This window comes from Rhododendron vialii, chromosome 4a (assembly GCF_030253575.1).
Source record: "Rhododendron vialii isolate Sample 1 chromosome 4a, ASM3025357v1".
NCBI lineage: Eukaryota > Viridiplantae > Streptophyta > Magnoliopsida > Ericales > Ericaceae > Rhododendron > Rhododendron vialii.
The window spans coordinates 32,811,721-32,883,809 of NC_080560.1; the positions used below are offsets into that span (position 1 = coordinate 32,811,721).

Below are 72,089 nucleotides of genomic sequence, written 5' to 3' on the forward strand. Positions count from 1 at the left end.
GGTCTCGCCGTCCATACCCGGGGGCGGGGTACTCGCACTCCGTAACCCAAAACGATATTGTCTAGTGAGGTTCAAGTGAAGAAAGCTTAGAAGTTTTGAAATAAATACCACATCGAGGAGGTAAGAGAAAGACGACTGCCGGGGGGGGGTCTGTGTGGTGGTGTGGGGTTGGGGTTGTGGGTGGGTGTTACATAAAAAAGGCAGCCAGTTTTACTCAAACCATTCAAGGCCTTTTGGCTGAGATCAAGTGTAGTAATTGTTCTTATCAGTTTATTATCTGATACGTGGGTCATTGGCTCACATGATAAAATTGATTTTTTGAGGAGGATAGTCCACCACAATAGCTTGCTGTTGGGGCTCTCTATCACAGTAGCTTGCTATTTGGGCTCTCAATTGTCACCTTGGCTTTGCACAACAGCCGAGGCCTGACGCACCCCACCAATTCTAGTTCTAACTTTTGTGCTCATAGGACCGATGCTTGTTATGTTAGCCATTGATCTAAGCTTGAAAAATCTTGAAGTAGAAATCTAAAAGCAGAGCAACATCGTATTCTGTCCTACTTTCTCCAGAACAAAGTAAATTCTGCCTACTTCATCAGGTGGTGCATGGTGGCTGGTGGGCGAATGAGAATGTGCAATCCAAGGATTAAGAAATTGCTGAAGCTATATATCACCCACCTGGGTTTCGTGACTTTTGTCGTCGTCATCTTCTGAAATGAAGATCTCCATTCTTGTTTTTAAGATATATTTTGATATTTTTGAGAAACTTGAGATGGTAAAACTAGGGCCAAAAATTTAGACGTCGTTGTATGGTGAAATTCTTCTACTATTGGCCCAGACATGGCCTGTTTAGTTAGGCCACTGTTTAGACTAACGCAAGGGGAGCACATTTGAGTAACTTTTCCTTCCCACGATCACCGGCCTTTTACAGAGTATTGATAGTATGGCAACAAAAACTTAAGTGAAAAATTTGGCAGGAGATCATTAGCATATGAAAATCGATGGACCATACAAGAAGTAAATTGGTAATTCTTTTTATTTGCTTGAAAAATATAAGAGGATCTAACGTCTTGCAGATGATTTTTGGCTCTTTTTTAACTTCTTTTTGTATGTACACCCGAATGGAGGTTTTACAACTTCCGTTAAATTAGGAAACAAAGTACAAATTTAGAGAGTGAAAGCCTGAGGACTGACCATCGTCTCTCTCGCTTCCATCAATAGCATTTGCAGGTATATAACATCAAATACCAAAGCAGGGCAAAACGAAAACAAAATGTTCGGAGGGCAATAATGTAATTTCATACTTTGTCTTGGCTTACCATGATGGGTTCTTTTATTACTAGTGTATTGATAATTGAATGCTTTGGAACGTGTATCACATTCTCAGCCAAAAAGTCGAGATTGAAAAACAAAAGCCTTCAAATGTCTTTTTCATATTGAATAACTTTTAGTTATTACACTATTCTCCCTAAGGTCTTAAGAAATCATAATTTTATTTTAAATTATTTTATTTTGATACCCAAATTTTACTGGTTCTTAGTTTTTGTCATTACAATTAGACATGAATTGTTTATCTGATTGTCTCTTATTGAATGTTTATCTAAAGTAAAATTTGTTCTTTTATAGATAATGTCAATTGTCAAAAGTCTAGAATTTCAGTGCTCCATTATTGCCGAAAGAGAAAATGATACTTTGATGAATAATCACAAATCATGGTCAATCAATGTCAACACAGTTGTTGAGGCAAATATGCGTCATCAAAACCATAATCATAGACTTGGATTTGAACGTGGTAAGAATTAGTGTCATTGAAACCCTATGGTATTCATTCATAAACCAACTCACAAGAATGCCATATCGTACACCTAGAAGTGCTCTAGGAAGGTGAAAACATCAATGGGGAAATGGAGCATGAAGTCAACTATTTTAGTCAAATAATTCTTCACCTATCGTTTGTTAATTTGATGGCTCACAATACACAATAGAAAGATCCAATTACATTTGAAACAAATAGAGGTACTAGTACGAAATGTAAGAAATATTTTAGGGTCCACCTAGTCACATGTGTGATTATAGTTAGTTGCCCACTTACATTATATGCAGTGGTGGTTTTAAAAGCTTTTGGTTTTCCACTGTCTCCATAAGTGTGTTTCCATGATGGAGCTATAAGGTTTCTTGAAGAAGATTAAGGATCCCTAACCTAGCATCTATATAAGCCTATGGTATTCATCAATCAAGGCAACTAATGACATGCATAGGTTGGAAGACACCTAGATTTAATACGTGTGTGTTCGGTATTCAACTTGAACAACAATTGCTAGAGGTTAGTTCGATCTTATTTCTGCTGCGTATACCGGAATGGTATTATTTATGTTTACATGTGGTATCAGAGCAACCTTCTAGTTCATGTTGTTTAGTTATAGATCTTAAGTTCATGACATATATATGTCATGCCGTATATATGATTCGGGAATATGAACATGTTGCAATCATTATAGAGTAATCAAAAATTGCTTTCGGTTTTGCCGACACTATTAGATCCAATACAGGGAAAGAAGTTTGATTACCTACTTTGATTGCATTTGATTATTGTTCTCTGTTCTCGACACAAGTTTGATAGCATAACCCAATGCACTTCATTAGTTGTTCGTATAGTGGCATGGACATCTTTCTATTCAAGTAGTTTTTGGTGAATTTACAGTAACAGTTTTGCGACGTTCGTAACTAGAATGGACTTATTACTTGTTAATATTCTGTCCAAGCTTTCGATAAGAGCCGGTTGATGCGTGAGTATGTCACATTAAGGACATTTTCATGCCAATTTAAAGGTTATTGTGCATTACTATTATTTGAGAATAGCCACAGCATCTTAAATAATTGTGATGTGTGATTTCAGTATATAGGTATTCACATTTGAAATCCAGTATAGTCGAAAGACTATATATTTGGCATCAACCCTTGCAATTAGAATTCCAAAATTAATTATTTTTTACCCACAAGGAGATAGTTATTTTGTTAATCTAGATTGGGATTAAGTAGTGAATTTCGCATCAAAGCGGAAGCTTGTTATGTCCATACATTTACGGAATCAGGTTTGATGATCCCTCGTACTTCTTTAATTCTGTACACCACTTCGCTGAGAGAGAAATTTCATCTATTAGGTGTGGCTATTGTTGTCATGTAATTTCATGTGATTGATAGCTTACATCTTGTGGTAACGGTGTCCTTAAATGTGTTACTATTCTCGGGGTTTTGTGAGCCCAATTTTCTTAATGACTCCGTTTGGGTTATTTACAAAACTGGGTGTGCGGCTTAGCATTATTTTGACAACCAGCGAGATATTCCACGAAGAAAAAAAAACCAAGGTATGCGAAGAGATATATATACACTGAGGATCAAGTCAGGACATCCTGATTTAGTGTTAGGTCTGGACTTCTCCCACAACTGTCGCATTATGTTTTTAATGGTTTAGATCCGCGGAAAAGTTTGTTCGAAAACACAATCCGACGGCTGTGGGAGAAGTCCGGACCTAAGCTCTGGTCAGGTCGCCCTGACCTGATCCGAACTGATATATAAATAATACAAGTATTTAGATAAAGGGCATGAAGCTATTGGTTCAGTGTAGTAATGCTTTGAGCAGTACTATTTTATTTAGTTTGTCTTTAATGCTCAAATTCCAACAGAACCGTTTGTAAATTCCTAAGTTTCTACTGTCCGTTTGATTAGCATCTCTTGTCTGCCATTAGTTGGTTTCATCTGGAACCAATATTACACGCATGTGAGTTTATTCCTTGAACGTTTGGTTGTTGGCTTTTGCGGTGACTTGAATGTCGTATTATTTTGAGATTAGCCATAGCATCTTGAAATATTATGGCGTTCATATTAAAAATTATCACATAGATAGCCATTGGGCTATATACATTGGTGTTATATGGCATCTACCATTAGGCTTGAATTGTTAGATTACTTATTTTCGCCCACATGAGAATAATTAATCTTATCAGTTTGTTTGGGACAAAATGAAAAATTCCACATGAAAACATAAATTTCTCCCGTTATTATATATTCAAAATCTGCTAGTCTTCTTGTTGTTGCAGGGAAGTAGATTCAATGCATGTTGCAACCTTTGTTCACAGGGAGTTTTGAATTTACTTTATTTCATATTCAGATTAGCATAAAAGTTGAAGTTAAATCATGAAAATAAATTAAACTCAGTCTTGCAAGGAGGTTGTTATTTTTGTGATTTAAGTTTGAGTAAGGTAATCTTTTTTAAAAGATTGAGAACAAACTTTTCCTATGTCCACAGATATGGAGAATTTTATCTTATTCATAGAGTGTTATGTAAATTCATGAGTGATGCATCTCTACCCATAGGAAGGTTAGAATTTACAAATAAATTAAAAGTCATAATTTTTGGTTATTGTAGCTATTCATATGTTTATTAAAGTTGATTCTTGTATTCCACTACCAATTGTGGAAATTTTATTGATTGCCTAGAAAGTATTCTAGTCTGAGATGCATAGACCATGATTTTGCGCTATGTGAATAAAGTATCATACCCACATGATTAAGTGGCATGCGCTAGATAAAAGTTTGGACATTAATAGTGGGAGAGTTAGTCCCTTAAGCTTAATGTTCAAAATAAGAGTATTTGGAGTTCCATCGATGCCAATTAATGGTTAACGATGGTTAACGTTTTTTCGAAGATCTAATAAGGTTTTGGCTAGAATCCAGAAGAAATTTGCGAAAAGACAGCCATTTTGTTTATAAGTAGAAAGAAAGTGTTCCTTAAAGTTAGTGGGAGCAAATACATTTTTCTAGGCTATATGGATTTTGGTCAAGGGTTTACTATCCAAGTGACAATGATATGAAGCAATAGAAGGCTATAAAAGTGACCATAATATGAAGCAATAGAAGGCTACAAATAAAAGGTTATATGAGGTACTTATAAAGAACTAAGAATTTTAGGTTGGTTTACATGCACCACAATCATGTCTCAAGTTGTTTTTTTTCTACGAATGTAGAAATTAGTGGGAGTTATGCATGAAACTAGATAGCATGTAATTAAGGGTCTCAAATTGTCGATATTATATTTGTTGAGACCATTACTAAGTTTTTTCGACTATAGTTTCTTCTCTAAGATAAAGATAAAGGCCGAACAAAGAATATTGATGCAAAGTACCTTGTAAGGAGAGAGACTGATCTTAAACACAATCTGTGTCCATTGAGCATAAAGTCTAGAGCTAATTTTTGCTGGCAAAGCAGTATATGTCTGATAGGCGAGTAAATGTTCATATACGCGCCTCCTAATTTATCCTTACTAAGTCTATTATATATTATCACTCGGAATTTTATGCTTTACTTTGTGTTGTAGGTATTTGGAGGATTTGATAAAAAAGTGCAAAGTTGGAATATTAAATGGTGGTCGAAGATTGGGCTGTTTGAGTTTAATCTAAAGAGCAATATGAAGTTTAACAGTTTAGCACTGATTGGCCCAGGAATGGATGTTCACCGAAAGTAAAAAAAGAATTGGGCTTGGATTTATTCTATTACATGGTGGGCCCAAAGGTTAAATGGTGGGCCCAATGGTTAATAAGGAGGAGTTTGTTGAGAGTAAAAAGATATAAAAAAAACAAAAAGGGTTTTGTTCCCGGAGGATTTTATGGAAGAAAAGAAAGGATGGGAGTTGCCATCAGTCAATTGGGAAAAACGAGAAATGACGAACGGGGCTGCCATCAGGATTTTTTTGGTTCCAAACATTGTTTAGTTTTCTCCCGAGCTTCTCTTTCTTTCAAATTATTTGAAGCTTTGTTCAATTACTCGCACTTCGATAACTCGTTTTAATTTTTGTTCTTTATAAAAGTTATTCGTTGGTATTTGATTAGTAGATGTTTCTTATTTATTTTTTATCCCGCGTAATAGAAGCATATTTCAAACGAGTGTTTCTTTTGTTTCTTGCTTAATAATGAGTGAGCAGTCGTATAGGTAGGGTCGCGGGGTGATTAGCCTACCGTGGCCAGATTGGACGCGTTTTGCTCATATTTCGAAACAATAATGAAAAATTAATTTTAGGATAATAAAGTACGTCCGTTAGACGAACTCGGGTATCGTCGGAGCTCATATGAACGAGAGAATGGGGGTCCAAAACTCATTCTCCATTACATATGGGTAAACAGCGACTATAAAGGTTCGCATCTTTTAGGGTAGCTTTTTCTCTCTAAAATCAAACATTTTTAAGAACACCGAACAAAGCAGATAAGTCCGAAGCTGGTTGTGAGTGCTATGAACTCTACGACCATACCTCCTTTTAATTATTTGAAAAACCAAACAATTTCTTTAATTTAGTTAATCTTAGCATCAAATACAAGGGGTGGTTACCTAAGAGCCAGTTTAAATAGTAACAACCCGAGTTTTTGTTCAACACACATCACCGTCTTTGTGGATTCGACTCCGGTCTTACCGAATATCGTGCTACGTCGGTCTCAGTCCTACACTTGGGGCAACCCATTATTTTAGATTAGGAATCCGCTAAGCAATGTCATGTAGTAAATATATGACATGTTAGCTTATTTTATAATGTTTTCTCTTATTTGTTGCTCAATTGGGATTTGTACACGCTATAAGTGTTCTTAGAGAACGGAGACATACATGTGCACATAAGGTAAGAAGTACATATAAAATATATCCGTTGGGATAAATAAAGAGGACCTTAAATAACTACTAGTTAGTTATTTATCAAGTTTATCTTATTCGGTCTTGTCCGGTACTCGTTGGAAAGTGTCACACATTGTAATACATGGAAGGGAATGCCTATTAGTTATAGCACTACCGCTATTGTGGGGGTTCGATTTGATGGGAACTTAATCGCAGTTTGGGTTAGGTTCCTTCCTCCGCGGCTCCATTGCTCCTGCTGCTGAACATGGAATAAGTCACTTGGGCTGGGGTAGCCTAGTGACCCTCCGACAATCAAATTAGATCTCATGGGGAGAATGTAGGTCTAGGGTTAGGGAAGAATGACATACCTCTGCAGGTGACTATCCCTTTGTATTTATAGACCTAGGTCTACTTGGCCTCCAAGCTAGCGCGTAGAGGGTATGCTCGGGTAACCGCCTCTGGTGACATCATATGTGACGAGTGGGGCAAAACGGTTACGGAGCACATGGCTAGATCTGATCCCAATGATTACGCCTGTCGGACAATCCACATGGGGCCCATCTGGCTTAACTACTTCTTTTAGGAGGCTTCGGGAATACCGGAACGGATACAATCCTTTATGTTGATAATTACCGAAGCAAGCATAGGGGTCTTATTACCGAGCGATAAACCGAACAGTACATGGGGACAGTGGCGTAGCCATAAATCTATGTAAGTGGGGGCATTTTTTAAACACATTTCAACCAAAAAATTGCTTACTAAGCAACGTTAAAACGTTTGTGCTAAGAATTAAAAAACCTAACATATTTATTAATATAGTAAACTATATAGAATATAAAAACAATCGAAATGCTTAAATTGTCTCAGTGCATCAAGTCTAAGAGCAATTCACTATACAATATTTAGCAATATTGCTCCCATTATTAATAATTGCTAAAGTATAAAATGTATAGCCCATGGTTTAGGCATTTTTGAATTTTGGACATTATGCATTAGAGAGTTCCAATTAGTAAGTCACTGCTATTTTCCACATTAGACATCTCATTTCGCCAGTGTAACGACAATGTTCAAATCTGTGAAACAAAAAATTGAGAATGAAATGATATTCGACATGTCGTAGAAAGATTAAAAGTAAATTTATGAAACACAATTAACTATACAAAATATACATTTTAAAATCTTAAATTAAAAAAAAAAATCGAGTGGGGGCGCGTGCCCCCGCTCGTCCCATGCTCCCTCCGCCACTGCATGGGGACCATTAGCTTTTACCTAGTTGCTGTCTAGCCCCTCAAAGGGTATTGGTTCAAACCATTTGGCTCAGTTACCGAGACAGTAACCGAGGCCACCACAATAGCCCCTCAACTTTCTGGAGCATCGCTTCTTGGCTTTAGGGAGTTGACCTTTCTCGAACCACCATGCTTGAATCTTGTTCACTTAGGTTACCGAAGCGACGAATGACTTTGGCTAGTTGTCGGACCGCTAGCCCCAGTTCTCCAGGCCACGTATCGATCATTGTCGAGGTGCCAGAAATTGATAGTTGTCTCGGCACGTGTTGTGTCAATTGATAGGTACGAAATGTCCTTTCGGGGATGTGTGTCATCATGCCAATGGCTCGGTAATCTGGTGCTTTGTCCCTGGTGCAGAACCTCTACTGGTGACCGTCCGATGAGAACACGTGTCAAAGATCCAACGGCTCGATGCATGACGCTTTGTTTCCCGCGCAATTCTTCGAACGTTCCACTATAAAAGGAACAACAGAAGAGATAATCGACCATCATTGCTCTCTATCATTGAAGAACTGCTGCCGCTCATTCAACCCAACTTTCGATCGAGATTGAGTGCTTTGGTGGCAGATCTCCACACGAAAACCAGGTATGATGATCTCCAAACATTAAACTTCGTGTTTTGGTTGTTTTTTTTCAAGTTTTACGTCTTTTTTGACATGCATTGCAGCTGAGCCACCGCTTGCCTACGTCTGGTTCATGGCGGTGCTAGGTTTTTCCGGCGCTGTTCATGTTCTTCTCGAGGCCTAAATCCTTCCCGAGGCCTGAACTCATCCCGAGGCCAATCTTCATCCGGAGACCATAAGAATAGTTATAGACCATGGGGATTCTTCCCGAGGAGGAGTGCCTTTGATAAAGACCGAGACCTAAAGACCCCAAGGAGCAACGAACATTTTATCCCGAGCATTAGATCCTCTTGTTTTCCCTAGGCATATAGCTAACGGGTTTTTACTTATTCTCCTCTTTGTTAGATAGGGGCGAATGGTCGTTGAACTCTCTTTGGACAGCTCCAGTAGTTCAGGCTCTTCTCTTGTTGAGATCCCCGAGGACATCGTTCAAGCAGTTCAGCTTCGGGCATTTTATTGAACACCGGTTGATCATATCGAGCCAGCTGACCACTTTAGAGCTCCTCGCGAGGTTGCGACATTTGATCCTCGGGGGAGATGGAGGTCCCCAGCACGTCAAATCAAGGACCGAGACCTTTTGTGAATTCCCCCGAGGAGGTCCGAGGATGTAGGAGACGGATGAGGCCTTGTCCTTATCAGAATCAATACTTCAATGGCATCCCGGCCACCTATGCCGAGTTCAAGAGAGTTTACAGCATTCCTCCGGATGTCGAGGTCCAGCTGCTTCTGAACACCGACCCTAAGGATTTCCCTCACTGATAGGGGGAATTGATTTTTCCCTTGATAGCGATCACCGAGGGGGGAATCAGATTTCCCCTCCACCAGTTTGTGCGACGTGTGCTTCGAACCCTAACTCTCACCTCCTCCCAACTTACGGTGAATTCCTACCGAACCATTACTAGCATCATAGAGCTGAGGAGGCAATACAATTTGACCTTTGGACTGGAAGAACTCTTCGGAGTATACCTATTAGGGGTCAACCGAGAAAACACTAGGTAATACCTCTACTGCAGGATGGGGCACGACACATTTTTGATTGATCGCTTGCCGGACTCAAAAGAGTGGGTGGGTATTTATGTCTCGGTCTCTGGGAACTTCATGTTCGGGCCTGGATAGAGCATTGATACTACGACCACGGTCCAATTCGAGACTGAAACTCTTGGTCAATAGATTTCTTTCCTTAGTTTATATTTTACATATTTTGTTATGCCTTGTATATACTGACTTTGCTATCTCCCTTTTTGTCGGTTCTTTGCAGTTGACGGGGTCGTGCAAGGGCTTCGAGAGAGGGCAGTTTGGGCTCGCATCACGGCTACTTATGCCATCCCGCAGAAGAGCCGATACGCCCCAGACCTGCTCGGCTACGTCCCCACCTACACGAGCTATCTGAAGAATAGACCGAGATAGCAGGGGGTTCCGAGAGCGGGGAGGGGATGAGGAAGAGGAAGAGGAAGAGGAGGAGGCACACCCAAAGAGGAAGAGAGCACCTCCGGGCCTCGGGGAACTGTTTGTGAGGAGTTTGACAGAGAAACGCCTGAAAGGACCGGGCTAAGTGGGGAAATGGCCGACCGAGGTAGGGAAGTGCTAAATTTGATACGCCAAAGGCCGAGGGGCTGAGGCGCAGGCTCAATCTCTAGTACACCTGGTGCCAGGACGTCGAGGGCGGCTCCCGTTTCTCCACAAGGGCCGTCGGAGAAGAGGGCTTAGTATGAGGAGGGAGATGGCGCTTAGGGGAATGAGCTGGAGACCATCCTCATCGCCGAGGAGGAAGAGGAAGAGCGGGGTGTGAGACTGGTGGAGAAATTGACATCGAGACCAGGAACCGACCGAGGGATCTCCCTTGGGCTTCGGAGTTCCGCCATAATGCTGGACTCCAAATCCACCATGCCGACAGTGTTTCCAATCTCGGTACGGCGTTTGAGGTGCTTCGGGTTTGCATTCTGTCAAGGGATGCCAAAGCCGTGCAAGGCTGCACCAAGGACCTTATCGGGGAAATTGCACAGGCACTCCTCAATGTAAGTTTTTGCAATATTTCATTTCTTCCCCTGAATTGGGAATTTTACTCTTCGTAATACTTTGATTTTCTTGTTGGCAGGCCGCCGCTCGGGCCCTGGCCATCAATGATAGAAGCAAGGCTCAGGAATAGGAGATCGAGAGCTTGAAGCAGGCCCTTGCCTAGAGGGAGGATGATTTGAAGGTGGCTCGGGAGACCTATGATCTTTACTTGGCCGACTTCCAAAGATGCGACAGAGAGCGAGTACTCGCTAAGGGCAGAGCCACCAAGGCCGAGGAGGATGCTACCACCTTAAGGGTCACCAAAGCCCGAGAGGTTGCGTTCGTGAGGAATAAGGGCTACGATGAAGGGACGCGGCCAGAGTGGAATACAAGAAATAAGTTTGGGAGATTGAGGCAGAGCTGCACAGGGATCGCTTCCTGGACAGGTTGCGCTTCGGGCACGAGGCCCTGCTAAGCAAACTTGATCTCCCTGAGGATTCAAAACTCTGAGCCATGCCCCAGCCACCTCCTGAAGAGCTCGTGCTGCCCGAAGAGGAAGATGAAATAGTGCCGAACTCTGAGGAATTGTAGGCTCTCGCGAACCAAGATGATCCCAATGCCTCTGCTCCTGCTGATGCATAAGAGAACTCCACACCTCTTTTCTGGAAAATACTTTGAACTTTTGATTTATCAATTAACTAGACAGCTCTGGACATTTGGAGTTCGTCATTCCAGAGTTATGTAATAGTTAAGTAGGACTGGCGCCAAATAGTTTGCCTAAGCCAGATCCTCGGTAGGATTTAAACTTGCAGTTCATTTTGCAGCTTGTGTGAATGAATGTTTGTCTTTTTCTGAACGATATGTTTATCTTTGAAATGCTTGAATGAATTTATGGATGCTGCTATGGTGTTGTTCCCTCTGCTTCGATGAGACTTGTGGAATTGTAAAACGAGTTTAACCGAAGCATGAACCGAAGCAGTCGCCAAACATACTCAAAGACGTTAGTTCAAAAAAAGATGGTTTGTGGGTGCCGCCTTCTTCGGGTGGGTCTGCTCTGTAAACAGGCAAGGAAGGAACTAAAATGAAGGGGTCAATTTCTAAAGACCCTGCATCTAGCAAGATCGGAAGGGGCCGAGTGACCACATCCGAAGCAAGTATTTAGCAAGTTTGAATTTCCATGCCCCCGCTTCGGATTAGGGCGCCTCGGCTAATTGTTAGGAAATTTATTGAGTGATGAACAAATTCATGATGAGGTAGGGCTGCTAGGGGATTTGGGCTGGGGTCCCGAAGGGGAGATGGTGTCGACCAATACTTCGGGATGCAGCGAAACCGAGCAGTGGATGACTATTGGTGGGTCGGTATAAGGGGCTCTAGAAGAGGCCGAGTATCCTTAATTCGAACGACCGAAAGTCCAAATGACCGAGTAGGTCGGGGTGACTTGGTGGGAATTTTGTCCGAGCGTATTACCCAGGAGAAGACATAATCCCTGAAGTCAATATAAAATGGTCCGAGCGACGTCAAACCGAGTGGAAAAAATAAACAACAGGAACAAAAAAGCACAAGTAATTTTTAAGGGAAATTCTCATTGATACTTGAGTGGAATTGTCATTACATAGTCGAGCTGTCCCTAAAACAAAATTACTTGGAAAATATAAGCTTTTTAGACAATAAAGTTGATGGGTCCTTGGCACTGAAGTGTGGCTAGCCATAGAACTTCTTCAGGTTGTTGGCATTCTAGGTCTTAGCGATAGGAGAAGTATCCAACTTCTCCAGCTTGAAACTTTTCGAACCGACGTGCTTGAGAACTCGGTAGGGGCCCTCCCAATTGGGCATTAGCTTTCTTTTCTTTGATTTCTCCACCATTTTCTTCCAGACGAGGTCGTCAGGCTTGAATGACCTAAGACGGATGCTATAGTTGTAGCCTTTGGCAATTTCCTGCTGGTACAACGAGAGCTTGATTATTATATTTTCACGTTCCTCCTTGGCCAAGTTGAGGTCCGGAGCGATGCTATCGTTATTCACCGCCTCGTCAAAATTTTTGGTACGGATTGTTGGAAGCCCGACTTGTAAGGGAATGACAGCCTCCATTTCGAATGCCAAGGAGAAGGGAGTGAGATCGGTGGATCGCTGAGGTGTGGTTCGGTAGCCCCAGAGTACCCTAGGTAGATCCTCGGCCCACTTGCCCTGGTGTGACTCGAGTCGGCGCTTTAGCCTGGATGAAATTGCCTTGTTTGCAGACTCGGCTTGCCCGTTGCCCTGGGGGTAAGCCGAAGTGGATGTGTCCCATTTAATGCCGTATTCATCCAATAGGGACCGGCATTTCTGCCCGGTAAACTGTCGTCTGTGATGATGGCAAAGGGAACACCAAAGCGAGAGATGATATTTTGCCAAACGAAACAAATGACGTCTGTTTCTTCAATAGTGACCAAGGGTTCGGCTTCGACCCATTTCGAGAAATAGTCAGTAGCGATTAAGAGGAACTTGAACCCACCGGGAGCAACAAGGAGCTTGCCGATGATATCCATGCCCCACTAAGAAAAGGGCCATGGGCTGGTGAGGGGGCTAACATCTCGAGCCGGCTGGTGGATAATGGGGGTGAACATCTGGCACTTCCGACAACGCTTGACAAAGTCTTCAGGATCCTTCTTCCTTGTTGGCCACTAATACCCCTGGGAGATGGCTCGGTGAGCGAGGGACCTTCCACCGGAGTGACAACCGCTATCACCCACGTGGAGTTCTTCGATGATGCCCAGTACTCAGTGGCGGTGTGCGACCAGCAGATACGGGCCGGTGAATGATCTTCGGTAAAGCTTACCGTTCGGATTAAGCCAAAAGAGAGCAGCTTTATTGCGGAGTCAGTAAGCGTCCTTCTTGTTGGTGGGGAGGGCATCGTCTCGCAGGTAGCCTATGATCTCATCCATCTAGCTCGGACCCAGCTCTATGGTGAGTATCTCTTGGCTTAATACTTCAAGTTCGAAACTGGGCTTGTCAATGAAGCTGAAGGAGATAGAACGACGTCTTGAGGAGGAGCAAGCCAAAGTGAGCTCGGCAAGGGTGTCGGCATGGGCATTTTGTTCCCTGGAGATATGTTCGACTCAAATGGCTTTGAAATTCTTGATGAGCCGGACGACAGAGCTGAGGTAAGTATGCATTCGGTCGTCTCGAGCTTCATATTCCTTCGAAAGCTAGTTAATCACTAATTGGAATCACTGTAAACCACAAGTTCTTCGATGCCTAGAGCGTCGGCGGTCTTGAGCCCAGAGATCAGTGCTTCGTACTCAGCCTCGTTGTTGGAGGCAGGGAAGTTGATAGAGAGGGAGCTTTCGTGTAAGATGCCGGACGGGGAGAGGAGGACGATTCTGGCTCCTACTCCTCAGCTATTGGAGGTGCCGTCGACATACATCTTCCATACATCTCTGTGGAAAGCTTCCAAGCGGTACTAGGGTTTGCCTGGAGTACTACTTTGGTGTTTGGAGCTGGAGTTGGAGCCGAAGCGGGAGAATCGACTGGAGTGATTTTGGTGATGAAGTCGGCGAGGACCTGAGCTTTGATTGTTGTTCGAGTCTAGAAGTGGATTTCATAGTTCGCAAGCTCGACATCCCACTGAGAGATTCGGTTAGAAAGGTCCACCTTCCGAAGGAGAAACTTAAGAGGGTACTCAGTGAGGACAATGATGCAGTGTGTCTGGAAGTAGGGAGCGAGCTTCTTGGAGGCTAAGACGAGAGCGAGAACCAGTTTTTCCAGTGGTAGATAACGTGTCTCGGCGAGGGTCGTTGTCTTACTGGAGTAGTAGATGGGTTGGTGTTCTCGTCCTTCCCGTCGAACGAGCATCGAACTTATAGCGTGTTGAGAGACTACTAGGTATAGGAACAGGTCCTTTTGGTCCTGAGGCATGACGAGGAGTGTGGCCTCGGAAAGGTAAGTCTTCAACTACTGGAGGGCTCGATCACAGTCCTCTGTCCAATTGAAACTTCATCGGCTACCCTTCAAGAGGGCGAAGAATGGTTGGCATTTGTCGGAGGAACGACTAATGAATCGATTCAGGGCGGCGGCCATGCCTGTTAGACGTTGAACATCCCTTTTGTTGTGGGGAGCCTAGAGTTTCTCAATGGCAAGTAGTTGAGAGGGGTCGGCTTCAATACCGCGTTGGGAGATGAGGTGACCAAGAAATTTACCTGAACTGACACCGAAGGCACACTTTTCGGCGTTGAGGCAGAGCTTGTGCTTCTTGAGGATTTTGAAGGCTTCGACGAGGTGGGTTAGGTGATCACCGACGAGCATGCTTTTGACCACCATGTCATCAATGTAGGCCATCATGGTGTTGCCTAGTAAATGCTCAAACATCTTGGTTATCATTCGTTGAAAAGTAGCCCCGGCGTTCTTCAGCCCGAAGGGCATAACGAGATATCCGAAGATTCTGGGTGGGGGGGAGGGTGATAAAGGCCGTGTTTTGGATGTCTTTTTTGCTCATGGAAATTTGATGGTAGCCCTGGTAGGCGTGGTGTCGACGAGCTGGTCAATCTGCGAAAGGGGGAAAAAGTCCTCTGGGCAGGCGTGGTTGAGATTGGAATAATCGACGCAGACCTGACACTTGCCATTCTTCTTCTTGACCACCACTGTGTTTGCTAACCATATGGGGTATTGCACTTCTCGGATGGCCTTCGCATTTAGGACCCGATTGACCTCTTTAATGACAGCTTCGAAGTGGACCAGGGAGAATCGCCTTGCTCTTTGCACAACTGGGCGCTTGTCTCAGTCAATGTTGAGCTCATGGTAGATAAATGCGGGGTCGACCCCGAGCATTTCATACGGGGTGCATGCGAATACTTCTATGTTCTTGTTGAGGAAGTCAACCATCTTGTTTTGTTCGGTGTCACTAAGTGAGGAACCGACAAGGAAGAAACGGGAACCATCTTCGGTGATGGGAACGGCGACAAGATCTTCCACTGCTTTCTCGTTGGCCGGTCTACCGATGTCTTCCAAAATTGGGACCTCGGGAACCTCAATGAGATTGACCCGGGAAGTCTGCTTACTACTTCACACCGCGTTGACATAACATCTTTTGGCCGCGGTTTGATCTCCATACAAGTCCTCTTGGTATCCATTAGTGCCAATGAAGCGGACCACCTGGTGATAAGTTGAGGTGATAGCCTTCAGCTTATGGAGCCAAGTGTGCCCGATAATTGCGTTGTAAGGGCTAGGGACATCGAACACCACAAACTCTATGTCAAGGACCACCGATCCGGCACGGACGGGAAGAGTGATCATGCCGAGGGGCCATACCAGAGCCCCATTGAACCCGACGAGGGGGACTTTGGAGGGATGGAGGTCGGTCTCTGAGATCTTCAAATCCTTGAACAGGGAATAATACATGACCTCGGCTGAGCTGCCTTGGTCCACGAGGACGCATCGGACGTTAAAGGTTTCGATGCGTAGTATGACCACGACAGCGTCATTATGCGGGAGCTGGACACGGTCAAGGTCTCTCTCGGTAAAGGTGATGGTCCACTTGACCGACAAACATGACCTGTTTGGAAGAAGAGGCATCATTCAGCTCGGCACGGATGATACGAGCGCTCTCGAAGTTCAGAGGGCCATGGATAACATGGATCGTTTGAACTTCTTCTTCAGTATGGTTTTCGGGACGCTGTGCTTGAGTTCTGGTGTTCTCGCGGTCGATGAGGTTACCGAGATGGCCTCCTACGACAAGTTGCTCCAAGTAGGCCTTGAAGGGCTTGCAGGTAGTGGTAAAGTGACCTTGCTTGTTGTGGTACCTGCATCGGATGATAAGGTTCTTGATTTTCCCGTTCTCGGTGCCGAGTTTTTGGTTTGGGAAGGTGAAGAAAGACTGATCCTTCACTTGGTCGATAATCTAGTAAATAGGAATGGTAAAGACAGTTTTCTTGGTGTTGAAGTCGCTTGGCTTCGGTCCCTTCCTCGGAGATTGCTTGATGTTGTTGACCTACTTTTTAAGGTTTGAAATAGGTATGTACGGGAGCCGGGGCAGCCTCCGAGGTGGACGGTGTCTTTGAGCTCGTGGGCTTCCCGATGCCCCTCTCAGCTTTGGATTGGATGAGCTGGCACCAGCCCTCAATGCGAGTCATGAGGTCTTTCATAGAGTTGGGCTTGTGGCGGGCGAGGTTGTCATAGACCTGCTCGTCCTGGGAAGTGAGATCGAGCTTGAATCCTCAGGGCCGAGATGACACCGTCATAACCTTCTATTTCATTGAACAACTCCAAGTAGCGACTTGCGTATTGGCAGAGCGTTTTGTCGTTTTGTTTACGGCGGGCGATGAGGGAATCGATCTCCTTCTCGTGCTTGTTGCTTGTGACGAACTGAGCCATGAAGGCATCACAGAGGGAGTCAAATGAGGAGATTGACTGGGCTGAGAGCTGGTTGAACCAAGTGAGGCCCAGGTTCTCGAGGCTGGTAGAGAAAACTTTGCACAAGAAGGCATCGTCCGAAGATTCGTTTTGGAGGAAGAGAGACATGACAAGTTTGTATTGGACTAGATGAGTGTATGCCTCGGTCTTGCCATCGCACTTGGCAAATTTGGGTTGGGTAAATCCCTTTGGGGGGGGGGGGGGGTGACTGAGTCAATCTCTTTTGTGAAAGGAGAGGTCGTGAGTCTTTCGAGCTTGGCATCGTGATGGGGTCGGATCGAACGGTCGGAGCCGTCTGGACGCTCGGTCGCTGTACGCTTCTTTGGGACAAGCTTATCCAACCTTTCATACTCCTTTCTCTTCGGGATGACGCTTGTCGACTTATGGGGGGAGCGCTCGTGGCACTCTTTTCGGTAGCTATCTGAGGAGAAAGCTCGAGGCGTTTGGTGATTGGGCTTCTATTACGGGCTTCTTTAGAGTGTGAGACGATAGGGCTTTTGGTTCGGGCATTTTTCAGACGCTCGTGGTATCCCTTCATCTGGAACTCCAAGAGGCCGTTATCTTCCTTGGCAGCCCTTGTAAAGCATGGGGCGGATTCATGCTGCCCTTTGCCAATTCGAACCGAATGAGTGGAAGAGGCAGAGACGCTTCCTGCTCCGAACCTCTCGAAGGCGGATGGTTTCCCTTGAGGTTGCTTAAGGGAATGAGGACGTTCCCTATGCCATGCACCCCTTTCGGTTCGACCATCCTCTGCACCTGGTGGCTAGAGGTAGTCTTTGACTGAGGGCCAAGGTCGGAGCTCCACCAGGTGGCCTCCTTCATGACTGTGGGGAGGGCTATGATGGCTTTTTCTTTCGCCACGGCTCCCGGAGGAATGAGATGGGGAGATCTAGAGGAGATGTTTGATCTCCGCCAACTCCTCCCAAACATGCTAGTCTCGTTCCACGACCATTGTTAGGTCGTCGATTTTCCATTTCAGGTGGCGGATATAGGTGTGGAGTTCAAAGGAAAGGCCCCCGCCTGGTGTCGAGGTCCCGGCCCTAACTCCGATGGACATATGAGGTTTTCTCAGGGCGTTGGCTTCGCCGAAGGCCAAGGTATGGCCCCCCAGGGGGTTGAGCCTGAGGGTGGTGTCACTACGGTGCGTTTGTTCGACCTCCACCATATCTGAAGTAGAAACGATGAACGGAGTTTTCGGGAGAGAAGGAAATGAACGCTGAAAGGATGGCTAGGTCCCCAGCAGAGTCGCCAATTGTGGGGGTTCGATTTGATGGGACCTTGACCGCAGTTCAGGTTAGGTTCTTTCATCTGCAGCTCCGTTGCTCCTGCTGCTGAACCTGCAATAAGTCACTGGGGCTCGAGTAGCCCAATGACCCTCCGACGATTATGGGGCACATGGCCATATCTGATCCCAATGATTACGGGGCACATGGTCATATATGATCCCAATGATTACGCCTGCCGCACAATCCACATGGGGCCCATCTAGCTTAACTACTTCTCTTAGGAGGCTTCGGGAATTCCGGAACAGATACAATCCTTGCTGTTAATAATTACCGAAGCAAGCACAAGGGTCTTATTACCGAGTGATAAACCGAACAGCACATAGGGACCATTAGCTTTTACCTAGTTGTTGTCCAGCCCCTAAAAGGGCATTGGTTCAAACCATTTGGTTCGGTTATTGAGACAGTAACCGAGACCACCACAACTATGATTCATGTTTGATATTTTTCAATGGAGTAGGAGGTTTTCTGAATTTGAAGGATATGGGCAATTTCAGTTACATGGCCATAATTTAAAGTATTTGTCACTAACATTATATACATGTGTCTCATGAGCCAGTGGAAGAATGCAATAAATATTTTAGGGCCCACCTAGTCATATGTGTGATTATAGTTAGTTGCCCACTTACATTATGTATAGTGGTGGTTTCAAAAGCTGTTGGCTTTCCATTATTTCCATAAGTGTGTTTCCATGATGGAGGGAAACTATAAGGTTTTTTGAAGAAGATTAAGGGTCCCTAACCTAGCATATATATAAGCCTATGATATCCATCAATCAAGGCAACTCAAGACATGCATAGGTTGGAAGACACCTAGATCTAACACGTGTGTGTTTGGTGTTAACCTTGAACAACAATGACTAGAGGTTAGTTCAATCTTATTTTCGCTCATATACTGGTATGGTATTATTTAAGTTTAAATGGAAGACTCTATATACATTTAGTGACAACTTCACAAGTTTTTACCGAGATAATTTGCCTTGTTTGGATGGTGTTTTGAAAATTTTTGAGTTTGATAGTTGGGTAATGAGTAGAGAGAGAATTAAGATAATAATTGGAGATAAGAGTAATGCGTGGAGAGAGATAGACAGAGAAACAATTATAGTGATTGGAGAGATGAGAGAGAAATGAGAATAATGATTAGAAGTAAAGGTAAAAAATGTTTTTTGAGTTAATTTTTTTTTCAAAATACCATCCAAACAAGGCAGGGCATACTATGTTTCAAAAAAACACATGGCATAAGTGCGCTTTGATTTTTGGAATTGTTGTAGAATAGCATCACTGTGACTTTTTTTTTTGGTAATGCAGGATGTTTCAGGATAGCTTGCGCGCATATTAGGCTAATCCTATAGTCCCTCCCACAGCCATTTCACATGCTTATGCGTAGGGGTGAGATGGTCCCAAGAGTTATTGGAAAGGAAAATTGAACTTGAAACCTTATGATGGAGCAAATACCTAAGTTCCACGCCAACGCCACTTGACCAACGCTTGGGGTTAGCATCACTGTGAAATTGCTTCACAATAGCCAATATAAGTTGCTGATTTGTTGTTCCGAAAAAGAAAAGAGTAGCAATTTAATCCCTCCTTTGTTCACTAGATCCGCAAAGCTTCAGAATTCAAAAGAGTTTGAAGGTGAGAGAGATGGAGACGTGAATAAGTTTTTTACAGCGGAATGAATCTGGATCTTCACATCCATAAAACTTATTTACGGAACTCTCCATAAATAAATTTTTATCTGGGAGGAAATGACAACCAAAGCGTAAGTAATTAATTATAAATGGAGGCCATGAGGCCATCAAGGGTTGATACTTCTCTCTGATGTGCGTAAGAGGGGTAAATGGTCGCCCTCCATATTGATAGACATATGACACAATGAAAGGGATAGGCGTGGTATGACAAAAAAACACATGCGGCTCCACACATATTAGAGGTACGAGGAACACATTCACACAAATAAACACGCAAACACTCACAACACGTACATGTGGAAATCTGGAAAGGCAGCACTCACGACTTTTTTTGTTCTTTATTTTATACTTTCAGATAAACGGATGTCCGAGATGCTTGCCCGTACCTCGATGAGCTCCGAAGCCCCTAAAGTTCACTATCGGGCAAATCCTCCAATGACCCCAATTCCCAAATGGAATGTTTGGCTTGAAGTTGACAGCTGTTTGGAGAAAGTTATCCCGGTGCAATTAATAATTTTCCATTTTTGTGAGAACAAAAGCCTAGATATTTAGAAGGAACAAATTGATTTTCCATTTTTTTGACTTTTCAAATGAGGTCTTTAGTGGAGTAATATTGTATATGCATAGCGTTGAAGAAAAGGCAGGCTACCAGTGTGTGAGAGTATGATCTAATTTTTCAGGGGCTTTTTAAGATGGTTTTTAAAATTTCTTTCTCTTGATTTTCACAAGATCTTGGTCAAATTCTTCCAATACATTTTTTTTCGTCGACGAGAGGAATGAAAAAATATAAATATATAGATTAAAGTTGAAAAAAGCTCATAAACGATGAAAAAGACCAAAATAAATTGAAAATTTTGAATTTTTGCAATAAAGTTTGACCTTTTTTTACCAATAAGACCAAAAGATTTTAATAACAAAAAAAAAGTTTGATTTGTTATTTAATGTTAAAATTTCAAATTTTATTAAAAATAAAAGTTTGATTGCGGGATAAAGTTTCGAGGTTTTAATTTGTCTTTCAAGTGGGAAAACGTAGGGTGAGGAGAGGAATATATGGTTGGTTGATGTGGATTTCTGGAGTTTGAGAGAGGGACTCTCTCTCTTTACTTCAGATCGATCCCCCCGATTTCGACGAGCTCCGACATCGACGAAGCCGATCGTTGCTAGAGCAGTCTGCCTGTGTGCTCCTTTTCCGATCTTCCTCTCTGTTGCTCTTCTTTCCGATCGTCTTGCAGTTCCATCGACGTTATTAATTAGGCCGGCCCCGTTCTCATCATTCTGGGCGTCGCATAGGTTAGTGCCCTAATGAGGGTGTAGTTTCTTGGGACGGATGTAGCAATTGGTGTTCTGTACAGTGGGGTATGGCTGCTGTGGTGATCATGGTTCCGTTTTGTTGTCTTTGCTGTGTCTCGGCCACCATCGTGGAAGCGGTACGTGGTGGCGGCAGTAAGGGTCTTGATCGGTATTTTTGGGCGGCAAGACTTAGAGTTGTGGATCCGATGTTCGCTCGTAGGTTTTACTTTAGGTTTGTTTGCTGGTTTTTTTTTGTTTTCTTCCCTTCCGTGGGACTTTCTCCCTAGGTCAAAAATACTACTTTTATGGTCCTTGTTATTGATTTCTCAATCTCACCTCATATTCAGGACTTTGATATTAATATCCCCATTAACTGCAGGCAACATGTGCTGTGAATTTGTTATTCTACCAGCTATTACCCCACCACCAATCCAATCAATTTTGAATATCTGGGACAGCACCCACGACCTTTTTTGTTTTTTTATTTTTTCCTTTCCGATAAACGAATGTCCAAATGGGCCCACTTCACTTTATCTTGTTAGAAGTGAAGTCATGCGTTGGACAATGATGCATTGTGGAGCCAATTCAATGCCTGCTTGGAATGGCTAAAGAAAATTGCTAAGCAAGAGCGGCATACAATGTGCTATAGATATCTATACAATACAAAAAACGCAAATGCTAACGGGTGCACCATAGCACCCCGTATGTGGGCCCTTAAGGCATAATTTCTGGCCTCTGCAACCTGCAGGTTGAAGTGATTGAAGTTTTTAGCCAAATTACATATTTGACATTTTCACTTTTCCTTTGGCTACCCACCACGCTCCAACCATCTGACGTGATGTGGTGGCCCCAGCTTTTAATTACACCCTCCTTACCTCAATCGGAAGAAATACACAACTCTCTATCTCCTCCCAATCTTTTTTTAAATTGGGTTCGAATTAAAAAGTTGAGTGATTTTTTTTTTTTTGCATTTGTTTATTTACCATCAAATTTTTGTGACTTATTGATTCATCTCGATAAGAGAAATCGAAAAATAAATTTTTTTAATAGAAATTCATAATTTTTTTTAAAAAGACAATAATAAATAAAAAAGACTCATGTGCTGTTCCGCTTTCTTTTTAAACTTTCTTTTTTAAAAGAAGGTAATTTCAAGCTCAAATATAATGAAAATAAAAAATAATTTTTTAATAGTTTTTACACTGTTTGAAAGATCTCAATGAGATCTATCAAACAAAATCCATATTAGTAAAAAAATTATTTGAGTAAACACATGATTTTTTAACTTGAAATTACCTTCCTTTTCTAAAAGTTTTTTTTTTTTTTGAAACTAGAACAGGGCCTCGTAATTTTTGGAATAAAGACAAAAAAAAAAAGGTTGAAAAGACAACTTTTTTATGCAGAGTTGATACTTTGAGACGACCACTTTTGACACGAACACATGTACAACAGATCTCACCAACTTGAAGATTATAAGGGACAAATACAGGTTTGACTCACATAACTCAATAATAACTCGTAAAGCTATTTAACTTTTCGTGTGGACACCTTAACATGAAACAACACAACTAGAATACAACTCTTGATAATTAGCTCGATGAGGCAAACTAATACTCCCTCCATCCCAATTTATTTGTCCTCTTTGAGAGTGCATGCTATTTTTCAATTGATTATATTTTACAATTTATAATCTTTTAGGTGATTTTAAGAAATTTTTATAAAAAACTTATTGAGATCTATCAAATAAGATCCATATTTAATATAAAAAATATTATAAATTAAGAGATATAACCAATTTTTTGATATTTTCAAAAAAAGAAAGGGGACCAACAATTTGGGACGGAGAAAATAATTCACAAACTTTTATGCAAAAAAGTTCAAAAAAATAATGAATGCAAAACTAACAAATACAAAGAAAAATTAAATAAAGACAAAACAAAATGTCAAGTTTGACTTTTTTTTTTAAAGGAAACTAAGCCCCGTTCCAGAAATCTTCTTAAAAAATAAGCAGTTTGTTTCACAATTTCAAACTCAAAAATAATGTAAATAAAAAATAATATTTCAATTTTTTTTGCATCGTATAAAATATTTCATCAAGATCTTTCAAATAAGATCCATATTGCATATTTTTATATTTCAATAAGCCCATAATTTTTTAACTTAAAATTATCTTCTTAAAAAATAAGAATTTTTTTTGGGTTTTGGAACGGAGCCTAATCTTTACTGTAAAAGACGGATGCCTAAAAAAAACTGACATAAGAGCATCCACAATGTAATAATCAAAACCAAAAGGTTGCTAAAGTTAGCAATGTTTACTCAAAAAAGTGCTCACATTGTAATAACCAAACTTAGCAACCTCTTAGCAACTCATCAAATTTTGACCTTTGAATAACCAAACTTAACAACTTTTACTAATAACCAAAACTCAATAACCAAACCCAATAACCAAATTCATAACTAAAAAATTAAAAAACACATCACATTAATATCGTCTCACCGAGACGAATAATTTGGTGTGGTCGGGTGCGTGATTGAAACTCATTTGTAATTGGACATAGGTGCATTGCGTATTGTGGGGGCTTTTTTTTATAGGAATACAGAAATAACCAATGTGGAGATCAAGTTTGTTAAGTTTAATTATGAACTAAATGGATAATCAAATGCTGACGTGGTACATTTTGGTTATCGATTTTGATTATTCCCATTGCGGATGCTCTAAGCCAATCAAAAAACAAGAAGATAAAAAAAGGTACTCCTTAAAAGACAGGTCTCTAAAAAAATGTGTAAGCGGAAAAGGTTCACATTGTTTGAGGGCAAAATTGTCATTTAATTATACACGGGAAGGCACGTTGCCTGTTGGGCTTTTTTCTTGATGGAAAATTGGGAAGTACACTTCCTTTATGGTCTGAAAAGTACAAAAAGTATGGAATGATAGTATAATTAAGCGGTGCACGGTAGCACTGGTTAGCCGGACTCTAAAAAAATAAATAAATAATAAAAATAAATAAATAATAAAAAAATAAAAAAGCTTGTTTGAATGTGCTTTAGTCATCGTTATTGTGGATTGGAGAACTGAAAACAATCATACTTTTGCCTCTGCATGCTTGGTGGTAATGAGCAAGAATTCGGCAAACAAAACAAATGTGAAAAGCCCCTTAAACATGGGGAATTTTGTGATCACAAGGTATCATACAACTAGGGTGGCACGGTGCGACGTGAGATCTAATTAATGACAATTGTATAATTAATATTGTTTGGGAGGAAAAGCTGTAAGATTTATGGAGTAAATCAATGGTTAGGATTTATAGAGAGATAAGATTCAAAAATCCTTTTTCCGTAGATTTTGTTATATAGATTGTGGTGGACCGAACCCGACTCAGCCATGGGTTGGTCCACGATTTGGTCACAGAACAGGTGGCTTGTGCTGAGCATGATGCGCCAAGCCACTATCGAATTGAGCTGATTTATCATGGCCCGCTCATTATTTTGAAATTATTGAACAGCTTAGAGTTTTTTGCATGTGCAGGATCCAAAGTGGGTCTAATGTGACCATCGGAGCAGAATCGATCCCCATATGGTCGGTGGCTGTAGAAGGGTTCCAGATATACATAGAAGACAAGCTTAATTATGCCTAAAGTATAGAAAAACATAAACCATATGGTTCATCAGTTACATTACTCGTGTGTAAAGTTAGAAGCCTCATCTGCCTCCAGAGAGACGGGATCCTACAACAGAAGACGAATGCGAAAACGCGTTCTCCATAGAAGACGGATACGACAGTGCAAAATCGTCAAACCCTTTCTGGTGAGCAAACGTTAAGACCCGTGGCAAAAATACCCATCAGTTTCAACTCTGGCTGAGGAATATCTCCCTCCAAATACTCCACAACTTGCCTCATATTCGGCCTGGCGGCCGGCTCAGAGTGGGAACACATCAAACCCAGCTTCAAAACCAACTCCACTTCCTCCCTTACATATTCACTCCCCAATTTAGCATCAACGGTTCGCAACACTTCCCCTCTGCTCCAAAAGGAAAACACCCAATCCACCAAAACTAAATCCTCTGCTGCTGCTCGTAGCTCAATGGGCCTCCTCCCACATACCACCGCGAGCAAAAAGGCACCAAAAGCATACACATCAGTGCTCGTTGTGGCTTTTCCGGTTCTAGTGTGCTCTGGTGCAAGATACCCAAGTGTTCCAGCCACATGAGTGGTTTGTGGATCGGTTCCATGATCAGACAATCTAGCTAGCCCAAAATCGCCCAATCTCCCATTGAATTCGCCATCTAACAACACATTACTCGGCTTGACATCTCTATGCACAACAACTTGCTCCCACTCTTCGTGTAAATAGAAAAGGCCCGACGCCACCCCCTTGATGATTTGAAATCTTTGCTGCCAATTGAGGGTACAACTCGGCTGGTCGTAGAGCAATTTATCTAGACTTCCATTGGGCATGTAGTCATAGACCAAAAAGAGCTCCCCTTTTTGGCGACAATAACCCAAGAGTTGAACTAAATTCCGGTGCCGCAAACGTCCAATACTAATGATTTCTGCCACGAATTCCTTCATTCCTTGCCCAGATTCATGTGATAACCTCTTCACTGCAACCTCAATTTTTGAAGTAGGCAATATTCCTCTATAAACCCTGCCAAATCCCCCACTACCCAAGAGCCCCTTTTCCCTAAATCCATTGGTGGCAATATACAAGTCCTTGTGCTTGAACCTATGAGGCCCATAGTCAAGTTCCCAATCTTCAAGCACTTCAGCAAACTTCCTCTTCCTTCTGACATAATAAACTACCCCTGAAAGCACTCCAAACACCAAAACTAAACTCAAAGGCAACCCAATTGTCAGAAGCCTAGAAACTTTCTTGGGTCCGATGTGAGGAAGCTTAGGGAGTTGAGAGAAATCAAACGCATCAGCAAATCCATTAATCTTAAAGCTCCAAGCCAAAATATAATGGGAAGTTCTGATTGATGCAGTAGAGGAAGAGAACCCAACGTACATATTTTGGTTCAAGAACGGGGAAAGATCCTTAGAAAGAGTCAATAGCGGCGTGTTTGGCTTGGGCGAATGAACCGGAGCCATAGTAACATTCATTTCCTTCTTTCCCCCATCGTATTCAACCCAAACTTGCATCGCCTTACCGCTGATCAGACTCAAATTCTGAAACCTCCCATTTGAAGAATAGTACCCAGCTGCCTGAGACGCAACAGAGTGCAGCCCATTAATGTCAATGCCAACATGGTTATCATTTAAATCTTGAAACTCGCTACTGTATATAGTATCAAGCTCTACCGCAACCACGTGGTTGGTTGAGTTCCCGTTATTGGTTCCATTGAAGAGGCCCAACCACTGGCTGGGGAGGGCACCGGGGAGGCGCGGGGAGGGGGCCACGACGAAGACGATGCCGTGGCTGGAGAGGGTGGGGTACTCGGGGATTATGGAGAAGATGAAGGAGGTGGAGAAGGATGAGGCGGTGGCGTTCGGGGTGGGTTTGAAGGGGAATGGGGTGGGGAAGAAGGCGTGGCCCTTTTGGTGGCGGGTGCCGTTGGTTAAGGCTAAGAGGCCTGAGGGTTTGAACTCGGCTATCCCATCGAGGGTGAGGTTTGGTGAGGTTTTGAAGTTGTTGAATGTGAAGCTGAGGTGGTCTTGGGCGGGTGTGGTGGGGAGGAGAGCGAGGAGGAGGAGGAGAGGAGAGAGAGAAAAAAGAGGAGTGAGAAACATGGCTGTGGAATGATGGGTGTGAGAGTTCAGACCAATGCTTTGAGGAAATATTGTGATCGCCTTTTATTTGTTCCGGAGGGGTATTAGTAATACTCTTTGGGACTTGGTATTAATAATTCATTCCCAACACCTTTTCATTACTAATTTTTTTTTATTACTAATTTCTTCTATCAATTTAATTCCATCATATATCTAATCTCATCTCAAACAAACATAATATTAATAATCTCATCATTTAATTCTATCCCAAACAAACGTATTCATTATCAATTCATTCTCATTACCAATCTATTCTTATTACCAATTCCAACCTCAATCCCATATTTTTACGAATTCCATTCATCTGTCATTGTTATCAAACGGGGCCGGGCACAAAGCTTCAAAATTCAAAAGAGTTTGGAAGAAATGACAACCAAAAGCGCAAGTAATTACTGTAATTAATGGAGGCAATGGACGGTTGACACCTGAAAGGCGGAACGAGAGAAAGGCTCTCTGATGTGCGTAAGAGGTGCGGTCTCCTTTGATAGAGATATGACACAATGAAAGGGATAGTCTTGGTACATAAAAAGAAGGTAAATGACTTTAAGTTAACAGGATGGGAGAATGATCGGTCTAATATAGTAAAGGGTGTTTTCTGTAGTGAAAAATTTGTAGATTTTTATTGGTGGTTGAAAAGTTGTTAGGTATTTTCGGTAGTGAATAAATTATTGATGGTTTGTGAGTAGAGTTATTGTAGCAAAAACAGAGTTTGTTGACAATTTTTTGTTAGTGGAAATGAGATGGTAAAATGCTGAAAGTTTTTTATTAGTGAAAACGAAATGGTAAAATGCGTTAAGTTTTTAGTGATTTTTATTAGTAGAAACGGGGCCTAAATTAAGGAAGCTAAGGTTTGCGCATTTTCCAGAATCTTGAAATTAATGGGACGGGTGATTGATGGTGGACGGTGATTGGTGGTAAGAAAATATAGACGAAAAATCAAGTTTTGGATTAGTACGTAGAAAGGAGATGAGGGCGTTTAGGGAATAATTTTTCTCTAACCACAAAGACATTTACGCAAATAAACACATGTGGCTCTATCGATCCCATGCACACACATTAGAGGTGAAAGACATTCACAAATAAACACACAAACAGTCACAACACGTACATGTGGATCCCATCCGTTGGGAGTGTTTGTACTGTACATATAGACTTTTTTGTTTAGAAATGGTTTTATGTCTTTTAATTTGAATGGGTGTGAAAGAAATTGGGCATGAAAAGAATCCTTTTGGTGTGAATGATAATGTGGAATTATGTCACGCAAGTAATTAATTTGTGCAATTATATGTACTAGAAACTAATGTTCCACAATAATTTCTTCAATATCGAAGTCCATTCCATTATATCATAAGGGTTGATCACGATTTGTCACAGTGTGCATGCAAAAGTTGGTACAAGGATTGAATCAACCACGTAGGCCGCACATGCATGATACTGCCACTCGCGATTCTTCTCCCCGGCCTTACCCGTTCCGCAACGGGAAAAAAGTCCTTATTTTTTAAGAAGATAATTTCAAGCTCAAAAATTATGGACTTATTGAAATCTAAAAATATGTAATATGGATCTTATTTGAAAGATCTCATCGAGATCTTTTATACGATACAAAAAAAATTGAAAATTTATTTTTCATTTACATTATTTTTGAGTTTGAAAATGTGAAATAAGCTGCTTATTTTTTTAAAATGTTTCTGGAACGGGGTAGTGGTCCCATGGTCGAATTTTGCCTTACCTTTGGAGCATTGGAGCATTGATACGTGATGCTTCGGGTCCTACTTCATTATTCATGGATGTGGGCTCCATCACAGTATTTTATATCTCAAACTTAAATGTGGTAGCGTAGATCCCTTGAAATACCATGTGACAGTTCTTCATTAGCACTTACTTGAGGATTCCCAAGTACGCCACATGATATGACTGTGGTACAAGCACTGGATACTCTACATGAAGAGCAGCAAATGAACCGAGATTTTTGCGAAATAGTTTAATGCTCAGCTCGGTATGAGAAGAGTCAATCTCTAGTCACAAGCTCATTCAATAAAAGAGTCGAGTTTGAGTTATTTGTTATTGGGCTCGTTTTTGAAAGCTTGATTCATTTGAAGAGGCTCATTTAATAAATCACCAAAGTCAAACACAACTCTTTTAAATGAGCCGACCTCAAGCTCGATTATTTTGAATCAATTTGACATATATGGGCGATATATCTATCTGTAGTTTTTCTTTGTAGAATGACTGCAAGTTCAATATTAAATTATATGTTATGAAAGTGATGTATGTGTATGTCTGACCACTTGGCAATTAAGCCTGGTGATTGTAATAGTGTTATAGTTGGCATAGTGTTTCTGCCAAAAAATTTGTTGCCTATAAATAGACATGGTCACATGCTCTACTCCTTTTCAATGTACTGAGGAACGAACAGAAACAGAAAGGAAAGCAAAGAAACATACAAGAAGGTAATGAGAATTTGATCAGTCCAGAAGATCGATCTCAATGTACCTGAAGCATTGATAGATACTTAAGTAATCTATGCCACGAAAAAAATGGATACATGAAGTATATTCATTAAAACATAATTGAAGTGTTTAAATTAGAATCACGGTTTAAATTTCAAGTGTTTAAATTTCACCAACTAAATTTATTTAATTGAATTAATGTGCAGAAAATTGCGAGATGAATCCTAATTGGGTTGCGGCGCGCCTTTACCCAGCGACCAAACCTCAGAAAAACTACTCACTCATTATTAAAAATAAAAAGAAAGAAAAATTAACCTTAACTTGCATCATGCTTGGAATCAAAATTAAACAAAGGATTAAAACTAAAAAGAGAACCACGAGCAACTTTAATTAAGAACAAAACGTGATACGAGTTACCGGAAGATGTGTTCTTGAACAAAACTTGAAAGCTTCAAAAGAAAAGAGCTTTGGAAGAAAGAACGTGAAAAGAAAGCTACTAATAAAAAGTACCAACCCTAAAAACAAAGTTCTCCGGGGTATTTATAGGAAAACCCCTTAATTCGGAATTTAAAGAACGATTAAAACAAATATTATTTTCGTTACGGCCGTCGATTAAACAATGATTAATTCCGTTGTGGCCGTCGGTATCGATACATGAAATGGAAGTATCGATACCCATAATTCTGTTCTTCCGTGGACCAATTTAACACTTAATTGTATCGATACATGCAATTTTAGTATCGATACCCAAGTTCCTGTTAGCCTTTGGATCACTCTTGCAACTCATTGTATCGATACATGTCACGGTCGTATCGATACCGCCCGCTACAGTGGCCATCTTTCGATCCTTGCATGGGTTTTGACCACCCGACATGCAAACGACGTCACCCAACGTTTATGCCTCCGCTTTGGCATCCCGGCAACGTATGAACCGGCCTCGAAACCACTCATTCCAACCTTGGCGCTAAAACCACCCTATTACCTGTGAAAATGATAAAAACACAAAACCAAAGCAAAGCACGGCATCAAGTGGAAAATGGAAAAAAATGCGCCTCTAATGCGCTAATTTGCCCTACTTAGGTGCTCATATCCAAGATATCGCGCACCTATCACACCCCCCAACTTGAGCATTGCTAGTCCCGAGTAACGAACGAAATAGAAAAAATATTAAAACACAAACTAAAATAGCAAAACGGGGATACGAGGGTTATGCAAAATTAGCAATAATTAGGCGACTGAGAAATTTCCGCATCCTCACTCTCCTACAACTCAAACACATGCAAGCCTTGGAAAAACAGGAATAAAATTAGTGCCAAAACACATGCAGAGATAAATGTCCCACAATGGCAATGTTGCTACACACGTTCACCGGAACTCTCAAACATCCCATGAAAAGCGTTTGGTGAACTACGTGGGATTGAAATAAGGTCACCACGCGCCAATCAAAAATAACGCTCGCAAAGAATAACAGCTTAAGATACCACTCATGATTCCACAATTTGAGCGACATTAAATAAATCACATGCATCTACGAGAGTTAACAACGTGCGTAAGATCTACTAAGGTCTTAATAAAGCTTATAACGACCATGGTTCCGAATAAAGGGAGAGATATTATGGGCACGCGACCCGGAAATTTTCGTTTACAAAAATCGGGCGCGACCCTTTTTTGAAAAGCGCGGCGAAACGCCTCGATTCAGAGTCGCCACTCGGGTTTTAGCGGTGAGAGCACCCAAGGAACCGAACTCGAAAACGTTTGCCACGTTTGTTTGATTTTGAAAAAAGCTTGTAGACCGGTCCGTCGTCACCTTCGATATCTGAGGTTCGGGAGCCAGGTTACGAGAGGGGAAGGGTTTTATGGCACCCCTCTCGCCCAATCCGGAGATCGGTCTCTACTCGGGCATTTTGTAAAACGTTTGCATTTTTCTCTCATTTGATCATTTTTTAGCCAGTTAGGGCGGGGGAACAGTTAACGGGGGTTAAAACTGTAACAAGTTGCAATTAGGTGACCAAATGTTTATGGATGATTTTGCTTGCAATGCTAAATATAGATTGAGAACAAGCACTGAGCAGCTTGAATAAACTGAAGTACGCTGCCCTGAAGGAACGTAAGCAAGTTCTGTCAGCATGCACTGGCCGAGCCACTGCATGCTGATTGGACATGCGCACGCCACATCATAACTGGCGTAATTCACTTGTTTGGTTGCTCAGTCTTTGTTTGCAATCCTCTGGGCTCTGGAAAGGGACCAGCGCACACCCAGGACAAACCACGCAGTTTAATAGAACATAATATATACAGTTACAGACAAGAGAGATGGCTTCAAGCCAAGAAAAGCAGCATAATACCCCAAAAACAGTGTGGGGATATAAAAGAGGCCAAGATTAAACTAAGATGCAAGGGCCAACCACTGGATCGTGATATAAAACTGCCGTACGCCAGAAATGGAAGGCCGTACGCCAGTTTTGTATGGGTCCAATGCTTGGCTTTTGCATCATCTGGGCTCTGGAACATGACCAGAAGGATCCCAGAGGCCTTTTGAACAGACAAAGAGTGAGCAGTAACTACCACATCTAAACAGTTCTAGATATACAGAAAGACGTAAACTGGTTATTTAGCATGCAAGGGTGATTGACAGAAAGATAAAATGACAGAGATGACGATCCATGATTCCCACGCCAGTAGTTCTCGTTCTACCATTACTGGCGTACGGCATATGGTTACTGGTGTGCGCCATGTGTCACCTCATACGATTGTTGGATTTTACCAGTCCAAGGCCAGGACTAGTATTGTTTACTAGCCTGGGCCTTGCTGGTTCCCCTCAGGAGTTGAAAACAGAAAAGAACGTAAAAGTGGTATACCTTTTTGTATTGAGGTTTGAAGGAGGTATTGAGCTTATGGGTTGAAGATGGGTTGAAGATGGAGGCTAAGAAGGTGGCTGTATGTCAGCAGGGTGTATGGAGGTGGGTTGCTTTCCTTTCTCTTTCAATGGAAGAAGAGAAATAGAGAGCAAAAAGAGAGGAGAAGAAAGCTTTGTACTTCTTAATGAGGCTAACCCCTTGCAAATGAATGCAAGGGGGGTATTTATAGAGGGGGAGTGACTGAGATCAGTTTGATCTAGGGCCTTGTTTGGCTGGTTGGAAAAGGAAGGGAGCCTCCCATGCATTAAATGCATGGGACTTGCCATGATGGGGGGTGTAGGAGAGAGAGGGAACGCCTCTGCCGAGAGTAATCATCAGGGATACTGTGGCCGACGTCAGGGTGGCCACCAAAGTCTCGTCCATGTGGCTGAATAAAGTTGATTTGACTGGGCTAGATTGGCGTGCGCCACATTTGGACTGGCGTGCGCCAGTAAAAACTGGGTCAACGGCCGATGAGTGGCACATGGCAGATAACTGGCGTACGTCATAAACGTACTGGCGTAAGCCGGTTGGGTTTTGCTGGGGCTGTTTGGCTCTGGTTTGAGGGTTTGAAAGGGGTTTGAAAGAGGTTCAGGACGCTCAAAACTCAAACACACCATTATCCTCAGACCGTTCTCGACCAAAATCATCATTGGGGAAATAAAAGATCGACAAATGACGTTATCTGGATAGTCCAGAATGGGGTGTCTACAGAAGCCCCCCTTTGACGGCACTTGAAGCACCATTGACTGGAGACAAGTAACGTCAAAGGTTTCCTAGACACCCTCTTCGAGGCTATTCAGGATACGTGAACTTTAAAGGACCTGTTTGATTTGAAGTTGGGGCGGACAGACCGTTGCTTTGTTGTCTTTGACGGACAGATCACGCAATGTGGACTCTCCTGGGGAACGATCCTTTTTTGCAACAGCATCGACTCTGCTGGGGAAAAAGACTGTGGGACGGATAGATCGTCGTTGATTTAGAAACTGGACGGGTGAACTGTCGTTGATTTGATAATGGACGGGCAGACCGTCGTTGATTTGGAATTGGACGGGTGAACCGTTGTTGATTTGAAATTGGACGGGCAAACCGTCGTTGATTTGAAATTGGACGGGCGAACCGTCATTGATTTGAAACCGGACGAGTGGATCGTCGTTGATTTGAAATTGGACGAGTGGATCGTCGTTGATTTGAAATTGGACGGATAGATCGTCGTTGATTTGATTGTGGACGGATAGATCGTCATTGATTTGAATTTGGACGGATAGATCGTCGTTGATTTGATTGTGGACGAGTGGATCGTCGTTGGTTTGAAATTGGACGGATAGATCGTCGTTGATTTGAATTTGGACGGATAGATCGTCGTTGATTTGATTGTGGACGAGCCTTCGCTTGGGGATGGGCCTATGTGATCCAATGTGAATTAGGCCACCCTTGGGCCTTGGTTTGGAGATAAATCCGGATTTAGCACGAGAGTTGGGCCTGAGGCCGAAACTACAGTGGCGCACGGCATCAGGAACTGGCATACGCCAGGGACGTTGGTCGACCCGGCCCAGATCCAGCCCAGACCCGGCCCAAATGTTCCATACGTCGAATAAACTCCTTCATGAGTTCAGAAACCGCTCTCAGTCGGTTTTGAACTTCAGAAAGTTCCCAAAACTTCAAAAACTCTTCAATCTCTCACTCAATCTCCCATCTCCCTCCATTATCCACGCATCCCGTTCCATCCATGGCTGAATCCGGCGAAGGTGGCGGCAATGGTGGTGCCGGAGAAGAAAGGGACCAAACAAGGGGTGAAATCGAGGCCCGGGGCCGCGAATCGACGATCAAACGACGGTAGGGGCCTCGTCGAGCATTGGTGCAGACGGCACAGGCGGCGACAACGGCAGCGGTGTCCATGCAGCGGAGGCAGGTGGTGGCGTCGAGGGGCGTACGCCAGGAGGGATAAGGAGTACGCCAGGTTCTGTTGTTATAGTGGGTCCACGGGTTCGTCGGTTGGATGCTAGGAGCGGTGTAGAAGGCTTGGTGGTGATAGGCCTGGGCTCGGCTGGGGTCAGTGGTGATGGCCGTGGTGGTGGTGATGATGGTGGTGATGATGGAGGCCGGCCGGAGGCACCGGTGAGAGATCCGGCGAGGGGTAAAGGTCTCGTGGTTGAGGAGGGAGCATCCGGAGAGGTACCCATGGAAGAGGTTGAGTTCAGGCCTGCAGTGGGGTCCTCGGCACACGTACCCATCACACGGGGTGACTTTGCCGAGTTTGTGTCCAAGGAGGAACTTGGTCGTTTGCTCCGGGAGAATCCGGGGGTGGTGGCCACGGTGCTGGCAGCGCGGGAGGATCGGCTCCGGCTGGTTGAGAGGGCTCAGGAGGAGGAGCGCTTGAGAGAGGAGGCCGAGAGGGCCAAGGCCGAGGAGGAGGCTTTTGCGAGTGAGACCGAGGCGGCCGAGGAGGCCCAGGGGGAGGTGTGGTCTTTTGAGCGGGCGATGACGCTTGCAGAGTCCATACAGCTGGCCCCCCGTGCTAGGTTTGACTCGGCCACGTACGTTTTGCCCGAGCCACACTTGTTCATTCCATCTGGGGTCGATAGCCTTACACCTTTGCGGGAGAGCTATGATACGGAGCTTATACTGAGAGACCCGCAGAGACACCTGTCCGTGGACTGGGCACAGGTATTCCTTTGAACTTTTCCTCTGATATGCATGTCTTGTCATTCATAACCTTACGTAGTTTGAACTGTCGTAGCTTGTAACGTACGTAGGCCAGAGTGCTGAACTGTAACTTGACTGAGAAAGTAGAACTTGAATGGTATGCCTCGACTTTGAAACTCGACTTAAATAACAGAACACTTGAAGTGGTTGAATCGACTTGCAGAGAACCCGTAACTTCGACAAAGACCGTTAGTGCCAAACTTGAATCAATCATAAGCTGCCTCGACTTAATAGGATAGTCCTTTGAACTTGAACTCGACTAAGTAGATTGCCATGACATGTTGGACGCCCGAATGGCGTGCCTCGTAGTTTGAATCGACCACATTAATAAGCAAAACACTTGCGAAATCGACTGAGAGGTGTACCTCGAGAGGAATAAGGCCTTGTGGCTCGGAACTTGCCTGAGAACTACCTTTGAATTGATTCGACTGATAGCAGCACTGGATAGAGCAATACGAGTGCCCGATAGCTTTGTTCGACTCTTATGATACCGGTTTCGACTGTAGAGTTACTTTTTTGAAATTCTGAATTCGATTAACTGCTTGAGTTACAATTACTGATGAAACTCTTTTTCTTGTTTTTCTTTGCATGCAGAGAGGAGCAGCCAGTACTCGGGGCCATGGAGGTCCAGCGAGTTCACTTGAGCTGTACCGGGGGCTGCCCGAGCGAGTCAGGGCTCTAGTTGACGCTGCAGGGTTCCGGCCGTTTATCCTCACACTGACGGCCGTGAAGAGCGATCACGCTCTGCTGACAGCGCTGGCCGAGAGGTAGTGGGATTCCTCGAACACCTTCCACTTGCCAATTGGGGAGTTGACGGTGACTCCATCCGACTTTGTAGCGCTTACTGGCTTGAGGGTAGGAGGAGAGCCTATCCCGTTTGACTCGGAGATCTACAGGGATCCCAGGGCTCTGGAGTGGTTTTTGGGGCAGGCGCCAGCGGGGGAGGCAGAGACCGTCCACTATGACCAGTTCAAATGGTACTTGCATGGGAGAGAGCCGGACTCGGAGTTGGAGGCGGAGCAGATGGCGAGAGCCTATTTGCTGTACTTGTTTAGGGCTATGCTGTACCCGAATAAGCGAGCCACGGTGCACCTGTCTTACTTGCCGGCCCTTTATGACTTGAGCACGGCCTCACGGTTTGACTGGGGAGGAGCAGCCCTGGGCACCTGCTACGGCTTCATGGGAGAGTTCTCGCGTGGGAAGAAGGCGACTGCTGGCTACTGGAGAGTGTGGGAGGTAACAAACACAGCTTGTAACTCATTTCCTGCTTTTCCCTTTCTTGCACTTGTCTTTGATTTGCATATGAACTGTATTCTGATGCTTTGATTGTCTGACCATTTGCAGCTGTGGCCCTATGAGGTGCTGAAGATGTACCCACCGGAGAACAAGTGCCCGAACCTGAGGATGCTCCCACGCGCCATGATCTGGGGTCCCATGTATAGCGGCAAGAAGAAGTTGAGAGGGAGCCTCCTAGCCTTTCGGACGTACCTCGACGAGCTGTCTGGCACTCAGGTAAGCAACATGTCAAATTGATCACCCTGCCTTTTAAAATTGCTTTAATGCTGTCGCTGATGCCTTTGAATCTGTGCAACTGTCCTGCAGGTAGAATGGAACCCATGGAGCAACGCAGAGCCTGAGCCTAAGTACTTAGCACGGAGCAAGGTGGTGACAGCGAGCCGGGTGTTGTTGGAGTCTGCCTTCGGTTGGCGGTGGTACCTGGGCGACCGGGTGACACGGCAGTCACTGGGCTCTCTTGAGTTCCAAGTCCCTGGGCCACTTCCTCCTCATGCTTCTCACACGGACAAGTACACCTTGGCTAAGTTGCGGTGCTTCACCGTTCCGGCTGGCCTTGCTGCTTTTCTGAGGCTCGAGCGTGACTATGCTGTCTACAGGAGGCAGCGCTTGGCGAGGCCTTTTGGAGTGTTGGAGCATGTTGCCGTGCAGAGCGAGGCACTTAAAGCTGGCGAGGAGAGGCGGAGCCGGGAGAGCAGGGCAGCTCGGCCGAGAGAGAGGAGCGACTATGCCACGGCGACCGGGCTGCCTCGGCTTTCTTGGACTCTAGCGGTACGGGACGCGGAAGGAGAGGAGGCCGTAGTTCGGTTTGAGCCTGCCAGGACGGACCCAGCAGAGATCACAGGACCGGTATGATATTCTTCACCTTTTGTAGTTTTCGTACTTTACTTTCAGCATGTATATTTGGCTTGCATTCTGACTTTGTCCAAAAATGTAACACAGGCTCCGATGGAATGGGTGCGGGAGGCAGCTCGCCTGATGAGGGCTATGGAGAAGGAGTTTCATAAGATAGCCGGTGGCGCCTCTTTGCAGTTGCACTACCCATCACCAGCTCCAGCTCCTGCCGTGCAGCCTCAGGTACAACTTTCCGTTCCACTTTGAATAGGATTGCTTTCAAACTTTCCTGCACTTTTCATTTCAAATATATACAATATGCACAATGTATGTTAAATGACTTTAAATGACCATGCAGGGACATGCTAGGGCGGCTCCAAGGAGGAAGAGCGTGCGGCCTCCTCCAGCAAAGAAGGTAGCTTCGAGCTCCTCTCGACCAGCGGCGAGAGTTGAACGGGGAGTGCAGATCACTCCGGCCAGCGAGGAGCTCCAGTTTCGTCGAGAGTTGAGGAAGAGGCCCGCAGAGAAGAAGCTCGCCGAGGGACCCTCGCAGAAGAAGAGGAGAGAGGAGGAAGAAGTAGAGAAAGAAGAAGAAGAGGAGCAGACGTCCCTCAGCAGCGGCTCTGACTCAGCGAGCGACCCCAGGTTCCGGATGGATCCACGAGAGTTGGAGGAGAGCGAGGAGGACGACGATGACGAGGACCTTTTTACGACTGAGGGCTACCACCGAGCCTTAGTTTATTTTGCTGACACTTTGATACTTTTGAGTAGATACTTTGATACTTGGGATAGAGCCTACGTGCCCTTTTGACCTTTGGGCGAGTGTGCCCTGATACTTTCAGTTCTGCCCGGGCCATTGCGCCGTTTTGATTGTTGAAACATTTCCACCTTTACGCTTTGACACAGTAGTATAAAATTTTTGCATTTTTTGTTTATCATTTTCCTTTTGCTTTGATGAGACTTGGTAAAGGAAAAGAACAAAACATCCGCTAATATCCAACATGCATTGATGAATGATCTGAATCGACAATAGATACTTGCATATGTACACGACTGACTTAGCTCGAAGAAAAGATGGCCAGAAAAAGTCTTAGGATACGACACATATCCCAGACACGCGGAGGATACGGGAAATTCGGGCGCCGGTAGGCCGAACTCCGAGATTCTTCTCAGGGAAAGAAACTGACCCTTTTAAAAGGTGATATAGGTGGACGATGACTTGCACGAACCATCGAAACCGGTAGAACTGCCCCGGTGCGAGGGAAAACCAAGGAAAAGCTAAAAATGCCGCAAAAATGGACATAAGACGCAAAAGATGACTCGATATGGTCCCGGACTGAAACCGACACCCTCACACAGTCACATAAGGCCTATGTAACTTGTGTGGTATGACAAAACTTGGCAGGAGCCCCTGAAACGAGATTTGACCTCCCGTATCCTTAATTTTAGCTTGAAACGGGCCACCGAGGGTCCAAAATCTTCATCGGGCATGGCTTTTGGAATCCAACGCCTTGCCATAGTCTCAAATGATCTTTAAGACTTGTAGGAACCAACAAACGGCCAAAACCAGCCCCGAAATTGAAAACGACCATGCGAAGGCAGTAGCTGCTGCAAACTGGTTTCTGGTGAACCTTACTGGCGTACGCCAGAAATGGAGGTCCGTACGCCAGTAAGTGGGGGACATGGACACGCCAGTTATAAACTGGCGTACGCCAGGTTTCTGAACGCCAGATCCACTTGACTGACCAACTGTCCTTTTTCAGGGGCCATTTTGTTTTTACCCCCCACACGGTTTCCACACGGTTTCTGAGCTCTCAGGGGGCAGTGTCCTTTGCAGGGGCAAGGTTTAGAAGCTAGCATGAGGTTTGATTGGTTTATTGTGGTGAAATGGCAACGCCAAGGCCTGTAAAGCAGAGGCATTGCAATGTGGTCTTCAGGACTGCACTGCTTCCCCTTTTCTCCAGTATACTTCCACACCTTCCATGGATAACCTCTTCCCAACTTTGCTTAGCCATTGGTTGGCGCAATTTCTAAGCGTTGACTGGCTCAACTTCCAATATCACGGCCTTACTTTGTTTCGTTTTCTTCGACATGTGCCGCTCCGCCCAGCGCTCCTACGGGCTGCCCTCAGATTCTGGGATCTTGACGTCCATGTCTTCCGCTTTGGCGATGAGGAGATGTGCCCGACCGTCGAGGAATTCCAGGCGTACCTCCGGACCTATTCGTCCCTTACGCTTGTAGTTCCGCCTTACCAAGCGAGCACGCCCAAACTGTTGGCCAGCTCACTTAACATTTCCCGGGGACTGGCGAACACTATCCTTGAGGGCGGCCAAATGAACATCCTGCGCCTGATTGAGATGTACAGTCCAGACAGCGATTTGGATAGCGACGAAGCGCAGGCGCGCTGCCGCTTTACCTTGGCGATCTGCCTGCTTGCCGCTTACCTGCTTGTGCCGGCCCACGGACAGGTCAGCCCCTCGCTTGTGAGCGTTGCTGCCCAGATGGGGGCACGAAGGAATGTGATCCCTTTGGTCCTGGCTGAGACACTCTTGGGTTTGGACTTGGTGTATACGGGCCAATAGGCCGTTTTCAGCGGGAGCCCGCTTTTGCTTCAGGTAACCTCACTCAGCTCACCTTTTTTCGATTTTTCACACGTTCTCATTTTACCTCGACGCTCGGCTTAGGCTGCTTCCTAGCTACTTACTTGTCTTTTCGCTCAGGCTTTATCTGACTTCTTACTTGTCTTTTCTCTCATGCAGTTGTGGCTGTCGGACAAATTGAATCTATTGCACCCTCCGGTGGCGGGCTGGAATCTCTTTCCGAAGAGGATTCATCAAAGAGAGATGCGCTACCCTGACATGGACATAGAAGGCTGGTACGAGTTCATGCAGCAAATGCAGCCTGATGAGATTGTCTGGAGGTGCCCCTGGCTGGACCTCCCGGACATGGCTATTCACTCTGATGGATTCGACAGGATGGTGATTGCGGGACTGTCAAGCTTCACTTTCTACATTCCCGGTCGTGTTCTTCGACAGCTGGGTGCCTCTCAGGAGAACCACCGTATCAGCATTGGGGACTTCCGTGTCCCGAATTTCAACGCTCAAACACTCAACGGCTACCAGAGGCGCTGGGGCCTTAGAGCCCTTCAGGCTGAGATGCCAGAGTTTACCACAGGGCTGAGGGGTCGCTATGGGCAGTGGCTGAGAGCGGATGTGAATGCAAGGGAAAATATTAACTGACTCCAGGCCGCTTTGCTATGCTTAGAATAAACTGCGAGCCGTTAGGCTTCTTAAGCATTTTGTTCTGTTTTTCATGCTTCAACTGTTTTAAGGCTTTTATGCTCAGCTTATGTATTAGAAGTAGTAATTTGTAATAAAGTTGAAAGATGATGGGTTTCCCCTTTTCTGATTCTCTTCAATGCAGCCTTTGACTTGTGCTCGACCTCCTCGAACTGTGACATGAGCCCAAAAATGCCAAACCTGGATCGAAATTTTGATGGAATGTGACCGAATCTCAAAGTGAGATTGCCTACGTATCCCTTTTCAAGGAATCAGGTCAGAACGTAGTTTAGGCTAGGGTTCGCTCGTGTATTTTACCTCTCCTTTTACGCTCTAACTTTTGCTTAGGACCGCCCTCTTCAGGTTTTCGGCCTAGCGAGCTTTTGACTTTTGCCTATTTATTTTTGCCTAGTACCGCCTCTTTAGGTTTTTCGGTCTAGCAGGCTGCTCTAACTTTTGCTTGGAATCGCCCACCCTTGTGGCTTTCGACCCAACGAGCATCTCTCAGGGATAGTAACGTTTGAGCTGATCCAGGTTGACCAGGGTGTTGAATTCGTTGCCGTCGAGGTCGATGAGCTTAGCAGCACCCCCGGATAGGATGGTCTTGATGATGTACGGCCCGGATCGCTTCGGCCTGAATTTCCTGCGAGGATCAAACACTGGGGCTCGGATTTCCTTTGTAACCATGTCTCCTTCGACTAAGCCCCTGGATTTCACCTTTTTGTTAACGCACGTGCGATTCGACGCTGATACCCCTGAACATGATACAAAGCCCGGAGCCTTCTTTCATCAAACAACATCAGCTCAACAAACCTCCCGCTCAACCACTCAGATTCTTCGAGGCCACTTTCAACCATGATTCTTGGCGACGGTACCTCAAGCTCGATGGGAAGTACTACCTCCATCCCATAGGGCGAGAGGCAGCTGCTCATGCCAATCCCTTGCAGATTCGGCAGTCTTCTTGATGATCATCTCGACATTGTTGTTTGCAGCTTCGACTGCTCCATTTGTTTGTGGGCGATAGGTCGTCGAGTGATGGATCTCGATACCGAATTCCTCAAAGAGCTCCAGAACCCTTCCTTTGAAATGACTCCCGTTATCCGACACAAACGCCTGAGGGACCCCGTACCGATAAATGATGTTCTTTCGGATGAACTGAGCAACTTGAACCGTTGTTAGTGTCTTGTAGGATTCAGCCTCGACCCATTTGGTGAAATAGTCTATTGCTACCAGTATGAACTTATGGCCATTCGAAGAAGATGGCCTGATCATCCCAATAACATCGATGCCCCAAACGGAGAATGGCCACGGTGAAGTCATGCCATACAATTTGGACGGAGGCATATGTTGCAGGTTTGCATGGATTTGACACTTGTAACAGCGCCGTACGTAGTCGATGCATTGCGATTCCATTGTAGACCAGTAATAACCCTGCCTGAGGATCTTCCTAGCGAGCATGACGCCGCTCATATGAGGCCCGCAGACTCCCTCGTGAACTTCTTCCATTATCCTGGTTGCTTTGACACCATGGACATAGAGCTTGTGCATCCCGCAGTGAGACCTTCGATACAATTTCCCCCCACAGATGATGTACTGAGAAGCCAAACTCTGCAAGGCAATCCGATCCTTCTTCGTGGCCTCGGCAGGAAATTCCCCACGCTCCACAAAGTTCCAAATGTCATGGTACCAGGGTAGGCCATCATCGACATCATCAATGGCGTTGACATATTCATAAGCGGGCAAGTCCCTCTGTTCGTTCACAATTGGCCGCAGCTTAACACCTACTGGAAGTTCGATCATTGAAGCCAAAGTCGCCAAAGCATCGGCGAACTGATTTTTCAAGCGTGGGACATGGGTGAAAATCACCTTATTGAAGCGAGGAATCAGTTCTTCCAAATCTTGGTGATAAGGCTTCAGCTTTTCCTCACGAACCTTCCAATCTCCATTGGCTTGAGAAACCACCAAATTTGAATCCCCAATTACTTCGAGCTTCTCGACTCCTAGAGCAATAGCAGCTTCCATTCCGACGATGCAGGCCTCGTACTCGGCTTGATTGTTGGTGACATCGAAATTCAGCTTGAAGGCGAGCGGAATGTGAGCGCCGGCGGGTGTGATCAACAACACTCCGATCCCAAATCCCTTTTGGTTAGCAGCTCCATCGAAATAGAGCTTCCATACTTCCTCGACCACTGTTAACACCTCCTCATCGGGGAAAGTGAAACCCACGTCTTCTGGACCGTCGATCGGGTGATCCGCCAAAAACTCAGCCACGGCGCGCCCTTTTACAGACTTCCTTGTGACGTGTTGGAGTTCGAACTCAGCCAGCAGAAGTAACCAACGTGCTAGCTTATGGGTGAGCGTAGGCTTCTCGAACAGATATTTGATTGGATCCATCCGAGAAATCAGTCTCACCGAATAGGCTAGCATGTAGTGTCTAAACTTTCTAGTAGCCCAAACCAGCGCCCAACACGTCTTTTCCAGAGGGGAATAACGCTCCTCGGACCCCACCATCTTCTTGCTCAGATAGTACACAGCCCTCTCGACCCCATTGCTTCCTTCCTGTGCTAGCAGACATCCCATGGCTGTTGAAGAAACAGACAGATAGAGAATCAAAGGTCGACCCGGCGTAGGCGGCATCAGTACCGGTGGGTTCTGCAAATATCTCTGAATAGACTCGAAGGCGGCCTGGCATTTCTCTGTCCATTCGAACGGGACCCCCTTTTTGAGCAAACGGAATAACGGCTCGCAGGTTAGAGTTAGCTTGGAGATGAACCTGCTGATGAACTGGACCTTCCCCAGAAAACTTCGCACGCCTTTCTCAGACCTTGGCGGCTCCATTTTGAGAATTGCCTTGATTTTGGAAGGATCCACTTCAATTCCCCTTGCGGTGATCAGAAATCCCAACATTTTGCCTGACGTGACCCCAAATGTGCACTTTTGTGGGTTCAAGCGCACATTGTACTTACGAAGCCTTTCGAGAAACTGCTTCAGTGATGGAAGATAGTCCTTTTCCTCCTTTGCCTTTACAATCATGTCATCGACGTAGATCTCAACGGTCTTATGGATAAAATCATGAAACAAGGTCGTCTGAGCCCTTTGGAAAGTACATCCGGCGTTCTTCAACCCGAACGGCATCTTCACATAGCAGTAAGTGCCCCATTCCGTGACAAACGTCGTTTTCTCTTGGTCCTCGGGCGCCACAGAGATCTGGTTGTATCCGGAGAATTCGTCGACAAAAAAAAGCAAGGCATGCCCCGCCGTATTGTCCACAAGCACGTCAATGTGTGGCAAGGGAAAACTGTCTTTGGGGCTTGCTTTGTTTAGGTCCCTGAAATCAACGCAGACTCGGATCTTTCCATCCTTCTTAGGGACAGGCACGATGTTGGCCACCCATTTGGGGTATTCTGCAACCCTTATGAATCCCGCATCAATCTGCTTTGTAACCTCTTCCTTGATCTTCTGAACCCAATCCGGCCTCATCCTGCGGAGCTTCTGCTTGACGGGGACAGCCCTGGGCTCCAACGGGATTCGATGCTGCACTATTTCAGGATCAATGCCGGGTATATCCCTGTGAGACCACGCGAAAACCTCGGGAAATTCCTTGAGAAGCTCGATTGTTCCGGGGACAGATTTGCACCAATTTGCATCATGCGGGGGTCATCCTCGTCTTTCAAATTTACAAAAATTACTTCTTCTTTTAGAGGCTGAGCACGCCTTTCGTCTTCCTTTTTGATGAGGGAACGCAACTGAGCCGGGATGTCCCCGTCGAAGTCTGTTCCTTCATCGTTAGGGTCGACACAGTTTATATAGAAGCTGGCAAAGTAGTCAGAAGTAGGATCATGCATTTCATAAAACCCCACAGGGTTGCCAAGTACAACAGACTCGAACTCAAAGTAAAAGCTACGACGTGGAGGGCCGAGAGGCACAAACTCCGACTCTGAGCTAGACTTAGACTTGACAGACTCTGTGTCAGATTCAGACTCATCGTCAATGCATGTTAGACGCGGAGTGAAAATGCAGTTATTGATACTTCCCTGTGCCTTCACGATGAGAGAGGTAGGATCCTCGAGAGCATTTGAGGAGTCGGGCCCGAGCATCAGCACCTCAGCTTCTTCACCCTTGCCAGCCAAACCTACTTGGGAGAACAGCATGTCCAGACCCCCTTGATCAAAAGCCTTCGATCAATCAAACTCTTCCTTGGTCTGACCCAGCCGTTTCTCGAATTCCCCTTTGGCAAGCTTCTTTTCGGCCGTCTCCTCATCGGACCAGGTGTCCGCAGCAAAGATTTCAAATCCCGGCAGCCAAGTGGAAGTCTCCGGATCCCAAAACGGCTCTATTTGTCCTGAATAAGCGGAGCCTCCTCCCTCTCGCACAAAGTAGCTGTCGGGGTTACCAAAAAGGGTCCGAGGTTTTCCCGTGTCTTTCCTCTTTTTCGCGTCTTTGGCCGGCGGAGTGTAGCCTAGTCCAAAGCGGCCTTCGGTGGAAGGAAAGACAGGGAACTCAGCGATCCCCTGTTGGTTGATCCCGAGCCCTAGGCCCGGCATGAATGACATCTTCCTCATCATTTCGAGGACGGTTGAGCTTATGGTGAAATCGTCATCCATGGCGATGGCGAGGACTGAGCCAGATGTGTCGAAAGAGAATCTTTCAAAGTCTGAGTCCTCCTCCCCGTGCATGATTCCCAAGATAGGCATTCCGTCATCTGTGAGTGGGCAGATCCCAGAGTCCCCGCAGATTGTCAAAGTCTCGGTAGGAAGCCCTAGCATGACCTTCTGGTGCAGAGTTGAAGATACCGCCATGATGTCGGCCCTATGAAGCCACGGCCTGCCCAGCAGCAGGTTGAAGGTAGTAGGACATCGACCACGTGGAATTCTACGTCCATCTCGAAGCCCTAAGCATCCAGTTTCAGAGTTAGAGTTCCTTCCACCATGAGGCGAATGCTGTCGTATGCCTTGATGGCCAGATTGGAGGGCGTTAGGTCACTCTTTGAGAATCCCAGATGGTAGGCAACCCTCATTGGGCAAACATTGATGGCAGAGCCGTTGTCGATTAGCACTGTTGGCACCCAATGTCCCTGGCACTTGACGGTGATGTGCAGCGGGCGGTTGTGAGCGGTTCCTTCGACGGGCAGATCCCTCTCGGTGAATGTGACGGAGTGCTTAGAGAGGAGTGGTAGCACGAGAGCAATCATGGCTTCGGGGGTGATATCAATCGGTACTGTGAGCCGGGCCAACGCGGAGGACAGCTTTTCACGGTGCTCCTTTGATGACGATATCAAACCCCAAATAGAGACGGCGGTCGAAATCCGTTCGAGCTGTTTCAAAACGGCGTCTTCTTCTGGAACCCCATTTGGAAAGAGTGGATCATTCCTTTGAGCAGCGGGAGCAGTGGCTTTCTGACCAGGCTGATTGGACGAGCTTCCAGCCTGGAGATCGGATGGCTGAAACACTCGGCCACTCCTGGTGACGTTGGCCACATCCCACCAAGAAGTCGAGTCAATAGAATCGCATAGATCGGCCGGTACCTCTTCCAGCTTGCGCTTTCCTTTGTCCGTTGATGCCACTGTTGCAGACGAGTCTGTCCCCAGAGCTGTGTCCCATTCCAAATCCTCCATTACTAGTCCTTCCCAAAAGGTAGGGTCCTGTGCAGCATCTTCCTCGAAGGGTGCCCCCGGGTTGGTAATAAATGGAACGTCCCAAAACCCTCCATCGACGAGAGCAGTGTTAACGGTCCACACTTCGTTCCCCATGTTCACATTGACGATATTGTCGACGTCCCAAATATCAGCAGGCGGTGGAGTCTTAACGGTTTCCTCTGCATCCCAGAGGTCGGCCGGAGGCGCATCCAGGACCATGATTGAGCAGTCGTCTCCGGGGGCCGTAATGATAGGGCGAGGTTGCTTCACGGAGACGATGTTGAGAGTAGGGTCAACTTCATGGGCGCAGCGGCCGACCATCCCGGCAATCGCATCCACCAAAGGTAGCACGGCGCCAAGCGGGCGACGGATATGGGGCACAATCTCCCCTTCTTGAAAGTGGTCCCAGTACTCCTCACTGATGTCGTTTTGGTTCAAATCGGCCTCGAGACCCTGACCCAATTGCCATTCATCAGGTTGCGGATCCCACACGTATTCCTCGGCTTCCACTTCGACTTGGTTTAATTCGGGCTGGTAAAAGAGCGCGAACAAAGAGAGACCATCCAGAGGGTCAGCCTGTGCCGCGTTCCATTCTCCTTCCCACTGGTCTAGCCATATTTGATTGACCTGAGGGTGCGCGGGAAACCCCATGTTATACTGTTCGGTCCAATCATTGCAAAGCTCTTCCCACTCCTTGGCTTTGTCCTCCATGGCCCAACCGGCTGCCATCATGTTAATACTCGGCTCAGAGGGGAAAGGTATGACTGGTTTAGGGTTGATGGTCGAGGTAATATGGTCGGTGGGGTTGAATATGGTGGAGCTGAGGTTTATCTGGTTCACTTGAGGGTTGGGGTCATGTTTAGGCAAGGAGTTGAAAATGACGTTGGGTTTGGTAGGTGGAGTTGGAAGGGTACCATTGTCCACCAAATCTTGTATTGCATGACGGAGGCGATAGCAAGAGTCAGTGTAATGGCCGGGCATTTGGTGATACGCACAGAAAGCGCTGGGGTTATGGCTAGGGGTGGATTTTGAGGGAGTGGAGTTGGGGCTAAATGCCTAAGGTGCCCGGTTTTGACTAACTTCTCCAATACCGAGGAAAGAGGTGCCTCGAAATTGGCGAAGTTACGGGGTTGGTTGCGGTTTCGGGGGTCTTTGGGGGGTTTGAACTTGGTTGATGTCGGCGATGTGATTGGAGCTTTGGGTAGAGGGATTGTTAGCAGGGCTTGCGTTGGCATAGCTGTTGCCACCAAACAAAGCAGTGCTGTTTCCGGTGTATGCACGGGGCTTCGATTTTGGGGCTGAGGTGGAGGAGGAATTGTCACTTCTGGGCAGGACGCCGGTTTGAAGGGCTTCTTCGATGGCCAGCCCGGAGTCATAGAAGGTTTCGAAGTTTGCGCCCTGAATCAACACGAGGTTTTTGGCGAAGTCCGGCTGCAGATTACGGGAGATGATGCGGATCTAATCCTTCTCGCTTGGGCGATCGGGCATGAGAGCGGCCTTGGCTCTCCATCTTTGGATAAAGTCTGCAAAGGACTCCTTTGCAGTCATCTTGGTGGGTTCCAACTCCCGAGTGGTCATTTTGAGTTGGGCATTGTAGCTGTACTGAGCATTGAAGGCCGTGCCAATGTCTTCCAATGTCCGCCTCTTGGAGATGTCGAGCGATAGGAACCACTGGAAGGCGGGACCGGCAAGAGTTTACGGAAACAGCTGAGCCATGGCATCCTCCCCGACGCCATGCAGCTTCAGTGCTCCATGATAGGCCAACAGGTGAGTTTTCGGATCTCCAGTACCGTCGAATTTTGCGAAGTCGGGCATTTTGAACCGATCGGGGAGCCTGGCATTCGGGAATGGGCAGAGGCGGTCCATGTCTAGTACTCCCGACCCTTTTCTTTCGGACTTGGCAACTGCTTCTTCCAACTTGGCCATTTTGGCGACCAAAGCTGCCATTTCTGGGCTTGGAGCGGGATTCTCAACTAGTGGCTCCTCTTCGGCAGCGGCTCCTTGTTCACGCCTTTCACCACCTTTCCCTCCTGCTACAAGGGGAAGTCGCTCCTCGATTAGGGTTCAAAGATTGGCCATAGAGGCGTCGGCCTGGTCGGCCCTTTGTTGCATGATGGCTAGGTTGTGCTGCAGATCGGCCAACACAGTTGCAAGATTTGGAGGTGGGACATCTGCCATGGTTAGAACTTCTATTTTAACAAGCTTTGGAGATGCCGGCGGAGATGGAGTAGACGGAGGGGACTCGTGCGGAGTAGTCGGCGGTGAATCCTCCCGAGACAGAGTGCAGGCCCGAGTTTCCGTTGCGGTCGACTGAAAGACAAACCCCGAGTCAAACCCTCAAACGGACTTGATGGACGATCCCAAGTAGGTTTGGCTCTTGATTTTGGAACCCTGCTCTGGGATCGGCATGACTAGACAGCAAAGTATAAGAGCTCAGTGGCAGCCTGCAATCATTTTATTTGAAAGAATTCGACAAAAAAGGAAAATGATCATGCCAACGTCGTCGGTGTCCTCCTAGACTCTAGAACTAGAGAGAGTCTGCCCTGCGACACTCGGACAGTTGCCATAGAATCCTCGGATTTTCTTTTCGACGGTGTATCCTTGATTGAATCGAATGTTTCTAAGAGATGCCAAAACAGCCTAACCCTTTAGCTTTCTCCCTTCTCGAAGTTTCAAAGTTTGATTTTTGGAACAACTCGGTGCAGATGGCGTGATACCGTAACCGAAGCGGCGTAAGCAGCACTGTGCCGGAGCCTGAGTGGTGTAAGCATCACGTCATTCTCTCCGTTGTTCCTAGTTTTGCGATTTGAAACCTCGATGGGGTATTGGTCAAAGACTTAGAAAGTGTTGATTTCCCGAAGCCTCATCGATTAAGGACTTGAAAATTTTTGTAACGTGCAACATCGAGATGCACGACTCGTCATCGGTCCAAGGCAACGTCAAAAGGGGCGCGAGACAGACTCGACGAAAGACAATCCTAAAAGCCGCCCTAGCATGCTCCTACGCAAACGGTCATGAATGTATGTACAAGCATGCGATAAGGAAAACGGTAACACATAGACAGGATATGGGGGTTAGATGCAAATAATCCTACCCTGCGGGTTCCTGCCTTAGGTTGAAAGGTTCTAGTGCTTTGTAAGCGCTATAGAGGCCGGTTTTGGCTAAAGGGGTTCCTCTGACTAGAGCCACGATATACCTCCCACTGCAACGCGTAGAGCAAAGCAATGGTCGAACGGTAGTGCGACTCATCATCGTCCAAGGTTGTTGGGTGTTCGAGGACCCCGGGCTCCAATAAATTGTGCCGGTTACCTAAAACACCTCAATGGGGCTGACTAACCATCGATCGCGAACGGAAAATGTCGAAGAATGATTCAACGAGAGAGAAATGCAACGCTTTTGAAATAAATGCCCCTTTGAGGTTTGGCTCACTTTTGTTAATTGATACTTGGAGAAAATTACACAAGAGACCAATAGTAAAAGCCCCAGTTCGGATTGGTTGACGTTACCATTCCGTTCTTCAGTAGCGCAAAGCGTACTGTTTTGACAGACTCTTGAAAATTGTTCAATTTATGTATTGATCACCAAATATCAATCAACGCGATGAGTCCCCAACAGAGTCGCCACTGTGGGCACGCGACCCGAAAATTTTCGTTTACAAAAATCGGGCGTGGCCCTTTTTCGAAAAGCGCGGCGAAACGCCTCGATTCAGAGTCGCCACTCGAGTTTTAGCGGTGAGAGCACCCAAGGAACCGAACTCGAAAACGTTTGCCACGTTTGTTTGATTTTGAAAGAGGCTTGTAGACCGGTCCATCGTCACCTTCGATATCTGAGGTTCGGGAGCCAGGTTATGAGAGGGGAAGGGTTTTATGGCACCCCTCTCGCCCAATGCGGAGATCGGTCTCTACTCGGGCATTTTGTAAAACGTTTGCATTTTTCTCTCATTTGATCATTTTTTAGCCAGTTAGGGCGGGGGAACAGTTAACGGGGGTTAAAATTGTAACAAGTTGCAATTAGGTGACCAAATGTTTATGGATGATTTTGCTTGCAATGCTCAATATAGATTGAGAACAAGCACTGAGCAGCTTGAATAAACTGAAGTACGCTGCCCTGAAGGAACGTAAGCAAGTTCTGTCAGCATGCACTGGCCGAGCCACTGCATGCTGATTGGACATGCGCACGCCACCTCATAACTGGCGTACTTCACTTGTTTGGTTGCTCAGTCTTTGTTTGCAATCCTCTGGGCTCTGGAAAGGGACCAGCGCACACCCAGGACAAACCACGCAGTTTAATAGAACATAATATATACAGTTACAGACAAGAGAGATGGCTTCAAGCCAAGAAAAGCAGCATAATACCCCAAAAACATCGTGGGGATATAAAAGAGGCCAAGATTAAACTAAGATGCAAGGGCCAGCCACTGGATCGTGATATAAACTGCCGTACGCCAGAAATGGAAGGCCGTACGCCAGTTTTGTATGGGTCCAATGCTCGGCTTTTGCATCATCTGGGCTCTGGAACATGACCAGAAGGATCCTAGAGGCCTTTTGAATTGACAAAGAGTGAGCAATAACTACCACATCTAAACAGTTCTAGATATACAGAAAGCAGTAAACTGGTTATTTAGCATGCAAGGGTGATTGACAGAAAGATAAAATGACAGAGATGACGATCCATGATCCCCACGCCAGTAGTGCTCGTTCTACCATTACTGGCGTACGGCATATGGTTATTGGCGTGCGCCATGTGTCACCTCATACGATTGTTGTATTTTACCAGTCCAAGGCCAGGACTAGTATTGTTTACTAGCCTGGGCCATGCTGGTTCCCCTCAGGAGTTGAAAACAGAAAAGAACGTAAAGGTGGTATACCTTTTTGTATTGAGGTTTGAAGGAGGTATTGAGCTTATGGGTTGAAGATGGAGGCTAAGAAGGTGGCTGTATGTTAGCAGGGTGTATGGAGGTGGGTTGCTTTCCTTTCTCTTTCAATGGAAGAAGAGATATAGAGAGCAAGAAGAGAGGAGAAGAAAGCTTTGTAATTCTTAATGAGGCTAACCCCTTGCAAATGAATGCAAGGGGGGTATTTATAGAGGGGGAGTGACTGAGATCAATTTGATCTAGGGCCTTGTTTGGCTGGTTGGAAGAGGAAGGGAGCCTCCCATGCATTAAATGCATGGGACTTGCCTTGATGGGGGGTGTAGGAGAGAGAGGGAACGCCTCTGCCGAGAGTAATCATCAGGGATACTGTGGCCGACGTCAGGGTGGCCACCAAAGTCTCGTCCATGTGGCTGAATAAAGTTGATTTGACTGGGCTAGACTGGCGTGTGCCACATTTGGACTGGCGTGCGCCAGTAAAAACTGGGTCAACGGCCGATGATTGACACGTGGCAGATAACTGGCGTACGTTATAAACGTACTGGCGTAAGCCGGTTGGGTTTTGCTGGGGCTGTTTGGCTCTGGTTTGAAGGTTTTGAAAGGTGTTTGAAAGAGGTTCGGGACGCTCAAAACTCAAACACACCATTATCCTCAGACCGTTCTCGACCAAAATCATCATTCGGGAAATAAAAGATCGACAAATGACATTATCTAGACAGTCCAGAATGGGGTGTCTACAGATATGCAAAATTAGGCAGCGGCCTATAGTAGTGAAAGGTAAACTACCCAGACTGGCCGCCACTTTACCCTTAGCTAACAGCATGCACCCATTGGTGCCAACTAAACCAAGTCCAACGAGAAAATTAACCAACATACTAAATTATTACAGACCCAAATACTAGAAAATTAAAAACAGTCCACCGACACTGAAAAACATGAAATACCACATAAAATACATCACCACCTAGCCTTATGCATCATGGAAAACCCAGCTCAATCTGAATCACTCCCAGCGAAATCATCGCTAACCTCCGGCGCCGGGAAAGTAAGCGGCTCATACGGAGCAGAAGACTGTCCTATAACACGGTTGTACAACCACTGATTCTGGTGGGCCAGTGTACGCTGATTCTGCCCAACCTGACGCACCTCTTTTTTTATCTTCTGCTGGCCTTTGGCTAATGCCGCCTGAAGACAAAAAAAATTTCTCAACCAAGTGTTCGTGTTGGCATTTGCTGGGGGCTCAGTCAACAATGCCCCAAGCCTACCAATAGAATGGGCTGCACTCTTCTGAAGGATAGAGCTATCAATATCACCCGGCTTACCCTCATCATTCTTAAAATACTTTGCAGCTAATCCCTCAGTGGCCCTACAGATAGAGGAAATCAGACATGGGAACGGCATCCGAGTGTTGGTTACCGCATCTCTGAACTCTATGATTTTGATGAAAATATATTGGGCCCAATCGCACACTGTGTCCTCCTCCATGAATGTTACCAGCATGTTCCCAGTGGTTTCAGAAGGTTTATTCTCGGTTGCCCGAGGATCTAGGTTGTAACATACCAACTGATTGACAAACCGAAACGACGGCTTAAATTTACCGGGCCGGTGAGGAATCATCCCATTCTTCTTTTTTTCATACAGTACCTCATACACAACATCCTGAATAAACTCCGAATTAGGAGCCGGGTAGTTCGTTTCTCCCAGGGGTCGAGCATAAAGTAACCTTGCTGCAATAATCCCCGGGGTCAATATCACTGGTAACCTACCAATCCTAGAAGTAACATAAGCCTCGGGGTGTAATTCAGTCCCCGTTTCAGGCACAACCATATGCTTATAAAATTCCTCAACTAATTCTATGTTAAAACCAAGATTTGGTTCGAACCAGAAAGACAAACCTTGCCTGACGACCGCCTGAATGACAATGTCGTTCGGTAGGAAACTATCCTTGACTATGTGTCTCTCCGCTTTGATTCCCCGGCCTTTGCATGAGGCCTCCCACGCCACCTGCTCATCCCGGGCGATCTGATCTCGGTTCCTCCTCCGTGGACGGGCCGGACCCTCCGCCGGAGCGGGTTCTTGCCCCAAATCCGGATTCGTTGCATGACCGGAAGAACCCACGCCCTTTCCTTTCTCTGCCTCAGTAGCCTTCTTCTTGGGTGCCATGTGAGTGGTGGGTTTGTAAAAGGTAAAGTTCGGGTTTTTGGGTAGGATAAGATTTGGGTTTTTGGTGGAGTTTAGAAAGGAGTATGTAGTAGAGGTGGAAGAAAGGAGAGTTTTTATGGAGTTTGGAGTAATTTTGATGAAGAAAAGTGGGTTTTTGGAAGATTTTTGGTGGAGGTTTGGTTTCGGTGGTTATGGAGGAAAAAAGGGGAAAAAGGGTTGAGAGAGAAAGGAGATGAAGAGGAAAGAAAAGGAAAAGTGAAAAGAGAGAGAAAGTCAGCCGGCCCTTTTGCCTTTAACCTTTTCTTTTGCTTTTTTTTTTTTTTACTTTATGGCGTTCGGTATCGATACGGACGGGAGATGTATCGATACCGGTGGAATTGTCAACTTTTGGCTGATTGTCTTCTTTTCTTCTCTTTTTTTTTTTTTCCACTTCAGGAGACTTCGACTCTTTCTCTTCCTCAGGAACACTTCCCAAGTCTGGGATGACTGCTGGTGTAGGTGCACCGGGGGTGGAACCGATTTCTACTTGGGAGGAAAATCCTTGTCGATCACCTTCCCACTTTAGAGAGTGGTGATCGCCTTAGCCTCATCCATACTGGGATTCAAATTACTCGGGCCAGAAGAATCACCCACAAAATAAGTACCGGTGGCATTAACTTGAGGTTGAGAAGGAAACCTTCCCTTCTCCTGTTGGACTTGACCAACTGCCGCTGTCAACTAGGTCAACTGGGTGCTAATGTCACCAATCGCTTGTTTGGTTTGCTCAGTGAAGCTTGTCTGAGACTGCATGAGAGCCTTCATCATCTCATAAGTCTGCTTATCGCGCGGGGGATGGTTAATGCCTGGGGGTGGTCCAAAAGATGAAGGACCGAATCCTTGCTAATGTTGAGATGGGTAACGAAACAGGGTCATTTGCCCTTGAAGAGGCTGGAACTACTGAAGTAGTTGCTGAGGTGGTGCCTGGGGTTGAACTGGGGCTTTTTGATCCCTCCAACCCAAAAGTGGGTTTTGGCCCCATCTTGGATTATAGGTATTTGAATATGGGTCCCAACGCTGGTTTATCACGTTCACCTCAGCCTAATTGCTCTGGTAGGCTTCTTTTATCATAGGAAATGGAACCTTCCTTGCTTAGGCCAATCTTAAAGACCTGGAAGTCGAGAGAACAGACTTGATACCTTCAGGACTCGGGGGTAGAGACCGAACGAGTCAATCTTAATCACCGGAGATCTTCTTAGTCAGGCATCAGTGACTAGATGCCCCGGACACTCACATAAAGCACACACCTCCTCGACTCTCACCTCATTCACCTGATGGACTTAATTGCTTAAGCTTTAAGTCTTCTAGCTGCCTAGCCATTTTGTCCAATTGAGACTGGACATTATGCTCTCTTACGCTCAATGGGGAGATGCCAGACCCATTGGGTCCCTGTGCAGCCATGGCCCTATCACCGAGGTCGGAAGGTTCCCAACTTTGGTATTTCTCGGCCAACTCTTCTCAAAAATCCCACACATCGTCCGAAAACTTGTCTAGAAAATCCTTCTCCTTACAAAGGTACTCAATCTGCTGGGTCGTTGCAATATTTAGGCCCAAATAGATGAAAGACACCAATTGGTGTTTTGCAAATCCATTGTGTGGCAAGGACAACAGCAAGTCCTTGAAACGCTTCCAGCACCTTAAAAACGACTTGCCCTCCTTCTGCTCGTAAGACTGTATTTGGTGACTCAGGTGCTTTGATTTACTTTATGAGAAATATTTCTTATAAAATAGATCTTGGATAGTAGCCCACATCATGAGAGACTGAGTCTTCTACATCCGCAACCACTTGTCCGCACTATCTTTAAGTGAGGCTGGGAAGAACTTAAAGCAAGCATTCTCCCACTGAGAGGTGGGGGCAAGGGTGTGCACCAACCCCTCAAAATAGTGAACATGGTCATATGGATCCTTATTCTCCCTCTTGTAGAAGAGAGGAAGGGCACCGTGGGTACCAGACTTGATGGTGAAAGCATTTGCCTCCACCGTCTCCATTGGCAAAATAAATAGTCCGAAAGGAGTGGTCCTCTTAGGATGCATGTGCTCATGCATTGACTTTTGTTGCTCTGCCATTGGTGGTTCGATTACAAAATCGACAAAAAAGCCATCAATGTTAAAAGACTCACCACTAACTAACATATCCTACACTGCTACCGATAGCTCTCTTTCTATGGCAACTAGACGCCTGGTGTTATCTCGGTAGTACTTAGGCTTCAGTGGTGATTTCTTTCCTACGATGAAGGATTGCTTACCTCCGCCTATGATGACTCAAAACAAAAACTAAAAAGAAAACAAAACCTAACGACCCGAATTCTTAACACACATTACCGTCCCATGCAACAACGCCAAAAATGCTTGACAAATTCCTAGTCCTCAAATAACGGGTTGCCCCAAGCATAGGGCTGGGACAGACATAGCACAATATCTGGTAAGATCGGAGTCGAATTTACAGAGACGGTGATGTGTGCTGACTTAAAAACTCGGGTTGGTGCAAATTAAACGGGCTCTTAGGTAACCACCCATTATCGATTGATTGTGATTAATTAAGACTAAGAAATAAAGGTGATTTTCAAAAAAAAAACCCCATCTACCACCAAAAATAAAGGACCCCCCTCCATCTACCAATTGAAACAAGGACCCTCCTCTATCTTTTTCCAATTTGCAATGTCCCACATTTTAACAATTCTGTTAATAAAATTAACGGGAAAAAAATATTTCACATTTTAACCCCCCTTAAATGCCCCTCTCCCCCATTATTCTTCTTTGGATAAAAGAAATATATCTACTCTCATATATCTACATATCCATGTCTTCTTCCTCCATGTCTCTCCTCTCCTCCATGTCTTCTTCCTCATCCCCGACGTCTCTGTTCAATCTCCACCATCTCTCCATTGTTGGATCATGTCTTCTTCAATGACATGGGGACTAAACTGTATTAAAAACACTTCTAATGCAATCTGTTTTATTTCCAAACACGCTCGTCCGAGCCACGCTAACTCTGGTCCGAACCAGGTAAACTGAAAATAGAGTATGGGTTCAGTTGGATGGATTTTGATGCACAAGTCCAAAATCGAAAAAACACTTTACATGCAACTTTACTATAATAAAACACTCTACATGCAACTATTTACATGTCCAGTCACGACCAAAACTGAAAAATAGGGATAGCTGATAAGCACCCAATAATGCATATTCTTGGTGCTTAAGTCCTCTAGTATGTTGTGTTTGTACATATATGTTGTCGTTTTTATGCGATATTGCACGTAAGGTAATTCGTATAAATAAGGGGCGTTTGAACGCCAAGGAATGCTCCGGATGCAACCAAGTACTCAAGGCCACGTGCCACCCCGTGGTGGTGCCCGAAAAGTCATGAAAAGGTGGTTTGGAGGTTGCTCGGGTCGCTCAAGGGTCAAGGGAATTGAAGAACATGTGAGAATTTTACCAAAGCAATTCATCTTCCAACCAGCTGAGGGTAGAATCGTAATAACTTTTGACATTCAAACTACTTTTGATCCAAAACACTTGGGTTAGAAAATAGACTCGACAAGCATTCCAACGGTCCAAAGAACACCATAATCCGAGTTTGGAAGTGTCCGGAGCGAGCCCGCGAAATTGCCCACTGTCAAGTTTGTACCGGTACTAGCCAACTCCCAGTACCGGTACAAGGTGTCCAGAGTTCAATTTTTCTAGCCCGTTTGAAGGCCTTGTACCGGTACTGAGGCATTTCGAGTACCAGTACAACCTGAGAAAATCTGCAAATTTTTGGTTAGCTTTTCAACCTTCCATTTGTGGAAAGTTTCCATTTGTGGAATATTTTTGGGATATTTTAGGGACCTTTTGGTCTTTTGTAATGGATATTTTGCAAGCCCTATAAATAGGCTTGTATGCCTTTTATAGAATGATGGCCATTTCTAGTCTTTTTTAGGCCTAAGTCTTTCTTGCTTTCCTAGGAACTCCATTGTCATCTTCAAGCTTTCTAGGTTAATTTCTTTAAGAACACTTATAAGTCTTTCTCGTTTGTTAATTTCTCGTTTATTAAAGTTGCTTGTACGGACTGGATCTTTGTATAAATCAAGTTTATTTACGTTTTTTTCGGTTAAATCTTTTGCTCCATTTTCTTACCATGTCTAGTCTTTTAGCTATGGTTGAGTAGTCTTTTGGCTAAGTCTTGGGCTAATCTTTCCCAATGATTTAGGTTGTTGTTTGATTCTTGAACTCCCGGGCTTAAAATCATGGTTCTCAGAATTAAATTAACCTAGCCATTTTGGTCTAAGCGATGGGTGTTAACTCCTTGATATGTCATTTAGTCAAGTGGTCTTGGCAAGCGATATAGCAAGAGCTCGTGGCCTCCTACGTGTTAGATACATTAGCAAAAATAGGTTGGTTTAGTTCCGTTTAATCACGTCTTTTGATAAACGTAGTCTTTAAAGCTAAATCTTCCGAGCGTGAGCGCGCAATCGTGACTCTCGCTTGAGTTATAATCGAGAACCGATAATGACTTTTGTCAAGGGAAAGACGATCCCTAGACTTGCCTCTTTTTAGTTCATAAAGCACATTTCTAGTCTTTTTTCTTAGTTTTTCCACTTTTAAAGCAAAACCAAGTTGGCCGTCTTAAACGCTGATAGGCGCGTAAATGTTCACATTAACGCCCCCTAATTTATCTTTATTAAGTCCCATTTATATTATTATTCAGAGTTTAATGCTTAATTTTTGTGTTGTAGGTATTTGGAGAGTTTGATACAAAAAAAGTGCAAAAATTGGAATATTGAATGGTGTTCGAAGTTGGGTCGTTTGAGTTCAATCTAGTGGAAGATCTAAACTGCAATATGGAGTCGAGAGATATTAGCACTGAAATTAACGGGCATGAGTACCAAGGAGATGGAGCCAAAGAGTTAGACTCTCACTGTAAGAAGAAATTAAGACTTGGACTTGGACTTGTATTTAAATGGTGGCCCATGGTTAGAAGTTATACATGTTTTTATAGTGGGCCAAAGGGCTACTATTCATTAGATATTATTTTGACTTAGTCCAATTAGGCCTGGCCAACGACTTGGATAGGCAGTAGAAAAATAGGGTTATATATATTTTAGACTGTAACAGGGAGGAGGTTTACCATGAAAAAAAGGGATGCAGGTCATGAACAACGGGGCTGCCGAGACTTTTGTTGTGAGAGTTTTCTTTTGAGTTTTTCTTTCGTTCAAGTTATTTAAAATCTTGTTCAACTATTTGCACTCCGGTAATTCATTTTAATTTTTGTTCTTTATAAAAGTTATTCGTTGGTTTTTGATTAGTTGATATTTCTTGTTAATTTTTCATATCGCGTAATAGAAGCATGTTTCAAATTAGGGTTTCTTTCGTTTATTGCGCAATGATTAGTGAGTAGTCGTCGGGGTAGGGCCGCGGGATGATTAGTATACCGTGGCTGATTCAGACGCATTCTGCTTTTATTTTGAAATAAAAAAATGTAAAGAAACAATTTTAGATTGATAAAATACTTCCCGTAGACAAACCTGGGCATTGTCGGGGCCCATGTGAATGGGGGAGTGGGGGTCCAAAACTCATTATCCGCAGCGCATGGGTAAATGGCGACCATAAGGGTTCGCATCTTGCAGGGTATCTTTCTCAGTCTAAAATCGAGTGTCTTAAAGAAAACCAATTAGAGTAGATGAGTCAGACCGGTTGCGAGTGCTTTGAACCCTACGATCGTACCTTTATTTTTAATTATTTGAAAAATCATACAATTTCTTAGTTTTATTAAATCCCAATCAATCGACAAGGGGTGGCTACCTAAGAGCCTGTTTTTATTAGTAACAATCCGAATTTTTAGTCAGCACATATCACTGTATTTGTGGATTCGACTCCGGTCTTACCGGATATTGTGCTACGTTAGTCTCCGCCCTACGCTTGGGGCAACCCATTAATTTAGGACTAGGAATCCGTCAAGCAAACGCCGAAATCCTTACCAACTACAATCTCATTAAGCTATTTTCGATTCTCTGTGGGTACGATCCTGGTCTTACCGGTTATTGTAAGGGGAAAAAATCTGCTTATTATTCTTTCAACATCTCCTGAGATCAACGTGCATGCCTTCTTGCCGGAACCCTAGTTCGTCGTCGGAACCCTAATCTACAAAACAGACAAGGGGTGAGTGCACCTTTGCCTCTCGTGGCAAAGGCCCTCCGATGCTTAAGTTAGTATCAAGTACTAGCAGAGAAACCCTAATTATCAGTAGGAAATATCGAATAATGCAACGTATTGTGTACCTCGCTTCGTGGGTGTTACTTCTTATTTATAGATGTAGACTTACTTGTCCTCCAAGTCTCCTTTTCTGCCTAAGATTCTAACATCATTAGGAACCCTAGCCCTCCCATATGGTAACCCAATTATAATCCCTTTATTCATGGGACACTTGCCTATCACGTAGGATTTTCTTTCTAGAACCTTCTGGAATAGCGATCCAAATAAAGTTGGTCCAATGTACATCGGCGGTGTACAATTACTACGATGCACCTGTACCACGTGTTAGGCTAACTCATTGAACAATATCATGTGTTCGGCCATACCAACGAGCACCTTTATGTGGTGCAGCCGACACTATTCAGCGTCACTGCCTAGCAACCTCAGGTGTTGCGCACCTGTTCGGCATCATGTCCTAGCACCCTCTGCCTACCAGCACACCTGTTAGGCATCATTACCGAACACCCTCTGCCTACCAGCGCACCTGTTAGGCATTATTACCAAGCACCTTCACATGGGGCCGCCTACCAGTGCACCTGTTTGGCATTATCACCTAGCACCTTCACATGGTGCCGCCTACCAGCACACTTGTTAAGCATCATTGCCGAACAGGCTACCTGGACCAGGGACTTCACATGTCACTGGTCCCTGTCAATCACTTGGACCAATGACTTCACATATCACTGGTCCATATCGCCGAACAGAATACTTGGACCAGTAACTCTGTGTGTTACTGCTCCTTTAACAATCTCCTGGTCCAATAACTTCTCATGTTTTACTGGATCTTGACTCTGTACAATCTTTCTGGACCAATGGCTTTTCATGTCATTAGTCCATATTGCCGACCACTGTCTTGCACGGCGACTGTCTCTATTGTACTTATACCATGGTCCTACGTACCACGTGTTCAAGCCTGTACGGGAATAACCCCCTACAGTTATTATGCTATCGATAACCTAGCCCTACGCTTGGGGTTTCTAACCTTATATTTGAAGGCGAGGTTGTGGCGTAAACAATAGCTATGGTATTTGGTTCTTGATGCATGGGGTTTGATTTTTACTACTTCTAAACATTAAACAACATACTAGGGATTAAATATACTTAAGGGATGGTAGGATAGGGATTATTCTACCTTGAATTCGATTAGAAATTACGGTGAACGGTTTCGGTAAATTTTCGACAATCGAAGAAGACGACCGGAACGGGAGACTTCAAGGATGACTCGATGTGAGTGGGGAACAGTTCCGAGATGCTCAAGGTTGTGCTAAAAGGTTGGAAGCTTCAATTCGGATGGTGAGGTGGTGTACGTGAGAAATCTATTTTGCACTCTCTCTCTCTAAAACTCCATTGGAGGACCTTAGAGCTTCTCTCATTTTTCTTTCTTTCCCACTGATTTTCTAGTGGGGGTGGGGGTGTTGGTGTGTAGAAATTTTCAGATTGAAGAGGGGGGTGTATTAGGAGAGTGCAGAGAGATGGTTGTTGGAGCTGCAAAAATGGCAAAGGCCAGAGGGAGGAGTTTTCTTGCCCATGGATTTTAGGACCTTTTATGACCTTTTAGGGTTAATGAGGGTAATATGGACCTTTTACGTTTCCCGTTAACCAAATCTGTTAAAATGAGGGACATTGCAAATTGAAAAAAGATGGAGGAAGGTCCTTGTTTCAATTGGTAAATGGAAGGGGGTCCCTGATTTTTGGTGGTAGATGGAGGGGGTTTTCTAAAAATTACCCATGATATAATTAGTTCTTTTAGAGAATTAAAAGGGAGGCACGGTCGTAGGGTTCATAGCACTCGCAACCAAACCGGACTTATCCGCCCCATTCAATGTTCTTAAAAACATTTGACTTTAAAGAGAAAAAGATACCCCGAAAGATGTGAACCTTAATGGTTGCTATTTCCCATGCGTAGCGGTGAATGAGTTTTGGTCCCCTATTCCCCCGTTCACATGGGCTCCGATAATGCCCGGATTTGTCTAACAGATGTTCTTTATTAACCTAAAAGTCTTTTCTACTTCGTTTGAAAATAGGAGCAGTGTCCGGACTGATCACGGTGTGCTAATCGCCTTGCGACCCTACCTATACGACTACTCACTCATTATTAAGAAAGAAACGCAAGAAACCCCAGATTTCATCACGTTTCTATTGCTTGGAATGGAAAACAAACAAAAGATATAAATTAAATGAATTCCAACGAGCAACTTTAATGAAGAACAAAACTTAATACGAGTTACCGGAGTGTATGATCTGGAACAAAACTTAAAAAAAAATTCAAAGAAAAGAGCTCTCCAGGAAAAAAAACAACGTAAGTAAAAGCTACTATATGAAAAACGAACCCTAAAAACCAAGTTCTGAGGGGTATTTATACCAAAACCCCAAAATTCGGAATTAAAAACATTAAAACATTATTTTTTTCCTACTGTTGCCACCAATATCGATTCAATAATCTCTGTCCCGCGGCTAATTGCATCTGTATTGATGCAGCTGAGAGCTGTGTCGATACTATCTCTATTAGTGGGCGAGCTTTGCATGCACTTTTAGCACCCGGTGGTACCATCGACATCGCTCTATGCTTCACGCCTTCGCCTCTGCTTCCCACGACGACGTCCAACCTGGCCTCAAGGCCTCGCAATCCAACCTTAGTGCAAAATCTGCCTTGTTTCCAGCGAAACTAATTAACAAAACACAAAATTAAGACAAAGCATGGCATCAAGAGGAAAATGAGATAAAACGCGCCTCTAATGTGCTAACTTGCCCTATTTAGGCGCTCATATCTATGATATTGCGTGCCTATCATTAAACCCACTCCGGGTCCCACAAAAATACAGAAAAATGCCCATAAATTTTAAAATAATGTTTTATGGGGCCCTGTAAAAAACCAACTCCAACGAATATCGACAAATATTATTTTTTGATTCGTAGGGGCGAAATTAGTTTCATAAAAAATATAATGAATGGTGTAGTGGTTTGATATAGCGTATGTAACATCTCTCTAATAATGACTAGAAAAGTTAGGTTGCGATCTCTCCTTTTTCTGTCCCACTTATAATGGCATGCTTTGGAACATGTATCACATTCCCAGCCAAAAAAGCGAGATTGAAAAACAAAAGTCTTCACATGTCTATTTGGAATAGGGCTCCTATGCTGCAACATTTGTGGGCCTTGAGCAAGAAAGTAGATACGTTGTGGGTTAGATGGGTGGACAACTTTGTTATCAAACGACATTGTTTCTGGCATATAAAAACTCCAACTGACTGTTCTTGGACATTTTGTAAACTCCTGCGCCTTAGGAAAGTTGCTTTTCCTTTCATCACAAATATCATTGGCAATGGTGAGTCCACCTTTCTTTAGTTGGATAATTGGCATCCCTTGGGATCTCTTTTTTCTAAGTTTGGGAATGTAGTAGCCTTCAATCTAGGCAGGTCCTTGGATGCGAGAGTAAGTTCAATTATTGCAGATGGCTGTTGGAGATGGCCTCGAGCTCGAAATGCCATTGTACAGAATATTATAAGGCATACTCCAGATAACTTACTCCTTCATCCTGATCGAGAGGATAAGGTGGTGTGAAACCTTACTATTACTGGGGAGTATACATAGAAATCTGCTTGGGAGGCGTTGAGAGTTCCTGGTGAAGAAGTTAGGTGGCATTATCTGGTGTGGTTCAAGCATTACATTCCTCGTTGGGCTATGATTCAGTGGATTACTTTTCATGGGAAATTATTGACTCGGAATAGATTGTTTTCTTGGGGGATTATTGCAGATAAAAGATGTGTCCTTTGCGGTGGATTGAAGGAGTCCCATGACCATATCTTTTTTGTTTGCCCTTTCTCAGCTGCTGTGTGGAATCTTTGTTTGCTGAAGTGCAGCATTTCTAGACCTCCTTTACCTCTTCGGGATGAAATCTCTTGGGGCCTTGCTGATGGTAGAAGTAAGTCTGTGCATGGCTTGATTTTCAAGTTGATCTTTGCAGCTTCCATCTATTTTCTCTGGGGTGAGAGGAATAATAGAATTTTCAAAGCTAAAGGGATGCCCTGGCAGGGTGTCTTCGACCTGAATGTGGAGAATGTACGTACGTGCTTGCCTTTGTGGTTGGTGGAACGTCGAGCGGACTAGGGAGAATGTTAAGATTTTGGAAGGTTGGCATGTCCCCTCCGTTGTTTTCATGTAAACCAGTAGATATGTTTGTCATTTCTGTTATTCTTTGATTGTTTTGAGTTCAAGAGTATGCCCTTGCTCTGTTTTCTCCTTTTTTGGTGGTTATAACGGCTTAACTTTCCAAAAAAACTTTTAGTTATTACATGATCACTATTCTCCCTAAAGTCTTAAGAATCATTATTCAGTTCATATGTTTAAATTATTTTATTTTGATACCCGAACTTTACTGGTTCTTAATTTGTGTCATTACAATTAGGCAATGAATTGTTTATTTGATTGTCTCTTATTAAATGTTTATCTAAAATAAAGTTTGTTCTTTTATAGATATTGTCGATTATCAAAAGTTTGGAATTTAAATGCTCCATTATTGCCGAAAGAGAAAATGATACTTTGGTGAATAATCACAAATCATGGTCAACCAATGTCAACCCAGTTGTTGAGGCAAATATGCATCATCAAAACCATAATCATAGACTTGGATTTGAACGTGGTAGGAATCAATGTCATCAAAACCCTATGGAATTCATTCAGAAACCAACTCACAAGAATGCCACATCATATGCCTAGAAGTGGTCTAGGAAGGCGAAAACATCAATGGAAAAATGGAACATGAAGTCAACTATTTTAGTCAAATAATTCTTCACCTATCTTTTGTTAATTTGATGGCTCACAATATACACAATAGAAAGATCCAGTTACATTCGAAACAAATACAGGTACTAGTACGAAAGACTCTATATACATTCAGTGACAATTTCGCAAGTTTTTACCGAGATAGACGTGAGGCCCCATTCCAATTTTACTCAGGAGGCCCCGTTCCAATTTTTCAAAATATCACATGGCATAAGTGCGCTTTGATTGTCCGAATTGTTGTAGAATAGCATCACTACGAATATTTTTTTTTGGGTAATGCAGGATGTCTCGGGACAGCTTGGGCTCACATCAGGCTAATCCCTACAGTCCCTCCCATAGCCATTTCACACGTTACACATGGGAGTGATGTGGTCCCAAGAGTAGTTGTTGGAAAAGAAAATCGAACTTGAGTCCTTAGGATGAAGCAAACACCTAAGTTCCAGGCTACCTGACCAACCCTTAGGGTTAATTAGCGTCACTGTGAAATTGCTTCACAATAGCCAACATAAGTAGCTGATTTGTTGTTCCGAAAAAGAAAAGAGTAGCAGTTTAATCCATCTTTTTGTTCACTGGATCCGCAAAGCTTCAGAATTCAAAAGAGTTTGGAAGATGAGAAAGATGGAGCCTTGAATAAGCTATTTACAGCGGGGTGAGTCCGGATCGTCCAAAACACTCCTGGACAGTCAAGATTCACCTCCGTAACGGATGGTGTAAGTCCTTCTCTAACTTGAAGAGCAGCAACCTAGACTTCCCACAGTAGGGGAGCAAAAGTATTTAATCTATACAATTTTATTTGAAAGAAAGCAGTCTACTCCTAGCTTCGTTAACGAGATAAGGTAGTTGGCTTGACTGCATTGTTTTGTGTCAAAAATATAGTTATAAAACCTTGGAATTAACTACTACTTCGTAAAATAGTGTTCAAGACCGAGTATCGTTCCGACGGAGACAGTATGACTGAGTTACAACAAATTCGATTAATTTTTAGATTAATTCGGGCAAAGGAAGTTTGGTTGTTTGGATTTGGAGAATTTATTAAACTAAGAGAATAATTAAATGACAAGTTTGTAACGATTTGAGAGAAAATCTAGGGTTTGAATCCACCTCGACCGTGTACCTCCAACATGCATAGGTGAGATTAATTATTCGAATTAGAAGCCATTATTGTGAGGGCTTGCAAACCCTAGCAATAATCGTCAAGAAAATTATTGAGTTGTTAAAAGGCATAGATTATCTTATAGCACGGACTGTCTCAAAAGTACGGTCTAGCCGCCTAACGGCACAACCCGTCTTACAAACATAATCTATCTCAGAACTCCAACTACAATCGATGAAAACCATCATATAACTCGTATTTGAAAGCATGCATACAAATACTCAATAAATTAAAACCATTAAAATCATTCCATTCAATTGAAACAGAAAGGGTTCTTAGTTATACAATCGATCCGAATAATAAACCTAAAACCAATACATAAATAGAGTTACTTGGTGCGAAGTTTCATCTTCCCCTAGACAAGGAGTTTAGCCGGCCATGGTAGCCGGGATCGTGCTTCTTTTTTGTGGTGTCGTCTTCTGTTTTTCTTCGTACCAACTCCCATCGTATCAACCCTCTTTTATTCCCCTTTTCCTTTTTCACGTTGGGAGCCCTAATACGACCAAATTAACCAAGCCCAATCCACCAGTTTAGTTTCCACGTGCAAGTCAAGCATATACTGCATGACTAAATTCTCTACTCCAAGGCCTTGTTTGATTCAGGGATTAGATGCCTGGGATTGGACTAAACGCGTCTAATCCCGTGTTTTCCCTCGTTTGGTTCCCGTTTCGCTCGCTGGGATTGGTAATCCTGGGATTGTTTTAATCCTTATATGGGGTGTATTATATAATACCATGGGGGGGGGGATGGGATTATTTATCCCGGACAAAAAAAACACGGAAGGGAACTTCCCAACAATTGCAAAAATGCCACTGCTATAAATCCATCGCTTCCACGCTGCTTCTTCACGTTTCTTATTTTTCACCGCACCTTCTCTCTCTCTCAACCAGAGCAGCTCTGAGGCGATTCAGAAATTGGCGATTGTCTTCGATCCAAACCTGGTACTTCGTCCGTCTCTCTCTCTCTCTCTCTCTCTCTCTCTCTCTCTCTCTCTGTATATATATCTCTCTCTCTGTGTATGTATGTATGTATGTATATATATATCGATCTCGATCTTGAGATTTCTGGAAATGAGTTCATTTGAGAAACCTGCTTTATTTTCGTTTGGATCTTGAGATTTCTGCTTCATGTGTTTTTCTTTTAATAATTTTTAGTCACAAACTATTTCTAAACCCTAGAATCTGTTTCAGTTGATTTTTTTAAACCCTAGAATATGGTACTTCCGAACTGGTATATTGACTAAGCAATATACCAGTGTAGGCGTGTCCAAATCTAGAACACTGGTATACTTTGTTCTAACACTGGTATCTAGAACACTGATTTTTTTTCTGCTTTGATATTTTGTTAGTAGATGGATATCACTGGAAATGAGTTGGATTATACTTCAGAGGAGACCGAGGTATTCACCATAGTGACGCATTTGATCAGGCAGAAAAAAGTGGTGTGTGGTTTGGCTATAATTGTGGTCCAAGTTGCTCTTGAGAGATATTACTCTCGACACGAATCTAGGTTTACGGAACCGAACCCATTCCAAGAACAAATAGATAACATCAATCGGTTAGTGCGTCGTAGCGATGTAACTTGTTTGGAGCAACTTCGGATGGATAGGAATTGCTTTATGCGCCTATGTAACCTAATTGAAACAGTTGGGGGGTTGTCCCATTCAAGGTCAGTTTGTTTGGAGGAGAAAGTTGCGATGTTTTTGTACACCATAGCACACTACCATAAGAATAGAGTTGTTAAGCACCACTTCTTCTGGTCAGGTCAAACTGTTAGTAGGCATTTCAATGATGTTCTTCGGGCTGTCATACGCCTGCAAGGTCAACTACTTGTCAAGCCTGAGCCTATAACTCAAGCATGCACAGATGATAGGTGGAAAATTTTTCAGGTAACATTTGAAATTGAGTACATAACTCGTATGGTTATTTTAAGTTTCTAAGTAAAAATAATTAACTTCTTGCAATATTTTTAGAATTGTTTGGGGGCACTAGATGGCACATACATTGATGTTCGAGTTGGTCCATCAGTTAGACCAAGGTATAGGAATCGAAAAGGAGATTTGGCTACAAATGTGTTGGGTGTTTGTAACACAGATATGGACATGATCTATGTCTTATCTGGTTGGGAAGGGTCAGCAGCAGACTCTAGAATCTTGCGCGATGCTATTACTAGGACAAATGGGCTAAAAATTCCCACTGGTAAGCATTTTTTTTAATTACATATGTAGCTTTATCAACATATTTCTTAATAAAAAGTACGTAACTTAGTAAATCAATCATACACAGGTTCGTATTACCTTGTTGACGCCGGCTACACAAATGCAGAAGGATTCTTAGCTCCATACAGAGGAAAGCGTTACCATTTGAAAGAATGGGATGGTCCAGCTCCTCAGGACCATGAGGAGTACTTTAATATGAAACATGCTCAAGCCCGTAACGTCATTGAGAGGACTTTTGGTTTGTTAAAAATTCGATGGGCTATTCTTAGGAGTTACTCATTCTTCCCCATTAGAACGCAATGTCGTATTGTTACGGCATGTTGTCTAGTCCATAATCACATTAGAAAAGAGATGAGTGTTGACCCACATGAACATGAACTTGATAACCTCGAAGAGGAAGATAATGATGATGACTACATTGATACAGTGGAGACATCGGGTCAATGGACTGACTGGAGGGATGCCTTTGCACAACATATTTATCAAGAGTGGCAAGAACGAAGGGGCCATGGTGGCAATTAGAGTGCCCTTATCCATTTGTAACATCATGTCATTAATCATGTATTTGTTTTTAAGACTTTATTGGTGGCTTTGATCACGTACTATTTGTACGACTTTATGTAATTCTTTGAATACTTATTTGTGGGTTTGATGTCATATTTGGTTTTTGGACTTTATTTGGGGTTTTTATCATGTATTTGTTTGTGAGACTTTATTTGTGACTTTGAACACGAATTTGTGGACATTGATGTGCTTTATTGTGTAAAAATGAATGTGGGCATTGATTATATTAGGGATGGAGAAGCCTACTAAGTCTCGTAAGAAGGGAGGGAAGGCAAAGGAGGGAGGGAATGCCGAAGAAAACGCTGCTGATGCAGTTAGGCGTTCATGGAATCAAAGGGAGGAAGATGCACTTCTTAATGCAATGAAGGAAATGGTTGTCAAAGGTGAAAGAATTGAAAATTCTTTCAAGTCTGGCTATTTGAGGAAAGTTGAGGGAATGTTACTTGTGGCTTTGCCTGGCACTAGCATTCGTGCTAGTCCTCATATTTCGTCTAAGTTGAAGGTTTGGAAAAAAAACTATTACTCTGTCAAGGCTATGCGTGGCTCTAGTGGGTTCGGATGGAATGACTCAACACATATGATAGAAGTAGTGGATGATAAAATTTGGGAGGACTACTACAAGGTAATCTTTTTTCCCTCTCAAGTCTAACAATTTACAGCATGTTAACCATGTAAATAACCATTGCATTTTAAATCTTTTGTAGACAGACAATAATGCGTCAGGGCTAAGGTTCAAGTCATTCCCTTACTATGAAGATTGGTGCATGATTTTTGGGAATGACAGAGCAACGGGAGAGATGGCTGAGAGTGCAGCTGATATGGTTGAGAACTTAGATGAGGCTTCCAAGGAAGCCGGTGGTGATTCAACCACGGTGAACACAATTGACAAGTCACCTGAAGAGCAGTCAAAGAAAAAGGCTAAGGTTTCTGAGAACATCTTGGCTGGAATGAATAATTTCGCTGACAAGTTAGGGATATATTTTGAGAGGTCTGATGCTAAGATTGAGATGCTTGGAAGTAGGATGGGTTATGCACATGACCTCTCAAAGAAAAGAGCCGAAGTTAATGACGCACTTAGGAAACTTCCAATCACAGTTGAGTCTAGGGTCCTTGCCGGAATGGCAATCACCCAAGATGCACAAAAGGTTGATCACTTTTTCAGCCTTGATGATGAGGAAAAAATGATAATGGTGAAGAAGTTGTGCGGTGAAGAAGTTGTGTGACTTGTGTCCTTAAATTTCAAGTCTAGTTGGAACAAAAACTTAAAACTATGTTTAATTTTAGCTTTTGTTGGTCAGTATGGGGTGCACTTTTAACAAATGTGACGCCTTTTGTGATGCACTTTTGGAACAGGAGCATAACTTTTTGGAACAGGAGCATAACTTTATGTTATGCCTTTTTGTGATTGCTTTAGCATGTTATGTGATGGCTTTAGTATACGTTTTTGTTTGGTTATGTGATGGCTTTTAACTGTTTACAGTTTTTTTTTTGTTTGGTTGGCTTTGGCATGTTATAATGCACAGGTTATGTCACATCTTGTTGGTTAGCATGCCCAGGTTATACCACTTTTATTGTGATATATGCGAGGAGCCGCAAGTTCCATGGGTGTTGAGAAAAAGATGTTCTTTTGATTGGTAAAAGAAAATAAATTGAGAAGGCTTTTTGATCCGAAATAGTGCTAGAACAAATTCTTTGAATCCTTAAATTGAGAATTTGGAATGCCCAGAATTTTTGCTTGATAGTTTTTTGCTAGAACAAGTAATTTGGAATGCCCAGGTTCTTTGAATCCTTGAATTTATTTGTTAGAACAAATAAATTGGAATGCCCAGTTTTTTTGCTTGAGAATTTGGTTGGAATGCCGAGAAGTTAGTTAAATTGCTTGAGAAATTGATTGGATGTCTAGAAATTGGTTGGAATGCTTGAGAGAAGGGGGAGAGAGAGAAATAGTCCTAAAATTAATCCTGAAAATTAATGACAGAATCAAACATGGGATTGGCCTCAGCATGGGATATCCCAATATTAATCCAGCGCGAATCAAACATGGGATTGTATAAGATTCAGGACTAAGTTAGTACCAGGACAAAATAATCCAGGATAACTAATCCCGGGACTCTTAATCCTATTTGTTTTAATCCCTGAATCAAACGAGGCCTTGGGAATTGACCTGATACAATTTGGGTCCACCATTACATGTTTAAATTGTAATGATTGCTACCAATTTAAGTTGGGAAACCTCGTGGACAGTAGAAGTCCAACTCGTTAGGCCCAATCCCATTGTTATATATAATGTGCCGAATAAATGCTAGCCACGCAATCCTCCATAAGATTTTTCAATTTGCACGGTTTCGCACCTATCGGTCTCCAAGGCCTATAAACACCACAAAACATAACAATTTAAATGGACCGGCAAAGTATAGATTAAGTGGATTAAATAGGTGCTTTTCAACACCTATCACACCCCCAACTTACACTTTGTTAGTCCTCGAGCAAAGCAAAGAATAAGAGAAATTAATGAAAAATTAAAAAGGATAGGTCTTTTAAACCCTCGGGCAGCCCCGGTAGGACGAGTGAAGTCTTGTGAGGGTTTTCAGCAGTGATCACCCACAAAACACCGTGAATCTTCGTACACGAAACCCACTACCTGCAAGTAACTCATCAATCTCTCAAGCCAAGGCACAAAGTCATTGCACAAGTATATTAGGCAATACCACTTCAAAATGCTATTAAGACATGCATATAAACCATGGTACCTAATTTAGCGTGTGTGAACACTTGAACTTAGTCACCGATGAAATGCCACTCAAAGTTCTCTCCGGACCGAGTTTCGACTTCAATTCTCACAGTGTCATGCACTCACAAATAAAATCGCTTGAAACAATGTGCATTATGAACTCTCATGTGCAGTTTGGAAGTTATGTAATTGAAAGCAAAACACTTTACACACTATGACACGAAAAGAACGCTTTATACGGTGGACACACGGTCCCATGAATGGAACACCGAGCATTGGAACTCACTCTCTCATCCATCATTCTTCTCCCCAACACCCCCAGGATAAAATAGAAATTCATTCAAGGTTATAGCATCGGGTAAATGGTCATGTTTCATGGATAGGATAAATCAAATCCTCCTTTTCAACTGTATCAGTGCCCTTTTCTTTTTCTTTTTCCATTTTTTTTAAAATTTTGTTGTGTTTCTTGTTTTTTTAAGAGACACCACTAATTCAAGCACAAAATTTCACAATCTACCCAAAAATTTCACCTTCATATTTTTGCCTTTCTCCGAACACAATATGGAAGGTGAAGCTAACCAAAAAGGGCTAAGTACAAAAGGCTCAAAGTGGCTTGTAAGGGATAAATGTGAAAACAAAGGAACGAACCGGCCCAAGCATCAAGAAAATGCCTAAAATCCTCTCACAGGGGTGTAATATCCATGTGGCAAACCAAAACCAAGAGATATTATCATGCGTTCAAGTTCCAACACTCAGTAATCAAGAATAATGAGACCATCAACAAATATATTATTTTCATTAACAAACTGAGAAGTTACGTGACACCACTCCAACAAAAAGCAAACGCACGAAAGCTCATTAGGGCATAAGTCTCGACTAATCTAGCCATCGAGAACGTTCAAACGACACTCACAAGCAAACTAAGTCCAAATAGACGTGAAGTGCAGAGATACAAGTGCCATAGCTACATGCATTGACAAGATAGCATAAAGAACTAATAGTCTACAAAATACCCAAACAACGCCAACATGCCTCAACTCAAGCAACCAATAAATACCTTGCAAATTTCAAGTTCCATGCAAGAAAGATCCCACTATTTTTAATTTTCAGTTTTCTCATTTTTTTTTTCTTTTTTTCTTTTTTCAAGACTCTAAACAAACTACTAAAGAAAGCACCCGAAATATTCCCCACCTCCCAACTTAAACTAGGCACCGCCCTCAGTGATGGAAAGACACTAAAAGAAATGAGGCAATGGAAAGAAAGAGGAAGGAAGGATATCACCT

At 44.0% G+C, this 72,089-nt stretch overlaps 2 protein-coding genes and 2 pseudogenes across 2 annotated transcripts; 2 read left to right on the forward strand and 2 right to left on the reverse strand.

Moving 5' to 3' along the window:
* Positions 1 to 217: 217 nt before the first annotated feature.
* Positions 218 to 439, forward strand: LOC131324933 (U2 spliceosomal RNA; annotated as a pseudogene).
* A 14,585-nt stretch (positions 440 to 15,024) lies between these two features.
* Positions 15,025 to 15,930, reverse strand: LOC131323921 (uncharacterized). The gene is made up of 3 exons (XM_058355755.1): positions 15,615 to 15,930; positions 15,385 to 15,533; positions 15,025 to 15,303 (listed from the first exon to the last, which is right to left on the reverse strand). The coding sequence occupies exons 1-3, from the start codon at positions 15,928 to 15,930 to the stop codon at positions 15,025 to 15,027; spliced, it is 744 nt and encodes a 247-aa protein (XP_058211738.1).
* An 8,873-nt stretch (positions 15,931 to 24,803) lies between these two features.
* LOC131322040 (L-type lectin-domain containing receptor kinase IV.1-like) lies at positions 24,804 to 26,981 on the reverse strand (annotated as a pseudogene).
* A 40,385-nt stretch (positions 26,982 to 67,366) lies between these two features.
* Positions 67,367 to 69,437, forward strand: LOC131322042 (uncharacterized). The gene is made up of 3 exons (XM_058353142.1): positions 67,367 to 67,491; positions 67,579 to 68,697; positions 68,780 to 69,437. The coding sequence occupies exons 2-3, from the start codon at positions 68,284 to 68,286 to the stop codon at positions 69,296 to 69,298; spliced, it is 933 nt and encodes a 310-aa protein (XP_058209125.1). The 5' UTR covers positions 67,367 to 67,491; positions 67,579 to 68,283; the 3' UTR covers positions 69,299 to 69,437.
* The last annotated feature ends 2,652 nt before the right edge of the window (positions 69,438 to 72,089 follow it).

What these genes read in the sequence shown, in the direction of transcription:
- LOC131323921 (XM_058355755.1), bottom strand. Translation starts at nt 15,930, where the DNA reads ATGTATTATTCCCTGTTCAAGGATTTGAAGATCTCAGAGACCGACCTC. An exon ending in TCAAACCGCGGCCAAAAGAT is followed by an intron (nt 15,534 to 15,614) that starts GTTATGTCAACG and finishes CAATTTTGGAAG; the next exon opens with ACATCGGTAGACCGGCCAAC. An exon ending in TCCTCAACAAGAACATAGAA is followed by an intron (nt 15,304 to 15,384) that starts GTATTCGCATGC and finishes GACTGAGACAAG; the next exon opens with CGCCCAGTTGTGCAAAGAGC.
- LOC131322042 (XM_058353142.1), top strand. Translation starts at nt 68,284, where the DNA reads ATGTGGGCATTGATTATATTAGGGATGGAGAAGCCTACTAAGTCTCGT. An exon ending in TTTGGGAGGACTACTACAAG is followed by an intron (nt 68,698 to 68,779) that starts GTAATCTTTTTT and finishes AATCTTTTGTAG; the next exon opens with ACAGACAATAATGCGTCAGG.